General features: G+C 37.5%; 1 protein-coding gene and 1 pseudogene across 1 annotated transcript; one reads left to right on the top strand and one right to left on the bottom strand.

Moving 5' to 3' along the window:
* The first annotated feature begins 13,631 nt into the window (after nucleotides 1–13,631).
* On the top strand, nucleotides 13,632–39,311 carry LOC138151545 (transmembrane protein 169-like; annotated as a pseudogene).
* A 13,474-nt stretch (nucleotides 39,312–52,785) lies between these two features.
* PECR (peroxisomal trans-2-enoyl-CoA reductase) lies at nucleotides 52,786–71,105 on the bottom strand. Its single transcript, XM_069075094.1, is given in 9 exon segments — nucleotides 52,786–52,811; nucleotides 53,942–54,009; nucleotides 54,011–54,053; nucleotides 58,428–58,536; nucleotides 59,225–59,321; nucleotides 66,755–66,803; nucleotides 66,806–66,835; nucleotides 68,438–68,600; nucleotides 71,046–71,105. Coding segments are annotated over 9 exon segments (645 nt in total).
* Nucleotides 71,106–72,089: the final 984 nt, after the last annotated feature.

Here is a 72,089-nt window from a genome sequence, read left to right as displayed (position 1 = left end):
AAGCAAGAGAAGCATGAGAAGGTAAACAGGGAAAAGAAATCATAAGGAACTTATCAAAGTTGAACTATTTTTTTTTAAAGCAATCGGGGTTGAGTGGCTTGCTCGGGGTTGCACGGCCAGTTGTTGTTTCTGGGTGTGGTGCTGAGTGTCTGGGCCCGGATTTGATCCGGGTCATCCCGGCACTGGGGCCGGTGCTCTTGCTCGCTGAGCCACCTGGCCAAAGTTGAACTATTAACATTCCTACATGGAAAAACAATAATTGTAACTTATGAAACTTTTCTCAGTAGTTGAAAGGATTAGAAATATATATATATATATATGTATGTCTTTATATGAGGGTATGCAGGCATATGAATACATATGTGAATGTGTGTATATACATTTACAGGTATACATAGATAGAGGGCACAGGACCAATTTAACAGGAAGGGATGATACTTAAAAGGTGAAATTAAGAGGTGGGAGAGGAATATAATGAGAGGAGATGGGGAGAGACAGAGTGGGGCAAACTATCTCATACAGAAGAGGCAAGGGAAAATGGTTACAATGGAGGGGAAGAATAGGAAGGCAAAAGAGAATGGGTCAACCTTATTCCTATTGAATCTGGCTTGAGGAGGGAGGGAAATACACACTAAATAGGGGATCTCACCCTCCAGGAGAATAGGGGGGGAAGGGGATGCGAGGGGGGATGATGGAAGGGAGGGCAGGCTGGGGGGGAGGGAAGTTGGAAGCACCCACTTTTGAAAATGGACAGGATCAAAGTAGAGAATAGAACAAGTGGGAGGTGGGATAGGAGGGAGGGAAATATAGTCAGTCTTTTACAATACATCTTCTATGTTATTGTTTTGCATTAGCCGCACATGTACAACCTATACTTAACTGCTTGTCTCCCCAATGGGGGTGGGTGGCAGGGGGGGAAGGGAATGAATCTGGAATTAAAAGTTTTAAAATCAAATATATATATATATATGTGTGTGTGTGTGTGTGTGTGTGTGTGTGTGTATACTATTATTAATACCATCTTACATGTTATTAAGAAAAAAAAAGATATACAGGCACTGAGACATAGAGATCCACTGGAAAAGTTGAAACGGGTATGGAAGAAAATATGGGAGAGAGCAGATTGGAGGAGGGGATATCCTGTGGGACTGCTGTTTTGGGGGGATGGGTGAGGGGAAAACGGGGAGAAAATTTGTAACTCAAAATCTGGTGGAAACTAATGATGTAAATCAGAAGTTAATAAAGCATTAAAAAAAATAAATAAAAAAATAAATTCTCAAGGAAAATTGCTCTGATATTCTAGAACCAGAGGGCAAAATAGAAATGGAAAGAATTCACCAATCGCCTCTTGAAAAAGATCCCAAAAATAAAACTCATAAGTATATCATAGCCAAATTCCATAGTTCCCACATCAAGGAGAAATTATTACAAGCTATCAGGAAGAAACAATTTGAGTATTGTGGAAACACAATCAGGATAACACAAGATCTAGCAACTTCTACATTAAGGGATCGAAGGGCTTGGAATATGATATTCCGGAGGTCAAAGGAGCTAGGATTAAAACCAAGAATCATCTACTCAGCAAAACTGAGTATAATGCTTCAGGGGAAAATATGGTTATTCAATGAAATAGAGGACTTTCAAGTATTCTTGATGAAAAAAAAAACAGAGCTGAACAGAAAATTTTATTTTTAAATACAGGAAGCAAGAGAAGCATGAAAAGGTAAACAGGAAAAATAAACCACAAAGAACTTATTAAATTTGAACTATTTACATTCCTACATGGTAAAATGATAATTCTAACTCATGAGACTTTTCTCAGTATGAGGATAGTTGAAGGGAATATATGTGTGTGTGTACATATATGTATGTATAGGAGGGTGTATATGTGTATAAATACATATGTGCGTATGTGTATATGTGTGTACATGTATACATAGAAGGCACAGGATCAGCTGAATAGGAAGGGATGATACTTAAAAGGTGAAATTGAGAGGTGATAGAGTAATATAATGGGAGAAGGAGAAAGGAAGAGATAGAATAGGGTAAATTATCTCATATAAAAGAGGCAAGAGAAAACTGTTAAAATGGAGGGGAAGAGCAAGAAGGTGAAAGGGAATGGATCAACCTCATTCTCATTGAATTTGGTTTAAAGAGGGAATAACATACACACTCTATTGGGTATCTTACCCTACAGGAAAGTAGAGGGGTAGGGGATGAGAGGGGGGATGATAGAAGGGAGGGCAGATTGGGGGAGAGGGTAATTAGAATCAAACACTTTTGAAAAGGGACAGGGTCAAAGTAGAAAACAGAATAAGTGGGGGGGTGGGATAGGATGGAGGGAAATATAATTAGCCTTTTGCAATATAACTGCTATGGACATGTTTTGCATAACTACACTTGCGCAACCTATATTAAATTGCCTGTTTTACCAGTGAGGGTGAGTGAGGAGGGAAGAAGGGAAAGAATCTGGAAATCAAAGTATTAAAAACAAATGTTACAAAAATCTTTACATGCAACTGGGAAACAAGATATACAGGCACCGGGGTATAGAAATCTATCTTGCCCTACTAGAAATTTTGGGTGGTGACGGGAGAGGACATAAGAGAAAACAGCATGGGGGAATGGGGTATTCAGTAGGCTTACTACCTTGGGATGGGGGTAGGAGAAAGAGGGGGAGAAAATTTGTAACTCAAAATCTTGTGGAAATCAATATTAAAAACAAAAAATAAATAAATAAAAGATTAAGAGAAGCTAGAATGACAATGGGAAATGAGACATTGGAATGAAGACAAGTAAAGAGAGCATCTTGCTACTTTCAAGGAATTCATCTAAGCAAATCTGAATTATTAGTTACAGAGAGAACTTTTTTCTTTGTAAAATGTTAAAAAAATTATTCATTTCAAACGTAAATACAAAACAAGAAAAAAAGAACATTTCCATGTACACAACAGAACATATGACAGCATTCAATATAAAACAAATAAGTTTCCATTTCAAGAAAACTTGTATAATAAATACTACACATTGTTTTTTTTTTAAAAAGGTTTTGAGTTCTAAAATTTCCCCCTTCCCCTTTCCCCAAGATGGCATGCAGTCTGTTATAGGCTATGCATGTGCAATCATATTAAACCTATTTTGGCATTAATCATTTTGTGAAAGATGAATCAGAGCAAAAGGGAAAAACTATGAGAAAGAAAAAACAAAAGAGAGAAAGTAGTATGCTTCAAACTGCATTGAAATTCCTTAGTTATTTCTCTGAATGTGGATAGCGTTTTCCATTATGAGCCTTTTGAAGTTGTCTTAGATCACTACATTGCTCAGAAGAGCTAAGTTTACCAAAGGTAATCATCAAACAATGTAGCCATTGCTGTGTACAATGTTATCCTGGTTCTGCTCACTTCACTCAGCATCAGTTCACACAAGTCTTGCCAGGTTTTTCTGAAATACACCTCCTCACCATTCCTTATAGAAAAATAGAGTTCCATTAAATTCACATGCCATAACTTATTCAGCCATTCCCCAATTGATTGATTCACTCAATTTCTAATTGTTGGCCACTACAAAAAGAGCTACTATAAATTTTTTTTTTATAGTTGGAATCCTTTTCCTTTTTTTATGATCTCTTTAGGATAGACCTAGCAGTGGTATTGCTGGATCAAAGGGTATGCACATTTTGGTTGCCCTTTGTGCATAGTTCCAAATTGTTCTCCATAATGGTTGGATTAGTTCACAACTCCACCAACAATGCATTAATGTTCCAATTTTCTCCAATATTTATCATTTTCCTGTTAGGTCAAGTTAGCCAATCTGATAAGTGTGATGTACTCAGAGTTGTTTTAATTTGCATTTCTTTAATCAATAGTGATTTAGAGTATTTTTTCATATCACTATAGAGAGCTTTAATTTCTTCAACCAAAAACTGTTCATATCTTTTCACCATTTATCAATTGAAGAATGACTTGTATTCTTATAAATTTGACTCAGTTCTTATATATTTTAGAAATGAGGCCTTTATCAGAGACTGGCTATAAAAATTGTTTCTCAGCTTTCTGCTTTCCTTCTAATCTTGGTTCCAATGACTTTTTGCAAAAATCTTTCAATTTAATGCAATCAAAATTATCCATTTTGCATTTCATAATGTTCTCTATCTCTTGTTCAGTCATAAATTCTTCCCTTTTCCATAGATCTAACAGATAAACTATTCATTGTTCACCTAATATACTTTCACCTTTTATTTATAAATAGTGTAACCATTTTGACCTTATCTTGGTATACAGTGTAAGATATTGGTCTATGCCTAGTTTCTGCCATGTGCTATTTTCCAGTTTTCCCAGCAGTTTTTGCCAAATAGTGAATTCTTATCCCAGAAACTGGAGTCTTTTGGCTTATTAAACAGTAGATTACTACAGTCACTGACTACTGAGTCTTATGTACCTAACCTATTCCACTGATCTACCACTCTGTCTCTTAGACAGGACCAAGTAATTTTGATGACTGCTACTTTATAATACAGTTTTAGATCTGATAAAGCTAGGCCACCTTCCCTTGCACTTCTTTTCATCAATTCCCTTGATATTCTGGACCTTTTGTTCTTCCAGATAAATTTTGTTACTATTTTCCCTAGTTCTATGGAATATTTTTTGTTAGTTTGATTGGTGTTGCACAGAATAAATAAATTAATTTAGGTAGAATTGTTATTTTTATTACATTAGCTCTTTCTACTCATGAGCAACTGATATTTTACCAATTATTTACATATGACTTTATTTGTGTGAAGTGTTTCATAATTGTGTTCATATAGTTCTTGGGTTTGTCTTGGCAGGTAAGATTCCCAAATATTTTCTATTGTCTACAATTAATTTAAATGGAATTTCTCTTTCTATCTCTTGCTGCTGGGCTTTGTTAGTAACATATAAAAATACCGAAGATTTATGTGGGTTTATTTTATATCCTGCAACTTTGCTAAAGTTGTTCATTATTTCAAGTAGTTTTTTAGTTGATTTTTGAGGAAAGTATAACTTCATATCATCTGTAAAGAGTGATAGTTTTGTTTCATCATTGCCTATTCTAACTCCTTCAATTTCTTTTCCTTCTCTTATAGGTAAAGCTAACATTTGTAGTACAATATTGAATAATAGTGATAGTAAAGGACTTCCCTGTTTCACCCCTGATCTTATTGGAGATGCTTCTAGCTTATCCCCATTACAAGTAATGCTTGCTGATGGTTTTAGATAGATGCTACTTATCATTTTATGGAAAATTCCATTGATTCCTATATTCTCTAGTGTTTTGTTTTGTTTTATTTTTCAATCTAAGGTATTAATGGTTTATTATAATCTTTCACTCCATCCTATTCCACCCCCCCATTTTTCTTTTCTCTCTCTCTCTCTCTCTTTTCACCCTATGCTTACACAAAAGAGTTTTATTTCTCCTTTTTGGAAGGCAATTGGAGTTGTGACTTGCCCAAGGTCACACAGCTAGTTTTTGTGTTAAATCTCTGAGGCCAGATTTGAACTCAGGCCCTCCTGACTCCAGGGCCAGTGCTCTATTCACTGAGCCATTTAGCCACCCCAAGAGTTTTATTTATGACTTCCTTTTCCCCCAATCTGCCCTCTCTTCTATCATTCCCCTTTCTCTCACTAGTGTTTTTGATAAGAATGAGTGTTATATTTTTCCAAAAGCTTTTTCTGCATCTATTGAAATAATCATGTCATTTCTGCTAATTTTGTTATTGATATGGTCAATTATGCTGATAGTTTTCCTAATATCAAACCACCCTTCATTCCTGGTATAAATTCTACCTGGTCATGGTGTATTATCTTCATGATAAGTTGCTGTAATTTGTTTGCTAACATTTTATTTAAAAATGTTTAATCGATATTCATTAGAGAAATTGGTCTATAATTTTCTTTCTCTATTTTTGACTCTTCCTGGTTTAGATATCAGCACTATATTTGTATCATAAAAATAATTTGATAGATTCCTTCTTTGCCTGTGTTTTCAAATAGTTTATATAGTATTGATATTAATTGTTCTTGAAATGGTAGAATTCACTTGTAAATCCATCTGACCCTGGAGATTTTTTCTTAGGGAGTTCATTGATGACTTGTTCAGTTCCTTTTTCTTCTTTCTTTTTTTTTTTTAAGCAATCAGGTTTAAGTAACTTGCTCAAGGTTACACAGCCAGTTATTTCTGGGTGTGGTGCTGAGTTTCTGAGCCTGGGATTCGATCCCCAGGTCATCCCGACACTGGAGCCGGTGCTCTTACTTTCTGAGCCACCTGGCCGCCCCTCACAATTCCTTTTTCTGAAATAGGGTTATTTAAGTATTTTATTTCCTCTTCTGCTAATCTGGGCAGAGTATATTTTTGTAAATATTTATTCGTTTCAGTTAGATTGTCAGATTTATTAGACTAGAGTTGGCCAAAATAGCTCCTAATTATAATTTTAATTTCCTCTTCATTAGTTGTGAATTCACTCTTTTCATTTATGATACTGGTAATTTCATTTTATTCCTTTTTTTAAATCATATTATCTAAAGTTTTATCTATTTTTTCCCATAAAACCAGTTCTTAGTTTTAATTATTAATTCAATTAGTTCAAAAGTTTTCTTAATTTTTCTTTTATTCATCTCTTTTGATTTTCAGAATTTCTAATTTGGTATTTAACTAGGAATTTTAATTTGTTCTTTTTTTACCTTCTTTAGTTGCATGCCCAATTCATTGATCTCCTCTTTCTCTATTTTATTCATGTAAGCATTTAGAGATACAAAATTTCCCCTAAGAACTGCTTTGGTTGAATCCCATAAGTTGTGGTGTGTTGTCTCATTATTTTCATTCTCTTGGATGAAGTTATTGATTGTTTCTATGATTTATTTTTCAATCCACTCATTCTTTAAATTATTTTATTTCCAATTAATTTTTAGTCTATTTTCCATGGCCTTTTATTACATGTAATTTTTATTGCATTATGATCTGAAAAGGACGCATTTAATATTTCTGTCTTTTTGCACTGGATTGTGAGGGTTTTTATGCCCTAGTACATGGTCAATTTTTGTGTAGTTACCACTGAGAAAAAGGCATATTGCTTTCTATCCCCATTCAACTTTCTCCAGAGGTCTACCATATCTAAATTTTCTAAAATTCTACTTCCCACCATAATTTCTTTCTTGTTTATTTTATGGTTAGATTTATCTAACTCTGAGAAGGGGAGGTTGAGGTTCCCCACTAGTATAGTTTTGCTCTCTATTTCTTCCTGTAACTCATTTAACAAATTCTCCTCTGAGAATTTGGATGTTATACCACTTGGTGCAGATATATTAAGTATTGATATTACTTCATCATCTGTGGTATCTTTTAGAAAGATGCAGTTTCCTTTCTTACATATTTTAATTAAATATATTTTTGCTTTTGCTTTGTCTGAGATCAGGAATGCTATACCTGCTTTTTTTTTTACTTCTGCTGAAGTATAATATATTCTGCTCCAGGCTTTTAGGTTTACTCTGCATGTATCTCTCTGCTTCAAGTGTGTTTCTTGTAAACAACATATTTCAGGATAATTGTTTTTAATCCAGTCTGCTATCTGCTTCCATTTTATGGGAGAGTTCATCCAGTTCACTTTCACAGTTATTATTACTAACTGTATCTTCTCTCCATCTTATTGCCCCCCCCATTTATACTTTTTTCTCTCCTTTCTCCCTTTCCTTCCTCATCAGTATTTTGCTTCTGACCACCACCTCCCTCACTCTGCCCTCCCTTCCATCAGCCCCTCTCCCTTTTCTTTCCTTTTCCTCCTACTACATCTTCCCTCCCTTCTATTCACCCCTTCTTTTTCTTTCCCCTCCTGCTTTCCCTTCCTACTTCCTATTAGGTCAGATTTCTATACCCAACTGAGGGTGTCTATTATTCCTTCTTTGAGCTAGATCTGATGAGAGTAAGGTTCAAACAATGCTCACTTCCCTCCCTTCTTTCCTGCTACTATAATAGGTCTTTGTGCCTCTTCCTGTGATGCAATTTACCCTTTTCTGCCTCCCCCTTTCCTCTTCTCCCAGTACAATACTTTTTTTCACCCCTTAACTATTTGTTTTTTATCATAGCATCAAAGTCAACATATACTCATACGCTCTATGTATACCTCCTTCTAATTACTGCAATAAAGATACACTTCTTAAGAGTTACAAATATCATCTCCCCATGTAGGGATGTAAACAGTTTAACCTTATTGAATAGCATCTTTTTTCCTTTCTATTTACCCTTTCATTCTTCTCTTGAGTCTTGTATTTGAAGACCAAATTTTTGTTCAGTTCTGGGTTTTGTTTTGTTTTTGTTTTTGTTTTAATCAGGAATGATTGAAAGTCCCCTATAATTGAATGTCTGTTTTCCCCTGAAATATTATACTCAGTTTTGCTGGATACTTGATTCCTTTTTGTAATCTGAGCTCCTTTGCATTCCAGAATATCATATTCCAGGCTCTCTGATCCTTTAATGTAGAAGCTAAGTCCTGCATAATATGGACTGTGGTTCCACAATATTTAAATTGTGTCTTTCTGGCTGCTTGCAGTATTTTTGTCATTGATCTAATAATTCTGGAATTTTGCTATAATATTCCTTGGAGTTTTCTTTTTGAGGTCTCTTTCAGAAGGTAATTGGTGGGTTCTTTCAATGACAATTTTGCCCTCTGGTTCTATAACCTTAAGGTAGTTTTCCTTGATAATTTCTTGAAAGATGGTATCCAGGCTCTTATTTTTTTATCCTGCCTTTCAAATAGTCCAATAAGTCTTAAATTATCTCCCCTGGGTTTATTTCCCACATTAGTAGTTTTTCCAATGAAATATTTTACATTTTCTATTTTTTCATTCTTTTGATTTTGTTTGACTGAGTCTTGATGGCTTATAGAGCCATTAGCTTCCACTAACCCAATTATAATTTTTAAGAAATTATTTTCTTAGGGGCTGCCAGGTGGCTCAGCGAGTAAGAGCACTGGCTCCAGTGTCAGGATGACCTGGATCAAATCTGGGCTCAGATACTCAGCACCACACCCAGAAATAACTGGCCGTGTAACCTTGAGCAAGTTACTTAACCCTGATTGCTTTAAAAAAAAAAAAAAGAAATTATTTTCTTCAGTTAGTCATTGTAATTTCTTTTCCATGCAGTCAATTTTACTTTTTAAGGAGTTGTTTTCTTCAGTCAATTTTTGTTCTTCCTTTTCTAAGCTATTGACCCTCTCTTGCATGCCTCTCATTTCTTTTCCCAATTTTTCTTCCACCTCTCTCATTTTACTTTTAAAATCCTTCTTGAGCTCCTGGAAGAAGGCTTTTTGGGCTCATATTCTGCTTTGGGGTTTCTGATGTACATATATTGACGGTATTGTCCTCTTCTTGAGTTTATATTTTTATCTTCCCTGTCCCCATAGAAAGATTCTATGATCAGTGTTTGTTTTTGCTTATGATGATTGCCTATTTCCTGACTTTTAAAGTTGAGCTCTCCTGTTGGAGAACAGGGGGAACTTTCCCAAGCTTCTTGTGCTGGGGGCCAGGGACCTGGTTACTAGCTTTGTGCCCTGGGGCCTCAGGTGCTGGCCAGTGGAGGCTGTAACTAAGAACTGGCAACTAACTTGGTGCTGAGCTGGGATCCTACTGGTGATGTCTGGCATGTGCTAAGACCAGGTAAGGTTTTTCTGTGTTTCTCCAGGCTACCTGAAGCATGTGGAGGTCCCAATGCTGAAGGACACCTGTTCACCAAGGGCTACAAAAGAAGCACAGGGAGATTTGATTGCTAGAAGATTCCTGCCTGCCCAGGGCTGTGCTGGCATATGTGGTGGTTCTCCAAGCTAGAATTTGCCAGTTCCCCTGAATGTGCTAAGACTTATTGCAGGTCCTGGTGTGGCATTTGCCTGCTCTACCACTCTGGGCTTAAGGATCTTATGCTGGTTTATTTTTCAATCTTTTACCCGAGTGATATAGACCTTTTTTGTTTTGTTTTGTTTGTTTTGGGGAGAGCAATTGGGGTTGTGACTTGCCCAAGGTCACACGGCTAGTTTTTGTGTTAAGTGTCTGAGGCCAGATCCAAACCCAGGTCCTCCTGACTCCAGGGCCGGTGTTCTATATACTACACCACATAGTCACCCCCTCTGTGGTTTTGGGGTTTTTTTTTTGCGATATTGATCTTTTTTGCAGATCTTCTAAGTCTCCCACATCAAAAGACTACTTTACCTCATCTTTCTGCTGGCTCCACTATTCTAGGAGCTGTTTTATAGTGCTATCTTACGGGTGTTCAGGCATGAGAATGAGAGAGGGACAACAATCTACTGCTTATTTTGCCATCTTAGTTACCAGAAGCTTCAAAATGGATTTTTTTTTCAGTTCAGGTGGTTTACTCCACCATACCAGTCCTACCAGTTCTTTTACAATAATACAGTCTTTGTTTCACTGACACATTCAATATTTATTAGATATAGGTGTACAGAATTACTGGCAGTCCACATAATTAATCTTCACACTTGGATAACTATGCCTGAACTACATTAAGGCAAGTCCCATTGACATAGCTAAAAGCTTAGCTTTTTCCCTCTATTATTAAGTGGATGTCATATCATCAAATTTTTATACTTTCTCACCCTTTGAAGATGTCCTCAGAAGTATTTCAATTATTGATAAATAGAACAGACGTGTTTTTTTTTTTACATTGAGGGGCCAACTAGTTAGTCAAGAGTTCCTAACTTGGGGTCTATGAATTTTTTAAAAAAATTTATTTTTAGTTTACATCATTCATTTCCACAAGATTTTGAGTTAAAATTTTTCTCCCCATATTCCCCCTACCCACCAACCCCAAACAAGGATCCCACTGTAGACCCCCTCCCCCAATCTGCTCTCTCCTATATCCTCCCCCATGCCCCCTCTGACTTTCTGGTAGGGTAAGATGGATCTCCATACCACAGTGCCTGTGTATCTTATTTTCCAGTGCATGTAAAATAATATTTTTTTTTACATTTGATTTTAAAACTTTGAATTGCAGATTCTATCCCTTCCTCCTTTGTCACCCACCCCTACTGGGAAGATAAGCAATTCAATATAGGTTGTACATGTGTAGCTACACAAAACATTTCCATAATGGATATATTGTGAAAGACTAACTATATTTCCCTTTATCCTATGTTTTATTCTCTACTTTGACCCTGTTCCTTTTCTTTTTTTTTTCATTTTTCAAATGCTTTATTAACTTCTGATTTACATCATTCATTTCCTCCAGATTTTGAGTTACAAATTTTCTCCCTGTTTTTCCCCTACCCACCACCCCAAAATAGCAGTCCCACAGGATATCCCCTCCTCCAATCTGCTCTCTCCCATACTCCTTTCGACTGTTCCAGTAGGACATGGTGGATCTCTATGCCCCAGTACCTGTATATCTTATTTCCCAATTACATGTAAAATAGTATTAATAATAATGTATATATATATATTTTTTTAAACATTTGATTTTAAAACTTTGAATTCCAGATTCATTTCCTTCCTCCCTTGTCACCCACCCTTACTAGGAAGATAAGCAGTTCAGTATAGGTTGTACATGTGTAGCTATTGCAAAACAATAAAACAGTAGATATATTGTAAAAGATTAACTACATTTCCCTCCCTCCTATCCCACCTCCCACTTGTTCTATTCTCTATTTTGATAACATCCCTTTTCAAAAGTGGGTGCTTCCTACTTCCCTCCCCCCTAGCCTGCCCTCCCATTGTCCCCCCTCTCATCCCGTTCCCCCCTACTCTCCTGTAGGTTGAGATACCCTATTTAGTGTGTATTTCATTCCCTCCCCAAGCCAAATTCAATCAGAATAAGGTTGACCTATTCCCTTTTGCCTTCCTATTCTTCCCCTCCATTGTAACCATTTTCCCTTGCCTCTTCTATATGAGATAGTTTACTCTATTCTGTCTCTCCCCATCTCCTCTCATTATATTCCTCTCTCACCTCTTAATTTCACTTTTTAAGTATCATCCCTTCCTATTCAATTGGTCCTGTGCCCTCTATCTATGTATACTTGTAAACATATATACACACATTCACATATGTGTTCATATGCCCATATATCCTCATATATAGACAAATATATATTCCCTTCAACTATTTTCATACTGAGAAAAGTTTCATCAGTTACAATTATTGTTTTTCCATGCAGGGATGTTAATAGTTCAACTTTGATGAGTTCCTAATGATTTCTTTTCCCTGTTTACCTTCTCATGCTTCTCTTGCTTTTTGTATCTGAATGTCAGATTTTCAATTCACCTCTGGTTTTTTCAGCAAGAATGCTTGAAAGTCCTCTATTCCACTGAATGACCATATTTTCCCCTGAAACATGATACTCAGTTTTGCTGGATAGGTGGTTGTTGGTTTTAATACCAGCTCCTTTGACCTCTGGAATATCATATTCCAAGCCCTTCGATCCCTCAGTGTAGAAGCTGCCAGATCCTGTGTTATCCTGATTGTATTTCCACAATATTCAAATTGTTTCTTCCTGGCTGCGTCTAACATTTTCTCCTTCATTAACTTTATCTGGGAATTCCAGAATCTGGCTATAATATTCCTAGGAGTTTTCTTTTGGGGATCTTTTTCAGGAGGTGATCAGTGGATTCTTTCAACCTGTATTTTTTCCTCTGGTTCTAAAACATCAGGGCAGTTTTCATTGAGAACTTTCTGGACAATGATTTCTAGGTTCTTATTTTGATCATGGCTTTCAGGTAGTCCAACAATTTTTAAATTATCTCTCCTGGATCTATTTTCCAGGTCAGTGGTTTTTCCCATGAGATATTTTGCATTGCCTTCTATTCTTTCATTTGTTTGGATCTGTTTAACAGCATCTTGATTTCTCATAAAGTCATTAGCTTCCATTTGCTCCAATCTACTTCTGAAGCAATGATTCTCCTCATTGAGCTTTTGAGATTCTTTTTCCATCTGGCAAATTTGGCTTTTTAAGGCTTTCTTCTCCTCATTGCCTTTTTGAGCCTCTTTTGCCATTTGAGTTAGTCTATTTTTTTAAGGTGCTATTTTCCTCAGTCAGGCTGTTTCGTAATTTTCTTGCATCATTCTCATTTCTCTTCCCAATTTTTCCTCCACTTCTCTTATCTGCTTCTTAAGGTCCTCTATGGCCTGTAACCAGCTCATATTTTCCTTTGAAGCTTTTGGTGCAGGAATTCTGACTTCACTGTCTTCCTCCTGTTCCATGCTTTCCTCCTTTTTGTCCACCAAATAGGAGTCTAATGTTGGAATCTTCTGTTTGCCTTGTTTCCTTTGCCTGGTCATGTCATCCCTCAGTCACTTGACCCCTGGGCTTTTTGCCACAGTAGCACTCTGCCACCAGACAGGGGAGCTTTCATCCCAAACACTGGAGTTTTCTCATCTGCCAAAGGTATTGTTGGATGCCCTCTTGGAAGCCTCCACACACTCTGGCAAGCTGGTCACTCACCCTAGGACTTCCACCCTAGAGTGCAATCCAGATCCAAGCAGGTTAAAGCAAGAGCGATTACCCCTCAGACTGGTTGCTTGGTCCCCCTACACTCTGCAGGCCAGGAGCTGAAGCTGCCACGTGGCACTGGCTGGCTGTGCCCAGTATCTCAGCAGCTTCTCGCCCAGGGCAAAAGTCGATGCACTCTCACTTACTGGGTCCCAAAGTCCAGACTGCACTGACCTCTCACTTTGTCCTTTGCATCTATGTATTGACAATTCTGGAGACTGCCACAGATGCTGGTGATCTGGAGTCTCTCCAGTCAGTGGTTGGTCAGACCCACCCTGGGGCTAAAACCTGTGGCTCACTTGGGCCTGGACTCGGCTCCCAGAGCTCTGCGCTGGCCAATTCTTGCCAGCTGCCAGGCTGTCCTCAGCAGGAGGTTAGCTTCTCTGTGTCATTTTGTGGGTTCTGCTGTTCCAAAGTTTGTTCAGAGTCCCCTTTTTACATTGATTGGGGAAGGTGGAAGCCAGAGCCACACAGAGGTCCTGCTTCTGCCCCACCATCTTGACTCCGCCCCCACCAAAGTATGACCCTGTCCCTTTTCAAAAGTGTGTGCTTCTAACTACCTTCCCCCTCAACCTGCCCTCCCCTCCATCATCACCCCTCTCATCCCCTTCACCCCAAATCTCCTGTAGGGTGAGATATTCTATGTAGTATGTACGTCATTCCCTCCCTGAGCCAAATTCAATGAGAGCAAGGTTGACCCATTTCCTTTTGCCTTCCTGTTCTTCCCCTCCATTGTAATAGTTTTCCCTTGCCTCTTCTATATGAGATAATTTACCCCATTCTATCTCTCCCCATCTCTTCTCATTTTATTTCTCTCTCACCTCTCAATTTCTATTTTTAAATATCATCCCTTCCTATTCAATTGACCCTGTGCCCTCTGTCTATGTATACCTGTACACACACACACACACATATATATATACACACACTCACATATGTATTCAAATGCCCATATAACCTCCTATATAGATATATATAATGTATGTATATATGTATATGTATGTATATGCATATATATATATACATACACACATTTACATTCCCTTTAACTATCCTCATACTGAGAAAAGTTTCATAAGTTACAATTATTGTTTTTCCATGTAGGAGTGTAAATAGTTCACCTTTGATAAGTTTGTTATGATTTCTTTTCCATGTTTACTCCTCGTGCTTCTCTTGCTTCTTGTATCTGGATGTCAAATTTTCTATTCAACTCTGGTTTTTTCATCAAGAATGCTTGATAGTCCTCTACTTCATTGAATATTTTCCCCTGGAAAATTATATTCAGATTTGCTGGGTAGGTGATTCTTGGTTTTAATCCCAGCTCCTTTGACCTCTGGAATTTCATATTCCAAGCCCTTCTGTCCCTCTGTGTAGAAGTTGCCAGATCCTGTGTTATCCTGATTGTGTTTCCCCAATATTCAGATTGTTTCTTCTTGGTCTCCTTGATCTGGGAATTTTGGAACCTTGCTATAATATTCCTAGCAGTTTTCTTTTGGGGATCTTTTTCAAGAGGTGATTGGTGAATTCTTTCAACCTGTATTTTGCCCTCTGATTCTAAAATATCAGGGCAATTTTCCTTGAGAATTTCTTTTTTTAAAAGCAATTGGGTTTCAGTAACTTGCTCAAGTTCACACAGCCAGTTATTTCTGGGTGTGGTGCTGAGTATCTGATCCCAGAGATAAGGAACTTCCAAAAGGACATGATGACCTGAAATGAAAGGGCTCTGCTCCCTGAAATTGAGCATGTTTTGACATTCTCTGACTAGTTCTTGTCTACTAACCACATGATTAAGAAACAGACTGTTGATTGCTTGCTGAGCTGGAATTGGGGTAAATTGGACAGAATCAGACAAAATAAGTTCTTTGGTTGGAAAACAGAGAGGAGGAGGATTTTAATTAATTGTCTAACAAGCAGCTGCCAACACATTGAACTTCTTTTTAAGCTTTTTTCTTTTTTCTGCCTGATTCAAATCTCAATAAATATTATACCTGATGGGACAGCAGAAGGGGAGGTGGTAATGCCAGAGAGAGAACAGCAGGAGGATTTTTGAAGGGACAGAAGAATTCACATCCTTCTACCAGAGTCTAGCATTCACCACCCTTGTCTGCCTGTGAAGGATTTTACCAACATTTCATGCTCTTTGAGTGAAAATCCCCACTTTTTCCCAATGAGAAAGAGTCAGAGATGCAAATTAAAGAGTTGTACCTGAATAGCATTGGGATGAAGTAGTAGATATGGTGCCTATTTGAATTTGAGCTCAGCGTCAGACAGAGCCTGCCCCAGGAAACTGTGTTGCCTAAGGTCAGGAGGGAGCATCAGAATTGTTCTGAGGTCCTGAATCTGAAAAGACTGGGCCTTGACTGACAGGGGTTTTCTATAGGATAGAAAAACCATGTGTGAAGTCTGACCAGTGCCCCGTTTGAGGAACGGAGGGAGGGGTTGATATTTCAGGTTTTGACTACCTCATCTGAGGGGGGTTATATAGGAGGACAATAGTGCATTTGAACTGGATTGTGGATGCTTATTTGTGGGTATTATTTTTCCTTGTATTATGATAAAATGTTATACAATATGCTGTATCAGGAGGTCAAGGAAGTACATGGCCAGGTTTCTGAGAGCCAGAGAGAGGTTAATGGTTACCTCAGTGTGGATGGGTTGTCTGAAAGATGGGAATGAGCAATTGATGGACAGAATTTGTTCCTCTCTGTTAAACCAATCAGGTACTAAGCACAGCAGCTCCTTGACACTGTGGTTACGGCCATACTCAATGTCATTGTCCTCAGAAACAGGAAACATTCCAAATAGCAAGAGTCCTTCAAAGCAATTCAGTTCTAAAGCTTTACACCTGTGCTCCAGTGAGTTAAAATCCATTCTGCATGTTTTTGCTTACATAATGCAACAGATATCATAACTGAAGTATTTACAACTGTGTGGGACAAGAAGACCCCTGCCTAAAATAAAATAAGCAGAGATATCTCTGAGTAGAGACAGGAAAGATTTATTTAATTATTTCTTCTTTCAAGAAGGGCAGTCTTGCTACTAGAGGCAGTCTAGTAGGAGAGGCAAAATACAAAATGCAAAACTTGGTTATATACCCAAGAGACCACCCCTTCTCCCCCCCACTTTGTCCTGTCCTGTTCCTGTTAATCAGGAACTGAGGTGCACAATCTAACCACAAAAGAATCTGCTGGCATTTGCAGATGAAAATGTCAGTAATATCAAAAAGCAGAAGGTACATATCTAGCGGACATGAAAACAGACAAAATGTGTCATCAGTATTATTAACTACCTTAATATAATCAAAACATGGATATAAAAGCAGACAATATCCCATAAATAAGGGGGTATTAGGAACTTTTGGGTCATGGTGACCCTCCTACTGGCAACAGGAAGATAGGAAATATCCTATGTGCAGTGGGGATTTTGGAACACGATACCAGATCTGTAGGTCACAGTAATCTTTCGAAGTCTATATTGGTGCTAGTCAAGGGGAAACTAAGTCCATGCCCAAGTTTAAGGAACATGTACTTTCCCTTCCTACATATTAGCTAAGCTAAGCAAAACCTACAGCTCATGACCAGGGGAATAGAGCAAGGATCTCAGACTGCTAAGTTCTAAGTCTTTCATACTTTATTACAATTCTATTCAGATTTCTGGAATGTTAGCTGAGAAGTTTTTACTTTTATCCCATTCACAACCAAAGCAAAATAGAGCAGTTCTGATCAGGGGGAGGAACACCAAAAGCAAAAACAAGCAAACAATTCAAACCAGAAAAAAAAATTACTCTCCCAAATCAATCTAGACAGTACTCTCAGCCAATTTTAACAGCTGCATTTTAAAATGGGGTGTGTGTGGTTATCCCAGATTCATTTTCCACAAGGAGAAATTAGGGAGTAGTCTAACAGGTACTGACCATATTAATAAGGAGAACTTAATGTCAGTTACAATGTAAGCTGACTTTCAACCAAGCCTGAGGCATTTTGCACCTTGAATAAAGATATGACTCCCAATTAGCTAGCAGCAGTTGGCCTTTGTCCTGTGTCTTTGCATAAGGCTAGAACTAGATGCAAAGATTTCTCACAAGAAACTTCAGAGAAGATCTTAGAAGTGTTCCGAAGACAGAGCGTCCTCTGTCCAGAGGGAAGTATGCCTGGGTCTAAGGTAGACCCACTCTGGTCTGGCCAAGACCGGAAACCACGTCCCCAGCAAGCCTTCCTAGGTGCTTGAGGGGGAAAGAACCCGATGTACAGGGAGAGAGGGAAGAGGTGAAAGGAGCTTACTGTGACTCCAAGAAAGCTTGAGACCTCAGACTTTGATCCTGGCTGACTCACCAAAATGATGGGGGGATGGCAATAGGTTGGTTATACAGGGGCTCTGAGGACCAGAGTCCCTGAGTCTGGAATGATTCAGTAGGCCCAAGCAATGTTGAAGTCAGGATTGTAAAAGTTTATTGTTATGCTTTACAGTGGGCAAGGGTTCTTAGGGAACCTGAAAACTTAAAGAAGTCACAGGTATAGTTTTAAGGAATCAAGACAGTAAATCAGATGTCAATTATGCTAACTAGGTGAGTAAGGGTGGGATTAGTGGTCAGTGCTTAAAGGAACATGCACTTTTAATGTCAACTGTGCAGGTGTATTGCCCATAATTCACTGGGAAATAGTCCAAGGGGGGGGGGGGGCAACCAGGAGGTGTGGTTTTAGGCTTGAAACATCACTAAGTCAGCTAGCTGTCAAGGTGGACTGAGAAGTGCCTAGTCTGCCACCCATCAGTGTCATGTTTGACAAGATGAATGTTGGGAACCAAGGCTAACAGAGACTCAGTATGTGTATAATTGGCTAAGGTGTTAACCTATAGACAGTGCATTGAAGGATTCATAGATGCAGCTGGCCATTATACTAAAGGGAGATAACATTTGCCTAAGCTAAAATGTTTATAGAAGGTTTATTGAAGGATTCATAGGTGTAGCTTGTCATTGTTCCAGGCAGAAATAAACAGTTCATGAGTTGTTGCTGGACAGAGTGCTGGCAGGGGGAAGGGGCAGAGTTAATGCTCTGAGGCTGGGGAGGGGGAAATGTGATTTTATAGACTGGTTTTACAAATTGATTTTACAAACTGATGTTACCAACTGATATTACAGACTGATGTTACAAACTAATATTACAAAGATCCTAAGCACCCCATAAGAAGCAGGCATGGAGTTACTTCAGGACATATCCACTAAAGGATCCTGATAGAAAAGGTGCACCAAAGGTCATGAGGCAATTTTGAAGTGATAACATTGTCCTTTGTCCTAGTTGCGCTTTTACCAGAATGGGCCTAATACTTTGAAAAACACAGCCAACCCTGATAACTACAGCTGCAAGGAGGTGGTCAGGCTTGGCTTAGGAATGAGTAATTTAAACATTTTATTCCTGTAATATAATCTTCTTTAAAAGTTACTTTCTAAGTCTAAAGTTAACTGCTTAATTTAGGAATATAAAAATGTATGATTTGCTTTACTAATAAAATTGTACTATTATTTTTAGAAAAATGAATGAAGACCTAAGGTGGGGAGTGGGGGTGGGGAATCAAATCAGGAAGAAAAGATATTTTTCTTCTATATCTCAACTTTGAAGTGGCAGGAAAATAATTCCTTAAAGTAGTAGTTCTCATATGTCCCTGAGACCTCTTATGGAATCCAGGTAGTAAAAACTAGTTTTATAATACTAGTAAGATGTTATTTGACCATTAAAATCCTTCTCCCTTTTCCAACTACATAACTGTGTGAGACTGGATTTTCTTCATATACTTCAACTATAACAAGATATTGCAAAAATTTGGATGAACAGGGAGCAATAAGAATCCAGTTCCCTTCTATTAAGCCAAGGATTAAAGAAATTTGCCAAATTTGAAAAAAAAAAACAATTCTATTCTCAATAAATTTTTCATTTTATCAAATTAGTTATTTTTCACAAAAATACACACATAATTGTTTAACATTTTTAATAATATGTTAATATTTTTAAATTTTTATCATTTTAAATTTCTAATATGCTAAATACTTATAGCCATCCACCACATAAACCTTTAAAACTCTTTGGGATTCTTTATGATTTTTAAGAGCACAAAGGGGTCTTGAGATAAAAAAATTTTGAGAACTTCTACCTTACATGAACAAAAGAATTTCTCCCCCAAGTATCTCTAATCTCTTTCCTCATAATAATTATAATGATTAAAATTCAGATTTACATGATTCAGTGCTTTAATTAAAAATCGTTTTATAATGCCTAATCTTTCCTGTTTCTTCTTATTATAACTTACTTTTTCTTGATCTGCCTGGTGAAAAAATTGGTACAAGAGATTGGGTTATGGGTATTCATTAGAGACTCCATCATTTCAGATTGAGAGCTTTGTGGGGAAATGCTTTCCACCTGTTGTATTAAGGCAGCTTCCTCAACAGATACCTGCAGAGGTACAGTACCCTCTCAGCAGCTGCCTGTAATGGTATGGTCATCTCTTCAATGGTGTCTGTAGCAGTATGAGAGCGTCACATAGCTGAGGCTTTCTGTTCTTAAAGGATAGTGAGGATAGCTTCTTCATATAGCAATAAAAAAAGGATAGTTGGAAAAACTCTTTAAGAATATGATTCAACAGTGGCTCAGTGGATAAAGCAATGAACACAGCTTCAGGAGGTAGAGATTCTGGACCTCCAAAAAAAATTTTTTTTTCATGTTAAAATTTGTTTTTACCTATAACTGGGAAAAAAAATCAAAGACCAAGAATGGGTTTCAGAGACATTCAATGCTGTTGAAATGACACTTCTTTTTCATTGAGTCCAAATTTCCCTAGAAGTTTGGGGGCTCCAGTTGGCTTATCTTTCCTGTTGATGTTCCAAAGGTGCTTTTGCATAGTTGAAGGAGTCTCACCCTTCTGTTAACATCATCTTTATTTAAAAAAAAATGATTCAGGCATTTATCCAGTGCATATTATATACATAGTATAGTTTTTGAAGATTTATTTACCTGTAGGCTTCAGTTTTGTAAGGAAGACAGCACCAGTTTATACTTCTTTGGAGCTTTACAGTTTACAAAGCACTTTCCTTACAAAAATTCTGTGCAGGTATTACAGAACCTGAGAGTTGGAAGACATCTCAAAGGCAATCTTCTCCAAAATCTCTTTACTACATCCCTGACAAATGGTCATATTTAATTCTTAATTTTATTTTATTTTTTAATTTTTAAAAGTAATCAGGGCTAAGTAACTTGCTCAACTTGCTCAAGGTTACATGGCCAGTTATTTCTGGGTATGGTGCTAAGTATCTGAGCCCAGATTTGATCCAGGTCATCCCGACACTGGAGCTGGTGCTCTTACTCACTGTGCTACCTGGCCGCCCCTCTTAATTTTATTAAAAAAAAAAAAAAACTTTCTACACAATTACAGACACAACATATGTGTGATGACCAGCTTTGATAGACTGGACTCTTCTCAGCAATGCAGGGTTATAAGGCAACTCCAAAAGACTCATGATGGAAGGAGATGTCTACATTCAGAGAAAGAACTAGAAAGAACAGAGTTTGAATGCAGATTGAAGCAAACTACCTGCTTTCTTTCTTTTTCTTGTTTGGTTTTGTTTCCTCTTTCCCATCGGTCGATCCTTCCAGTACAATCCTTCTTTATAACCTGACTAATGTCTAATGTGAAAGTATTTGCAGATCCTATACTTGATTGAATGCTGCCATGGGGGGTGGGGGTCATGGGGGAGAGGGATGGGGAGAAAATGTGAAACTCAAGGAATTGTGGAACTGAATCTTGTAAACTAAAAGTAAACAAACAAATTAATAAAGACCAAAAAAAATTTTTTTTAAAGCGAAACAAATTTCCACATTGGCCAAAAAAAAAAACCTTCAATAAATATATTTATTAAGAATTTGGTAACCATCAATGAATATTTCTATATGCAAAAGACAGAAAAGGAGAATTTCATTTAATGCCAAGTGGCCTGACCTGATTCAGAACAACTGAATTCTATCAAACATTCTATGAATAATGCATTGCAACATTACATAAACTCTTTACAAAAATAAAAAAAGAAAATCTATAAAACAATGTCTATGACACAAATAAGACCTTAATACCTAACTCAGGTAATGAGATGAAATAGAAAATTAGCTATAGTCAAATATTCCTCATGAATACCAGTACAAAAATAATTAATTTAAATGTTAAGAAACAGAGTACAACAGGTTAACAAAAAGGCTAAATGGTATGACCAGGTTGGATTCATGCCAGGATTGGAAACTGATTCTATATCAGGCAAACTACAAACAAAATAAATAATATTGATAACAAGAACCACAAAAATTTGACTATATCAATAGGTGCAGAAAACATTTTTTTAGATAAAATATAATACCAATTTCTGGTAAAAAAAAAAACTAAAAAGTAAAGGAATAAATGACATGGCAAACAGTGTCAAAAAGAAGAGCCAAGGGGAGGCCAGGTGGCGGAGTGAGTAAGAGCACCGGCCCCAGAGTCAGGATGACCTGGGATTGAATCTGGGCTCAGATATTTAGCACCACACCCAGAAATAACTGGCCGTGTAATCTTGAGCAAGTTACTTAACCCCAATTGCTTAAATAGATAAATAAAAAGTAGACCCAGCATTACATGTAACTAAGACAAACTAGAGGTCTTTTCAATAAAATCAGGGGTAAGCCAAGGAAATCCATTGTTTTACATAGTTAAATGTTAGTTATAGTGGTAAGATAAAAAAAGAAATTGAGGGAATAAGCAATGATGGACAAACCAGCAAAGTTCCTTATATGATGTAGGCACTTAATAAAGGTTCATTGGATTGAAATGTTCTCCTTTCAACCAGTCTCTCCTTTCCAATCAATTCTTCACATAACTGCCCAACATATGTTTTTAAAGTACGGGACTCAACAGGTCACTTTGGCTCAAAAAGCTTTACTGAAAGGTAGAGACACAATGAAAAAAGTATTGGTTATGGCATCAGAAGACTTCCACGTGAAACCTGATTTCTGCCTTGTGCGATGCTGGGTAAGTCAAATGACTTCCATGGGCCTCAGTTTCATACTCTGTAAAATGAGAGGTTGAAGTTGGTGCCTTCTAAAGTCCTTTCCAGCTCAAAATCTATGAGCCTATGATTCTGTGATCCACTTCCTACTACACCTAGGATAAAATACTATTCAGCCTGGTATGTAAACCTTTCTATAATCTGACTTTGATTTACTTTCCAGACATTTCATATTACCCCATTCTCATCTCCTACCTCTGCAGTATTACAAAGTCTTTCTCAATGGCTAGAATGCACTCCCTCTTCACCTCCATTTCCCTCAGAAAGACTTGAGTTCAAAAGCTGTCTCAGATACTTAGTAGCTGTGTGAACCTGGGCAAATTCACTTAAACATCTCAACCTGTTTCTTGATCTGTAAAAAGTGGATACAACACCTCCCTAACAAGGTTACGAGATAGCACATGTAAAGTGCTTTCCAAAATTATAGTGATATAAATGCTAGCTAGTGATATAAATGATTCCTCTCCTGGTTTACTTGGAGTCTGGACTTTATCATCATGACTCCATTACCTTCTTAACTGGGTCCTTTTCTCAGAACCTAGAGTTCAAACCATGGAAAACCCCTTCCCCATATCAGTCCCCTTTGTCATTGGTGAATTACTTCTGTGGTCCTCTGTTTTGTGGACAGAACCAGGTTAGTCATTCTTCCTGGACTTTGCAGCCATGTCCCACTAACCAGTAATTTGCCCTCTTCAATCCCATTTCAAGATCCCTTTTATGTGTTGTCTTTTCCCATTAGAATGTAATCTCGAGAGCAGTAACTTTATTTTTGCTTTTATTTGTATCCTCAGCACTTAGCACAGTGCCTATATGCACTTAATAAACAAATGTTTGTTCCCTGACTGTTGCCTAATGAAACACTGCCACTTACCTTTTAACAGGGAGGTGAGGTGATAGACTCAAGGTATAAAATAAGACATAGATTTAAAAAAAAAAGACAGTAAAAATTTGTTCTATTTGAGTATACATTCTTTTCTTCTAATAAGTAGAGGAGTGTGTAGGAAGACAATGGGGGATGGAGATGGAAAGAAGGAAGAAAAGAAGGAAATGAAAGAAAGAGAAACAGAGAAAGAAAGAAAGTGAAAAGGAAAGAAAGGGAGGAAAGAAGAAGGATAAGAAGGAGGGAAGAAAGGAAGGAAAGATGGAAGAAAAAGAAGGAGGAAAAATCATTAATGGATGCTTTTTTTTTAATGCTGAGAGCAAAACCCAGAAAGAATGACAAAGCAGAACAGCTTTGAAAGTCAGAGGAAGTAAGATGTATAAAAAAGAAGCCTACAGTTTATATATATATATATATATATATATATATATACATATATACATATATGTATATATGTATATATGTAGTACAACATACATGCACTTTCTATTTTGTTTGGTGTTAAGTTTAAAAATATATATCACAGCAAAAAAAAATGGGAAAAATATTGTGGAGAAGGAGTGGTCAAACAGCCCTGGATTACATAAGATACTGCTTCAATTTATTTTAAAGGGAAGAAAGTAGAATAAATGTTATAAGCCAGTGAGTTTTAATTCAATTTCTTTAAAATGTTAATAATGTATTCTTAAAGAAATAACAAACACTTAGAATATCATCTAATGTACTAGTTTTAAAGTGCAAACTTGGCTCTTGACTTGAGTTCTGTTCCTCTCAAACTCTTCCCGTCTCTTTGCAGTCACAGAAACTGGGCTGTCCTCTAAAAAATGCATTCCTGGATACAACACTGGTACAACACTGGAAGTACCTTCTCTCCTGCACATCCAAAAAAATTACTGAGAGGTTGTGATTTTCATATGTGTGAGTGTGTATTTGTGTACCTGATGGAATTTTTACTTAGTTTGGTTTTAGAAACAAAACAAAAACAGACATTGTTGAACATGTTTGTTAATCCATAAAAAGCACATGCCTCTAACTACGTTAAGTATCAGTGCTTGCAATAGTCACAATCCCATCACTATTCAGACTTGTTCAATCACTTTTGGACAATACAATAGAGCTAAGAAGGAAGAGAGAACACCATTAATTTTTTTTCTTCAGTCAACTGATTAAAAGAATAAAGAAGCACATTTAATCTCGCTATATACTCCAAATTATAACAGGAAAGATCAGGGCAGGAGAAGTAATCACTTGAAGTTTACAATTTTTAATTTCTTAGTCATCTGCATCAACATTTCAAAAACATGCAGGCCAAAGTACTATTTTAAAATTCTTTCAAGGCATCCTTTGTGTCAAGATATAATTTATAATTTTTAAAAAGCAGCAAGCAATTTCCACGATAAGGACAAATTTCCAGAAGGTGCTAAAATTCATTCTTCAGCTGGAAGCAGAAAAGACTCCATTTTCTTACTTTCCTCAGTTTAAGGTTGGGATTTTTCCTTAAAGGAAGCTTTCATTCTTTTGATTGTGGAAGGGTCCCATAGTCTGTTACCATAGTCTGTTAAGATTAAATGAGTGAAGTAATCTTTTCCTTTTAAGAAATAAGCATTTCTTAATAATTTCTTTTAAGAAATAAGGAGAGACCATCAGAATTGCTCTGATGTCCTTAATCACTTCTCAATAGCCTGGAAAATGATAGAGAATGGTTCCCATGAGAGGAACTGAGTGAGGGACTGGACTTCCTGGTTTGGGTATGGCTGCAGGAGATCTACTATCTCATCTGAAGGGAATTATATAGGATGAGTGCAGTACTCTTGCATTGGATGAATGGATGCCGCTTACCTTACTAGTTCCTAATATTCTGATTAAATCCTATACAATGTGCTGTAGGAGGGGCTCAGTGAAAGCAACATGGCCAGTTGTCTGAGAAATAGAGGTTAGGTGTTACTCAGAGCGGATGGTGTGTCTCATAGGTGAAGGATCACCAATTGATTGATAACATCTGGTCCTCACTACTATAATAGATCAGACCCTGGTCACAGAATCCTTCACACTGTCATGAAGGCTATACTCTGAGTCATTGTCCTTGATGCTTAAAAAAAATTCCAATTAGCATAAGTCCTTCAATGGCATTAAATTCTAAAGCCTTGTACCAGGACTCCAATACTTTTGTGTTCATTCTGCCTTTTTTATTACCTAACTCATAATACAGTCAACAAAGCAATGCAACTGGGGTGGCTAGGTGGTGCAGTGTGTAGAGCACTGGCCCTGGAGTCAGGAGGACCTGAGTTCAGATTTGGCCTCAAACACTTATCACAAAAAAACTAGCCATGTGACCTTGGGCAAATTACTTAACCCCAATTGCCCTCCAAAAAGCAAAAAAAAAAAAAAAGTAAAACAAAGCAATGCAACAGATATCAAAATTTAAGTATAAAACCAGGCAAAGTAATAAGCAAGGCTATGTATCTTTATTATAAAATTAGAGATACAATGAAACACAGCAGTTCTGTTCAGAAGGCGTAATACTAAAAGCAAAACAAACAAATAACAAAAAAAAAACAGAAAAAAAATTCTTCAAAAAACTCAATCCAGAGGCTTCCCTAAGCCAATCTTAATATCCACACTTTAATATATATATATATATATATATATATCCTGGATTCATTTTCCCATTTTAGCCTTTAGGGTGTGCTGTGACTAGTACCCAATAAGCAGGAATAAGGATCAGGTATTGTTAATTGAATGAAAAACTGGAAATGGAAGTTTAACTAAAAACATATGGAATGTATTTCTCTATTTAAGATGGAGAAGGGAGGAGGATGGTAGACAGCAAGCTCAGCTGACACAATCCCCACTTGGAAGAGGTTAGGGAGCTTCCAAAAGGATATTGATAACCTGAAATAGAAGTTCCCTGCTCCCTGATATGGAGCATGCTTTGATATTATCTGACTACTTCTAGTCTGCTAATATGGTTGGAGGAGGGCATATACATAGAACACCTGTTCTTTTTTCTTAATATTCCAATTAATATTATGTAATTTGTTATGGGGGAGGAGGGGGCCAATAAAGCACAGAGTTAGCTCTCTGAGAATCAGAGAGATTAATGGTTGTCAACTTCCAACTGAGCCTGGAGAATTTTGTATATGGAGGGAAACATGACTTCTAGCTAGCTAACAGGAGTCAAACTCTGCTATTTAGTTGTATAAGAGTGAGAACTGCTTACAGAGACTTCTGAGAGACTTCAGAGAGTTTCTTTGGAGTGAGATACATGGTAACAGATACATGGAGGGAGAAGCTACTGATATGTAGGGAGAAATTAGCTCCTCAAGGCATCCAGAAGAATTCATTCATTCTTGTGTATTTTCTGGTATGTTCTAATCAGCAGAACTCCAATGTCTATTGACCTTTGGGTATAGGTAAAAGTGTTTTTTTCACTATTCACTATTTATAATGGATTTTTGTTTAACTGACATTTGGTGGGATGGAGTCAAGCTGGTAGACAATAAGCTAAGGGCTACTTCAATCCTTAAGAACAAGAGAAGTGGCTTTAGTTCTGAACCTCTAAAAACTCTACCCCCAGGGGTGGCTAGGTGGCCCAGTGAATAGAGCACTGGCCCTGGAGTCAGGAGGACCTGAGTTCAAACCCGAACTCAGAAACTCTACCCCTAAACTACAAATGATGCCAAAGTTGCTTAATTAGAATAAGACTTACAACGTCATCTAGACATAATAACAACAGCAAAAAAGATGTCACATTCATCATAGGGGATTGGAATGCTAAAGTAGGAAATCAAAAGATAATTGGAATAAGAGACAAATTTAGCCTTGGAGTACAAAATGAAGTAGGGCAGAGTTTTGTCATGATAACTTGCTGGTCATAGCAAACATTCTTTTTTGACAAACCAAAAGGCAATTCCATACATAGACATACCAGATTGTCAATATTGAAATCAGATGATTATATACTTTGCAACCAAAGGTGGAAAATTGCTATACAGTCAGTTGAAATAAGACCCAGAGCTGACTGTGGTTCAGATCATGAGCTTCTTATTACAAAATTTAAATGTAAATTGAAGTAGGGAAAACCATCAAACCATATAGGTATGATCTAAATAATATATCTTATAAAGTAGAGGTAATGAGAAGATTTAAGGGATTAGACCTGGTAGATGAAGTGCAAATGCTATGGACAGAGGTTCACAATATTGAACAGGAGGTGTTATCATGAGAAATTTCAAGATGAGACCATTAATCATTTTAAGTGAAGTTTTAATAGTGGAGCATGGTGAAGCCGGTGACTGCCAGGGGTCAGCACCCAAACCAGGCAGAATCAAGACGTATCTACTCAGAGTTTATATAGACCAAAACCACAACATAATGGTTGCCAAGGGGAGCAAGCAGGGAAAATATAGAAGCCAAACGATAGCGTTGCTTAACGACCGGTCAGTTACCCAAATGGTAAAAATCCCTGCATTGGTTCCTACGTAAGAGTAAGGGGCTGTGGTATTCTGCTTGGTGGGTTTTGTGGTGGACTTGGTGGGCCTTCCTGGTAGACTAGGTCTATTTTGTTGGTGTTTCTTTCTTTTTCTCTCTCTCTCTCTTTTTTTTTTTTTGCTTTTTTGGAGGGGGGAAGCAGGGCAATTGGGGTTAAGTGACTTGCCCAAGGTCACACGGCTACTAAGTATTAAGTGTCTGAGTCCGGATTTGAACTCAGGTTCTCCTGACTCCAGGGCTGGTGCTCTATTCACTGCGCCACCTAGCCACCCCTGGTGAGTTTCTTGATAGGGAAGGAGGTTGAGGGAGAGTTCCCAAAAATGATGATTACAACAGAGGCAATAACAAAAAAAAAAAATCCCAAAGAAAAAGAAGAGCAGGAAAGCAAATTGGTTGTCTGATTAGGCTTTACAAATACCTGAGGAAAGAGGGAAAGCAAAAGATAAAAGAGAAAGGGAAAGAAATACCCAAATGAATGCAGTATTCCAAAGAATAGCAAGCAGAGAAAAGGGTTTCTTAAATGGTCAATGCAAAGAAATAGAAGAAAACAATAGAATGGGGAAAATGAGAGATCTCTTCAAGAAAATTACAGATATTAAGGGAACATTTCATGCAAAAAAATGGGCACAATAAAAGACAAAAATTGTTGGGACTTAGAAGTAGGAGAGATTAAGGAGATATAGCAAGAATATACAGAAGAGGGGAGGCTAGGTGGCACAGTGAATAGAGCACCGGCCCTGGAATCAGGAGGACTTTAGTTGAAATCTGGACTTAGACACTTAATACTTAGTAGCCGTGTAACATTGGGCAAGTCACTTAACCCCAATTGCCCTGACTTCCCCCTCCAAAAAGCAAAAAAAATAAATAAAATAAAAATTTTAAAAAGAATATACAGAAGAACTATACAAGAAAGACCTTAACATCATTGATAACTGTGATGGTGTAGTTACTAATCTAAAGCCTTAAATCGTGGAAAATGAAGATTAGTGAGCCTTAGAAAGCATTGCTAACAATAAGGCTAATGGAGATGATGGAATTCCAGCTGAGCTATTAAAAACTTCAAGAGATGATAATGTTGAGGCACTGCACTCAAAGTTCAGTTTATGTGCCAAATTTAAAGAAGGGTAGTGCTGGGGCGGCCAGATGGCTCAACGAGCAAGAGCACCGGCTCCAGTGTCAGGATGACCTGGGGATCAAATCTGGACTCAGATATTTAGCATCACACCCAGAAATAACTGGCCGTATAACCTTGAGCAAGTTACTTAACCCAGATTGCTTTAAAAAAAAAAAAAAGGTAGTGCTAAAGGACATTCAAATTACCAAACAATTGCACTCATTTCAAACATCATCAAGGTTATGCTTAAGATTCTGCAAGCTAGGCTTCAGCAATATGTGAACCAGGAATTATCAGAAGTGCAGTTCAGTTTTTTTTTTTTAATTTTAGGCAAATTCCAAAACTTAAATACATAATGAGCAAAGAAAAAAGAAACATATTATAAACTTAAATATTAAACCTAAATACAAAATAAGAAAAGAAAAAAAATATGTCATATACGCAGCAGAATATAGGAGAGGATTCAGAATAAATAGCAATAACTTGCCTATATATGAAATACTGTGCATTATGTTGAAAGCTGTCCATCTTTTCTGTGCTTCCTTGTGGGTATTCTTTTGCTCTTTGCTGTACACTTTTTACTTTGCTCTTTTTCCTCCCTCCTTCAGCCCTCCCTCCCCACCCCAAAATTAAGCATGAATATATTTATATATATGGATATTGATATATACACATATATACATATGTAAACATATCCTTTCCCCCAAAGATTCTACTCCTAATCTTTATTTTTATGTTTGTACTCATCTCTTTTTTCCTATCTCTCCTAATTCCTCTTCTGTACTTCTATCTGGTACCTTGCCCTCCTATTATTTAATATGCCCCTTTGACCTATTTCTTTTCTTCTACCCACTACCTTGCCCTCCTCTTACTTAACCTATTCCCTTATAACAATCCCTCCCTTATCCTCCCCTTCCCATAAATCAAAACACCCAATTGTACACTCATTTGACCTATTTCCTCACCCTCCCCTCTAAAAATTTCTCCTTTGTTGTGTCCCCCTTCCCCATCCCCTAAGTTTTATTTCTTTCTAAATTTAAAAGACTTGGGGGTGGCCAGGTAGCACAGCTCTGGCTGTGGAGCACTGGCTGCAGTGTTAAGAAGACCTGGAGATTGAATCCCGTGCTCAGACACTTAGCACCCACCCAGAAACACCTGGCCGTGTAACCTTGAGCAAGTTACTTAACCCCAATTGCTTTAAATAAATAAATAAATTTAAAAGACTTTTCTACTCTTCCAGAAGTATATGTATTTTTTCCCTCTTAAACCCATTCCTGATGAAAGCAGATTTCCAGAATTAACAGGCCCCTCTCCCATCTAATTCCTCTGTGTTGGATCTTCCTTTCACACCTCATTTGTATAAGATAATTACTCCTTTAGTTATTCTTGAATGGTTTTACTTTTCGAAGTCACATCATGCTCAGGTCTATCCCAATCTTTCTTATAAGCTACCTAATTACTAAGTAGTTTGCTTATTTCTTGTCCAGATGGTATGTTTTACTTATAATGTTCATTCTATCATATATAAAGTGGACTAATGTGTAAAATTACTATGAAGTACAATTCGATTACATATCCACAAGCAAAATACAACACATCCTTATAAAGAACAATTTAATAATGTTTTTATACTAATATTTATTTTAGACCTTGATCCAATGTTTTCAAAGTGTGAATGCTTTGAATGTGATAATGAGGATAAAAATTCATTTTGGAATTTGGGCAAAATGACTAACTTGTAACACAAAGTATTGATGTTTTGGAAGAGTTGAAGGTTCTTCTTTTTGGAGTCAGTGTTTCAATCAGTTATTCCCAATTATTGTGATAGACTCCCATAGGAAGGATCATACTCAAGTGTCTAAACGTTAATCAGCATGCTTTCAAGTTCTTTCTTTAAAATTGTCTAGTTATTGGGGTTGAATTTTAATATAGTGTTCACCTACAGTATATATTAATAGTTTTAATATGAAGTGAAACATTTTATAAACAATGTATGTTGCACCTGCTTATAAAAAAGAAAATGGAGTGCACAAAGACACTTTATTGCTCAGAGAACTAGACTAGAAAGTGTATAAGAACATGTGAAATTGTACCTAAACATTTTGTTATTAACTGATGATTACAAAACTGAAAAGCTAATTTATTGCACGTCAATGAATGTACTTAGTCTGGTCTTAGTTACTTTGATTTAAATGTCTAAATTATGTCTACTTAAAAATATGTTTAACTATAATTGATGGTGTTGGGCTTTAGGGGCCATTACTAGACTGCAGGGGTTGTTGATATGTAACTTGTGTTCATTATTTTATACAATCATGTATAGCAATTTTATAATTTAAGTGATATTTAGATAATCTTAATAATTGTATATTTGGCAAACTATTAAAAATTTCAATGATACTTCCCCCCTTGAAAAAAATATTAAGTAAGTATCAACAGGTAGAAGCAGGAAATTCCATGACCTCCCCCCACAACTACCTCAAATACCTATAAAAAATGACTCTAAACAAATTTTAGAGCTACAGAACCCACAAAGTGACAGAGAGAAACAAATCTCCCACTGAAGACAGCCTGGCAGGCCTACAGGAAAGGTTCATTGCAGCTCACTGGGAGCTGAGCTGGTGAACTGTGCAGTTTTGGCCCCAGGGAGGCAGCGGTGGCTGGATCAGACTTCAGGAGAGTGAATCACCAGCAGCTGTGGCAAATTTCCAGACTTTTCAACCCATAAATGCCAAAAAAAAAGTAAAAGGTCAGTGAGGAACTCTGTTGAAAAGGAAGAGTGTGGTCTGGCCCCTGCCCCCTGGGCCACAGGTATACATACATATATATGTTTATATAGAAGGGCGTATGTGAGTATAAATACATATGTGAGTGTGTGTATATATGTGTACATGTATACATAGACAGAGGGCATAGAATCAGTTGAATAGGAAGGTATGATATCTAAAAAATAAAATTAAGAGGTGAGAGAGGTATAATATAATGAGAGGAAATAGGGAGAGATAGAATGGGGTAAATTACCTCATATAAAAGAGGCAAGAGAAAACTGTTACAATTGAGGGGAAGAACAGGAAGCCAAAAGGGAATGGATCAACCTTACTGTCACTAAATTTGTCTTAAGGAAGGAATGACATACGCACCAAATTGGGTATCTTACCCTACAGGAAAGCAGGGGGGAAGGGGATAAGAGGAGGGATGATAGAAGGGAGGGCAGATTGCTGGGGGGGTAGGGGGAGGGTAGTTAGAAGCACACACTTTTGAAAAGTGACAGGGTCAAAGTATAAAATAGAATAAGTGGGGGGTGGGATAAGATGGAGGGAAATATAGTCATTCTTTCACAATATATCTACTATGGAAATGTTTTGTGTAACTACACATGTAAAACCTATATTGAATTGCTTTCTATATATATATATATATGAGTGTGTGTGTATGTATGTATGTATGTATATATATATATTTTTTTTTTTTACATGCAACTGGGATATAAGATATATAGACACTAGGGTATAAAAATCCATCTTGCCCTACTAAGTCAGAGGGAGGATGGGGAGGATATAAGAGAGAGCAGATTGGGGGAAGGGGTATTCATCAGGACTGCTATTTTGAGGTGGGGATAGAGGAAAGATGGGGAGAAGATTTGTAACTCAAAATCTCAAGGAAATGAATGTTGAAAACTAAAAATAAACAAATTTAAAAAAAGAATCATCAACGGTAAATAAATCACAAATCTAAAAGAAAAAATAATTAGAAGAGAGCACAGAATCATAGGAGGAAATCAAATTATAATGAAAAGATACTGTTAAAAAATCAGGAAGAAATAATGAAAACATGGACATATTGGAAAATCGATCAATTAAAATGACATAAACATAACCAATAGCATTCTTATTGCAGTACAAATTTCTATATTCAACAAAAATGAAGACCAAGTTTTAAGAACCTATTATATCTATAAAATCAATTAAACAGCATCTCTGAAAAGAAAAAAAAAGCAAAGAAAACCAAAACAATGGGTTTAGCTAAAGAAAACTGAAACAATGGGTTCACAAGCATTTTTACTAAAATTTTAAAGAATAAATAACTCATTTGCTTGATAGAATATTTTAAAACATAAAGATGGTAGGTTACCCATTCCCTTCCATGAGGGAAATACTAAATTATTAGTAGCTGTTAATACTAAACAATTGGCAGGCTTTAAGTTCTTAAATCTTTAAACTCTACTAAGACTTATGGAACACCTTGTACTTTTTGGCCCCTGAATTAAACACTGACAAAGCCAAAAAAGAAAACTATAGGTCAATATAAGAAATAAATATCAACACAAAAATAGAAAATAAAATACTTTCAAATAGAACATAACAGTACACAAAAAATGTACACTGTGATCAAACAGGATTTGTACAAAGAATTTAACAATATTAAATAACAAGAAATGAAAAATAATAAATCATATCAACAACATAAAAAATAAAGACTATAACATATACTATTAGATGCATAAAAATCCTTCAACAGAACATGGTACTTACACTAAAACTTTTAATACAAGGAGAGAAGCATCTTATTAGAATAAAAGTATATATTTGAAACTATATATATACTTATTATATAAATCAGAAAAATGCTAAAAGCATTTTCCATTAAAAAATTATTGTTAAACAGGGATGTCCATTCTTGCTACTCCTAGCCAACATCATTTTTACAAAACTTTGTAGTAGCAACAAAGCATGAAAAAGAAAGTGAATGAAGGAGCATTTATTAATCACTTAACAAGCATTGTACTAATAAAGATACAAAGAGCAAAATCATTCCTTGCTTTGAAGGAATTCTCACTTTAACTGGGGGAGACAGCATATATAAGAGTTCAGCTAATGAAAAAGCCTGGAAATCCTAAGGGTGCATCAGTTGGTCAGATGGTAAGGCCCAGGTATAAGTATTAGCAATGAAGAAGTTAAAATATTTCCTTTTGTGGATGATGTTATCATCTATAGATCATAGGCTAGTTATAAAACATAGAATATTTATCATTTCTGCCCATCTTTCTTTTCTAGTGGGTATAAAGTATACCTTAGGGTTGTTGATCACTAGGGAATTTAAGCTTCTTTTGATGTTAGCAAATGTATTTCTTCCTTAGGAAAATATCTGATCATGTCCTCTGACAATTGCCCCATTGGGAAGTATGTATTATTAGTCTTAGAGGTATACATCAGTTTTGGTATGGTTTGGGGGTTTTTTTTAGATTCTGAATGTCAAATTTTATCGGATTGATTTACTACAAACATTTTCCCCAATCTTTTTCTAGAAAATATTTGTAAAACATAAGATGATCAACCAAAAATGTGTGGTGGCAATATGAGATCCTTCTTTTTTTTTGCCTTTTGGAGGGCAATTGGGATTAAGTAACTTGCCCAAGGTTACATGGATAGGTTTTGGGGTTTGTTGTTTTTTTTGTGAGTGTTAAGTGTCTGAGGCCAGATGCAAAGTCAGGTCCTCCCGACTCCCAGGCCAGAGATCTACTCACTGTGCCACCTAGCTGCCCCTAGATCCTTCTTAATATAGTGCTGGGTATCCCCACCTGTCACAAGGGAGACGGGGATTCAATTCCCCAACTGGGAGCCAGGGCATCTAAGTATCTAAGCATCTAAGTAGATAATGTGCTGGTCCTGAAGTTAAGAAGACTCATCTTCCTGAGTTCAAATTTGGCCTCAGTCAGTTAATAGCTGTGTGACTTAATCCTGTTTGCCTCAGTTTCTTCATCCATAAAATGAGTTGGAGAAGGAAATGGCAAACTACTCCAGTATCTTTGCCAAGAAAACCCCAAATAGGGTCACAAAGAGTTTGAAATGATTGAAAACAAATATGTGACTTTAGTAAAGTAGAGGGATATGAGATAAACACACACAAAAATTTCAGTATAAATTTCTCTGTACTAGAATAAATATAATAAGAAACTGAAAAAGAAAAAAACCTATTCCAAAAAAATTTTCAATTGTTGACTAGCAAGGTTGTTGTTCAAAATGTACTATAAATATTAAAATATGCTGGAAAACATTAATTATAAAGGTTAATGCTAGAAAATGGCTAAAGAAATTAATTGATGGATAGAATGAGGAAACCTAAAAATAGGGTGTTTGACAAACCCATACTCTAAACACACTGGTGAATGGAACCATTATCCAAATAAAAATTAGTGGGAAAACTTGTTAGCTATATGGTTGCTTTTTAAAAATGGTTTGAATTGATACTAAATAATATCACAACTCTAATTGGACCCATAATATAAATTTGAGTAATATATTTATTTCAGTTATGGAAGAGGATATTTTAGTTAAGCAAATAGAAGAAAATTATTTGAGGCAAAAATTGATGGGCTTGATTATGCAAAGATAAAAGAATTTTGCATAATAAAAAGCAATATCTATAAACTAAATAGACTAGACTGGGAAAAATGTAGTAATAGTATCATATGGAATCTGGTACATAGAACCTATAATGAACTGATACATAGTTCTGAGATTAATGTTTATTACCAAGTGGAGCAATTGTAAAAGAAAATGAACAAATATATTTCTAAAGAAGAAATATAAACATTTTATTAGTAAATGGAAGGAGAAAATATAAACATCTTATTAGTAGAGGAAAAGATACTCCAATCTACTAATAATTAAACAAGTGCAAGTCATCAACCTAAAGTTACAACTTCATATCCATTAGAAAGGAAAAATAGGAGGGAAGGATAAACATTCAATGTTGAGGCCAAGGGGAAACTGGTCCCTATATACATAATGACATTATAAACAGGTGTCAGCTTTTTGGAGAACAATACAGTAATATGAAATATGGGTCGCAAAGCTGAACCTGCTCTTTGACTCACTGATTCCATTGCAAGCACTTATTGATTTAATATTGTATTACCCAGAAAATATAATAAAAATGTTCTTTTAATATTATCTATATGGACAAAAATATGCATAGCTGGTTTATAATAGCCCAAAAAAGAAGAAATATTCTATGTTCAGCAATTGGAGAGTGGCTGGATAATGTATATTATTATCAATATCCCATTAATATACTGGAATTTGTTGATACCATGAACTTACAAACATGAAAAATGCACACAAATGTGAAGTGATACAAAGTGAGATCAGTAGAACATGACATCTAAATGATGTGATTTTTAAAATAAGAGAAAGGAAGGATGCAGATTTTAAAAATAACAATCTCAAACAGACCTCCATGGGTATACTGAATAAAACCAATTTTTTTGGCTTGTGAATTCAATTGGTTCTATTTTGTTAACTACTAACAATTTTATGTAAGATTTTACTTCTTATTCATATTATTTGTGGGTGTTGGGGGAGGGTTCAAATCCAGGAAACATCATAAATGCAGTAATTTAAAGTAAAACATTAAAGCAAAAGGCATCATTGGAAATTGTTCCACTGAAGGAGCTTTATTGATTGCTTTTGCCCTTCCCTTTCATTTACATTAAATCAATGTTAGTTTGGAAAGTAAGTTGGAGTTCAATCCTCTGCTTGTTCAACTAAAATATAAATGATGAAAAGGGACTACTTTAGCTAATAAAGTACTCCAGCTGAAGCAAACTTTAGAAAAAGAGATAATGAACTTTGTGCCCAGTGAGGGGGAAAACCCAGAAACTATCAGTGAGTATGGGATCAGTGGAACACAGGTAAATCATGAACTTTTGGATTACTAGCAAAAGCAAACACATATTGGAGGTAGGGATCATTAGCAATGGTTTGATGAAGTTGTGAACCTACAAAATATGCTGGACCAGGGACGGCTTGTCAGGATGGACCCTTGTGCAAGTTTGAAGGAAGGAGAGTCACTCTAGATGCTACATTTATTTTAATTATTTGTTTTCTAAATTGCTGTTATCTTTTTTCTGAAGATGACTGTCAAATTTATTATATGATTATAGAAATGTCATTGAATGCATAGATGGATGAAAATGTTATGACTTCCTAATATTATTACAAGTGTTTAGTATACACCCAAAAATAAGTGAAAGCAGAAACATGACAATTTGAATATACTGCTTCTATTCTAGAAAGTAAAGTCAAAGACTAGAAAATCTGGAGTTCACATTCATATAGTGTTTACAGACAGATTTGCCACTTTTCTCAAAACCATGGAAGAGTCATTATCCCTACTCTGTACAGCAGTAGGATATGTGACCCCACTGGAACACAAATTGGCAATGCCACCTAACTTTTCAGATCTGTGGACAACTTCCTAAGTCCCAACTTCTAACAAGACTACATTGCAGAGAAAATGCTGACCTACATTAATAGATAGTATTTGCTCATCCAGGACTTTCATATACCAGTGAAATCACAGGTCCAGTCTTATCCCTGTGGACGAGTAAACTGAGGCTTAAGGAGACTAATTGGATGCTCATGGCCCACAGTCAATGTCATCTACTTCTAACGGTATGCTTTTCCCACATGTTGCCTCCCAATACAAATAACTCATTTTTCTATAATGCTTTAAAACTTTACAAAATAGAGAGTATATCCTGCTATATTTTATGATGATAAATTTACTGAGTGAACTATTTCATGAACGCAAGCTCTTTCCAAAGATAACTGAGTTTCAATTTTGGCAAATGTTCTTCCCACACACATATAAAGGTCCCATAAACTACCTGAGCAAATCAAATGTTTCATGAGTGGCGATGCAATGATAGGTCTTGAGAAATTTCCATCTGAGATATAGCAGTGATGTGATGAAAATTTCATGCTTCTTGACTTTTTCCTCACTTCTGCAGGATTTTGGAGTATGCCCCAACAAAGGTGCCATGTCCCATTAATGGGCACCATCACTCAAGGGAAGAAAAAGAGTCAGATCGTAGACATCCATGTTACTTTAACAGAGAAGGAGCTGCAGAAAATGACAAAGTCCAAAGAGTTAGCAAATAATGCTACTCTAGAGGGAAAGAAGGCCTCCATGTGGTCTTGTGGACAGTGGTCTGCCTACCTGTGATTTTTGTCCTTACTTTCATTGTTTCTTTCTATTATGGTACAATCACTTGGTAAAACGTTTTCCTGGTGTACAATGAGGAGAGAACCTTTGGTACAAGATCTCCTGCTGTCCCTGCCTCATCTTCTTTTATCCAGTCCTCATCATGGCTGTGGCCTCTTCTCTGGGCCTCTATGCTGCTGTAGCCCAGCTCTCTTGGTCCTGGGAAGCATGGTGGCTGGCTGCCTGGGACATGGAGAAGGGCTTTTGTGGCTGGCTTTATAGCAAGCTTGGCCTGGAAGACTGCTCACCCTGCAGTATTGTTGAACTACTCAAGTCTGACATCTCTGGCATCTTCTCCACCAAGGATCCCACACAGGGGGAAGAAACTTCTGCTGTTTAACTGCCACTATTTCCCCTAGGTCCTTGTTCTCTTCCAGAGTGGGTCAACAGTATTACTCTCTATGTGCCATTTCAAATTTGCAAGGAGTACATGGGACCAATACCTGGGCCAATGATACGCTCCTTGTTCTTCTGAATGAACTTAACTTTACCTAGACATTCCTTCTAGTATCTGTCAACCTGCCTATATTGCTGGCTCAATCTGCAGTCCCATGGTGGCAAGGATAGAAAGAAATTGGGGTAGATGAGTGGGTGGGGAAATAGAATGCCAAAGCAGTCTTTCTTCCCTGCCTTAAAGTGATAACATCTGGAGTAGGAAGAAGATAATGATAATGGCTTTCTGACAGCAGCCTGAATCATGCCTCAGTTCCTAATTTGGTTGCATTTTTCAAACCAAGAACAGTGTGTGACTCAGGTGACTCTGTAGGGAAGGGGAACAAAATGGAGACTAAGCTCATTGATAGACTTGAGGTAAAAGGTAGGCTAGAGGGCCAAACATTTAGGAAGGAAATAACAATCACACTTCAAAGAGAATACAACAGCAAATAGCATAAAATATAAAGTTACTATCCTAGGGCTTTGAGAGTTTAGCCCCAAAGGATGATAGTGTTGATTCTTCTGTAAGCTGCATATTAAGGAAAGAAAGACTAGAGAAACAGCAGTGTATACTTTGTAAATGGACGTATAAAATATCATTTGTGCATAGTGGGGAATGGGTGGGAAAGCACTTGTATGATTAGTAGCATAGTTCTCTTAAGGTGAAGGTTGGAACTCTACCTGCTGAATTTACTGAACACAGCACCAACAAAACAGGAAGTTCACATAGCCATTTAACCTAAAAAAAAAAAGCCTTCTTGGGGAGTTGAGGAAGCTATCCTTAAAGACAGGCAGATCCTTTTTAGCATTGAATAGACAGTTCAGCATCTGATAGAAAACTTTCATTTGTCTTTCTGGCACAACCAATTAATTCCCCAAATTAATGTAGTTTAGGTTACTTACTGACCCTATAAAATGTTCTATCTTTTACTCTTTCTCTTACCTAAAGATTTATTTTTTCTTTTAAACCCTACCTCTAAAAAAAGTAGGTGAAGGTTAGAATTACCAGTTCCTGTCTGGAAAGGCTCAGCCTTCTTTCCTCTCTCAGCTCTCCATTTCTTGAGATAGCAGTAGAGTGAAGCTAGATCCTCACTCAGGGCATATGACCCCTAGTTCTGTTGCTAAACCCCACATTCAAGGAGGACTGGGATATGATGGGGATTTAGAGTGGTTTTTTTTGTTGTTGTTTAATCTTTAGCTAGACACTTCTAAAGAGCAAAGATAATAACATTGGTACTGTTCGTGTTTTTGCAGAATTTGGTACTTTTATGTAACAGAGACAAAAAAAAAAGTAAAAACACACATAATTTTAACATTCGGATTTTGTGTTTTCAGTGTTAAGAGATTAGGTCTTAAATGTTGAGGTCCAAAAGTGAAAGGTGATACCAATACTACAGGTTTATTTTAATACATCTTAGATTTTATAAGAGCCCTTTCCTGCTGCCAGTGACTTGCAGGATTCAGTATGAAATGGATTTTCCCCCTTGGTTCTGGTAGTTTCCTCCATCATACCAGTCCTTCCAGTCCTTCTTCTTCTGTAATAGAATTTTAAATTAATAAACTTGCCACACTGAATATAGGGAACAAAAATCCCTGTGATTAGTCATAAAAGTTAACATAGGAACATCAGATTATAGCAAAGGAGAGGGTTAATTATGGTGGGGGGAGAAAATAAGGGGAAAATAATGAAGAGGAGAAAATGAACTCAGATGAAATAAAATGACTAACTGGTTTCCAAAAGAAAGAGGGTGAAATTTACTTTTCTCTCCTCTCAGTGGAGAAGTGTATGGAATGTTGATGTCAGACAGAGTTGATGGTCATTATTGTGTCTAACTTTTTTTCTTCTTGATACAAAGTAGAGTAGTTTGAGGAGGGCATTATGGGTGAGATGAATTGGAAAATGGCTGGCACCATTTCCAAACACTGTACATCAGGCACTTAGATTGTGCAGTCCTAATGCATTGCTTCCACTATTATTGCTGATGAGAATTGATTGTCATAAATCCAACACAAAAGATGGCCCTAGAAAGACCTTGCTAGTGTGTTGAAGATAGCCATGATTATCGTCTTATTCTGGATCCTACTTCACAAAGACTGTACCAACATTTATGGTCTCTCTCTTCATCACAAAGCAAAGTATTTGTCCTTGCACCAGAAGATGTGCATGTGTCTGGCCAAACAGGAGCAGAGCATATGCACAAGTCCTACATACATTTATCTTGTATTCTTACTGAAACTATATAATTCCGGGCAGATGATCAGCACTAGCATGATGGACTTAAACGAACTTTAATTTTATCTTTGCAAATGGAAGTTTAAGTAGGAGCACAGAATAAATTTCTCTGTTTAAGGTAGGGAATGGGGAATAAGGATGGTCAGCATAAATACCCAACTCATCTGATGTGATTCCCCACTTGGAAGAGGCTAGGGAACTTCCAAAAGGACATGATAACCAGAAATGGAAGGGCTCTGCTCCCTGAAATGGAACATTGACATTCTCTGACTAGTTCTTGCCTACTGACCACATGATTAAGAAAGATTGTTGACTGCCTGCTGAGCTGGAATTGGGGTAAATTGGACAGAATCAGACAAAATAAGTTTTTGATTGGAAAATGAGAGGAGGATGGTTTCAATTAATTGTCTAACAAGCAGCTGCCAATACAATACAATGAACTTCTTTTCGAATTTTTTTTCTTTTTTTTCTGCCTGATTCAAATCTCAATAATCATTGCACCTGATGGGACAGAAGGAAAGGTGGTAATGCCAGAGAGGGAACAGCAGGAGGTTGTTGGTAGGTGATAGATGGGAGAGAATGTGACATCCTGCTACCAGAGTCTAGCATCCACCAACATTGCCTGCCTGTAAAGAATTTTGCCAAAATTTGATGTCCTTTGGAGAAAAATCACACACACACAGACACACACACACGTGTGCATGCACACACATGCACTTTTCTCAAAGAGAAAGGGAAAGAGATGCAAATTAAATAAGTGTCCCTAAATAGTGTTGAGTTGAAGGAATAGAGATGGTAAAAAAGTAGAGTAAATATCCTGCTTGGATTTGAGATCAGCATCAGACAGAGCCTGCCCCAGGAACCTGTGTTGCCTAAGGTCAGGAGGGAGCATCAGAATTGTTCTGAAGTCCTGAATCACCTCTGAAAAGACTGGGCCTTGATTGACAGGGGTTTTCTATAGGAGAGAAAAACCATATATGAATGCCTTGCCAGGTCCCCATATGAGGAAATGAGGGAGGGACTGAAAGTTCTTTTAGGTTTTGGCTACCTCATCTGAGGGGAGGTTGTATAGGAAGAGGGTAGTACACCTGAACTGGATTGTGTATGCTTATTTGTGGACATTGTTTTTCCTAATATTATGATGAAATGTTATACAATATGTGGTATCAGGAAGTCAGTGAAGTGCATAGCCAGGTTTCTGAGAGCCAGTGAGAGGTTAGTGATTACCTCATTGTGGATGGATTGTCTGAAAGGTGGGAATGAGCAATTGATGGATGGAATTTGTTTCTCTCTCCTAAAACGATCAGGTGCTAATCACAGCAGCCCCTTGACACTGTGGTTAAGGCCATACTCAATGTCATTGTCCTCAGAAACAGGAAGCATTCAAACTGGCAAGAGTCCTTCAAAGCAATTCAGTTCTAAAGCTTTACACCTGTGCACCAGCATCCATTTGCACATTTTTGCTTACATAACAATGCAATAGATATCACAATTGAAGGATTTACAACCAAAGTAAAATAGAGCAGGTTCTGATCAGAAGGAGGAACACCAAAAGCAAAAACAAACAAAAAACCAGAAAAAATTATTCCCCCAAAATCAATCCAGACAGCTTTCTAAGCCAGTTTTAATAGCCACAGTTTAAAATTTTAACTGTGTGTGTGTGTGTTTATCCCAGATTCGTTGTCCCCATGTAGACTCTTAAGAAGCTAGTTCAGAACTAGCCAGACTGTGGGGGACAGAGGAGCTCAGACAAGGAGATAAGAGAGTTTTGTGGGTAAATATTGATCTTGTATTAGATTGTGGGAAGGCTAAAGAATGGCATGGCTCTCAGTGTTATTATGGCTTCTGAATATCTTTGGTGCTATGAAGGAATTGGCTTACTGGTTTTGGGATTTGGTTTTCTGGTGTCTAAATAAATGTTTCAGATTTATCCTCTATCTGGAGAATCTAGTATATTTTATGATTGAACAACATGCAATACTTACAGTCACGGTCTTTATTGTGATCATGGGTGCTGTAAATATTGCATTGGTGCTACAGTAGGGGAATCTGGTTCCTCAAAATGTTGCTGATTTCCAGCTTGCCTCCTTAGATGCTACAAAATTTTTCCTCTCTCCCAGAAGAAGAACTCATTTGTTCTTGGGTAGTTTCTAGTATGTTCTAATCAGTAGAGCTCTAATTTCTCTTGACTGTTGTGCTTGGATAAAAGTATCTCTTGACTATTCACTATTTCTAATGGATTCTTATGTGTCCAACATTTGAAGGGAAGGCATTAAACAGGTTTTAAGCTAAGGGATACCCTGACTCTTAAGAACAACTAGAGAAGCAACTTTCTTTCTGTCCCCTAAATACTAGGCTCCTGGACTGCAGATATTTGAAAGTTGAGATAAATATAAATCCAGCTTGATACCCCTCCTGGAGATAGATGAGGAAAAAAGCAAGTGCCCAGCCATGGTCTTTCTGCTGCTTCTCTCAAGGCAGAAATTGCATCTCTCTTGGGGATGAGTGGGACAGATTACAGAGCTATCCATCCATGCAACCAGGTCTATATAAAAAGGTGTTATGAGGCTCAAAGAATTTAATGTTTATAAAATATTTCATAAATCTTAAAAGTGTATATAAATGTTAGATATTATTAGCTTATTCTAATCATTAGGACACCTAAGCTTAAGCAATGTCTATAAAGCATCACAGGGATGTGCTGGTAAATATTTAACAACTGAACTCTTTAGAAATACGCACACATACCTTTATGTTTAATTTGCATTATTAACACTTTCAAAAGTCTAGTCAGTCAACAAAACAATAAATCAAGCTCATATGTGTAGCAATTGCAATTTCCAAAATGTAAATATTGATATTGAAATTTTACTGAGGCACTCTCCCCAGCCAGTTCCAGCTAGCTCCATCATACTCCTGCTAGCTCTTTAGAAAAATCTTGGGGACATGCTTAAGTGTTTATTTCTTTTTATGATATACACTAGCCAACATCAAAGGGTGCTCTGATACAACTGCTGAATTCTCCCTGACTCAGAGAACTGCATGTCCACCTCCTTTTAGCTCAACCCTTTTATCAGTGGTATTACTTTCTTGTTTTCTTAGGGAGTAGTGTGTGGATTATTCAATCAGATCAATGCATTAGCCATTCTAATCTTGTGTGAACCAGTCTGTCTACTAAAGCCCCAGTCCCTCATGATGCTTCCTAAAACTAAGAGATTCAGAGATTGAACATTACCCTGCCCCACTCCTCTAGTTTTTTCCTGAATGGTACAGTTAGATTTCATTTTCCTGCTCTCTGCCCCTCATCTGTCACCCCTTATTAGGTACTTTAGAAAATTACAGCCTTTTATTAGTCCTGACTTTCTTCCTGACTATAGGTAACAGCACAGACTCCTATTGGTGCCAGTTGGCTCTTTGTATAAAATGCTATGTAACTTTTAATCCTGGGGGGTTCTTTTTCTCAAATGGAATATGAACACTGCTGCATAAAATCCCCCCACCGTGTACTGTTCTCAGCCAAAGGCAATGGTGGTCACAAACCAAGACTATCCCTTGTTGGCATCTTTTATTTCCCTCCCATCATGAGTTGTAATAAAGTTTTTTATCTGCTATTCCTGTATGGTACATTCTGTATGTTGTATGATGCTTCTGCTCTGCATCTGAACGCTCTTGCATTACATCTTTGTAGTGATGATTACTCTGGAGCCTCACTGCTTAAAGGTCAGGTTTGTCACATTTCATTCCTCACTTGGGGTTATCTGATAGTCTTAAGAGAGTTCAAGCGGGTCTAGTCTCTGCCACTGACTCAAGCTCCCATCTATTATGTTGCCCTAACTGGAACCCAGTATTGGGTTCTTAACATCTCAGTACCATTGAAACACTTAACAATCACATCAACTTTTATAGGTGAATATTTACTTCAAAAGTATAGCAAGAAAATTGTTAATATGGAAATGTGTTTTGTATGATGGCACATGCATAATTTAAATTTAATGCCTTGCTTTCCCAAAGATGGAGAAGGGGTGGAATGGATGGAGGGAATTTGAAACTCAAATTTCTTTTAAATGAATGTTAAAATTGGTTTTTATATATAATTGAGAAAAATAAAATAATACTTTAAAAAAGTATAGCCAGAACAAGCATATGAACATTTCTCCAAATCCCTGGGATGTATAATCTCCCCCCCTTTTTTAGTCTCTGAGAAAAGCAGGGGAATTAGGTTTATAGCTTAACACAGTTCAGATATATAGTGCAATCAAATTGCAGATCTAAAGCCCTCCTGGGTTTAGTTCCAGGCACTCATTTCTCAAGAGCTCCCTGCCGGGATAACAGCAACCTCCAGCCAAGAATACTACCTCCAGGGTCACCATGGCTTAAGTTCCTGGGCTTAAGGACTCTTTTCAGTTCACCTAGAATTGAAGAAGACAAACAAGATGAACCCCAAGCCCATTTCTTTGAGCCATGAGGTGTAAGGGCAAATGGAGAGTGGACCTTCCTGCTCTGAGCTTAGGGAATGGTGCTCATGTTGCAGGGAAACAAGCAAATTACCCCCTGGATGCTACCAGAAAGACAGATGATGGTAATACATTCCTCAGGTAGATTTGAGGAAGCTGCAAGTCCAGGTATAGAGTCAATGGAAGTAGTCTCTCTGAGTTGGGGAGCAGCACTGAATGCTAAGAAGGTATTCCTTCTTTAAAGAAACTGATGAATCTATGGAAGGAAGTATGAGAGAGAACATTTTGAGACATAAATACTTGCTCATCAAATACATAGAAGGCACAAATATAGGAATATAGCTACTGTCCTGGATAACCAAGTCAGGATTCAAAATAATTTTGACACACTAGAGCATTGGGTTGAAACTGATAAGATATAATTTAATAAGGACAGATGTAAAGTCTATGTTTGGATAAAAAAAAAACATGGGGGAGGCATGCAGAGACAGAAATTGCTCTGAAAAAGGTCTGAGAGGTTCAGCAGACTACAAGCTCCATAGGAGTCAGAAGCAGAATGTAGAAGCCAAAGAAGCTCGGGAAATTTTGCTCTGAGTTAGAAGAAATAGCTGCCAGTCATGGAGAGGTGATGGGAGGCTTGCCTCAAGAGATAGGCAGCACCCCTTGCTTGGATCTCTTCATGTAGTTGTTAGATATGTATAATTGCACTTGTCAAGTATATTATAGAGGATACTCTCACCATATGGTCACTGAGGTCCCTTTCAAATCTCAATTTCTATGCTTCTATGATTCTGTGAATTCAGAAGTCTGACGAGGAAGGATACTTTTGCGATCTTGGCAGAGAAGTGGCATATGATAGCTGCAAAATGTGACATTTTGTCAGATATGCAAAAAATATTGGTTTGTCTGCTCAACTGAAATTTATTTTAAAGTATGGTGCAAGGCAAGGGGTAGGAGGAGTGTTGGGGAAGTAACCAGCATGTATTTTTTTTTAAAGCATCTATAAAACATTTGGTGTTCTCTCTTAAAAAAAAAAAAAGAAAAATCAGGAAGAATGAAGGTGAACATTGGAATAAATAAATGGTGTCCTTATTTTCAGAAAAAAAAATTGAATTCCAGATCAATGAGGTCCACATTGTTCAACATTGAAGTTGTATAAAGGATAATTGGACAGATATTTTGTAAGCACTTAGAAAATAAAACAGTGATCTCTGGCTTCTAGTTACCATGGATATTCATGAAAAATAACTTATGTTGTGGAAGAAGCAGGTATGATGTTACTTCAGGACATATTCACTAAAGGATCCTGATAGAAAAGGTGTCCCAAAAGTCATCAAGCAGTTTTGAAATGTTAACAGTATCCTTTGTCCTAGTTGCGCTTTTACCAGAATGGGCCTAAATCCTAAAACAACACAGCCAACCCTGTTAATTACAGGTGCAAGGAGGTGGTCAGGCTTGGCTTGGGGATGAGTAATTTAAATGGATAATACTTGTAATATCTTCTTAAAATTTTATTTTCCAAGTCTAAAGCTAACTTGTTAGTTTAGGAGAATAAAAATGTATGATTTGTTTTACTAAGAAAATTACACTATTATTTTTTAGAAAAATAAATGAAGACCTAAGGGGAGAAAATAAAATCAGGAAGAAATACAAATATTTTTTTCTTTTTCTCAACTTTGAAGCGTCAGTCAAATATCCCTTAAAAGAGTAGTTCTCAAATGTGGTCTTCAGACCTGAAGGTCCCTGAGACCTCTTAAGGAATCCAGATGGTAAAAATGAGTTTTATAATAATAGTAAGATGTTACCTGATTATTAAAATACTTCCCCCTTTTCCAACTATATATCTGTGCAAGCTGGATTTTCTTCATATACTTTAACCATGACAACATATTACAACAATTTGAATGAACAATGAGAAATAAGAATCCAGCTTTCTTCGATTAAGCCAAACATTAAAGAAATTTGCCAAATTTGAAAAATAATTCCATTATCAATAAATTTTTTGTTTTATAAAATTATTTTCCACAAAAACATGCTATTTATGTTTGCACATTATTGTTTAGTATTTTTTAATGTATTAATATTTTTATAATTTTACCATTTTAAATTTCTAATATGCTAAATACTTACAGTCATCACCCACATTAAAAAAAACTCTTTAGGGTCCTTTATAATTTATTTTTGGCTTTTTTTGGGAGGGCAGTTGGGGTTAAGTGACTTGCCCAAGGTCACATGGCTAGTTTTTGTGTTAAGTGTCTGAGGCCAGATTTGAACTCAGGTCCTCCTGACTCCAGGCCCGGTGCTCTGTTCACTGCACCACCTAGCCACCCCACCCTTTATAATTTTTAAGAGAATAAAGGTGTCAGGAACAAAAAGAGAACTTCTACCTCAGAGGAACAAAAGAGTTTCTCCCTGAGGTATCTATAATCTCTTGTCTCATAATAATTATAATGATTAAAACCCGTATTTAGATAGTGCAGTGCTTTAATTAAGAAAAAAATTTATAATGCCTAATCCTTCCTTCTTCTTATTATTATAACTTAATTTTCTTGACCTGTCTGGTGAAAAAAAGTCCAAGTGCTTGGGTGTTTGGAATCCATAAGAGTCTCCCGCATTTCAGATTGAGAGCTTTGTGAAGAAGTGCTCTCCACCTTAATGGTAAATCAGTTTCCTCAATGGCCACCTGTAGAAATACAGTAGCCTCTTTAATGGTGTCTCTAGCAATATGGCACGTCTTCAATGATTGCCCCACCTAGCTGAGGCTTTCTATTCTTTTGTTTGAAAATTTTTTTGACTTTATTAATTTGTTTGTTTACTTGTAGTTTACAAGATTCAGTTCCACAATCCCTTGAGTTTCAAATTTTCTCCCCCTCCCTCTCTGTGCCCCCCACCATGGCAGCATGCAGTCAAGTATAGGATATGCAAATACTTCCACATTAGACATTAGTTATGTTATAAAGAAGGATCGTAACAGATGGAATGAACAATGGGAAAGAGGAAACAAAATCAAACAAGAAAAAGAAAGACAGCAGGTAGTTTGCTTCAATCTCCATTCAAACTCTGTTCTTTCTAGTTCTCTCTCTGAGTGTAGACATCTCTCTCCATCATGAGTCTTTTGGAGTTGTCTTATAACCCTGCATTGATGAGAAGAGTCCATCCAGTCTATCAAAGCTGGTCATCACACATACGTTGTGTCTGTAATTGTGTACAGATTTCTCCTGGTTCTGCTCTTCTCACTCAGCATCAGTTCATATAAGCCTTTCCAGGTAAATATGAAGTCCATCTGCTCCTCATTGCTTATAGCACGATAGTATTCCACTACATTCATATACCACAACTTGTTTAGCCATTCCCCAATTGATGGGCATCTCCTTAATTTTCAATTCTTTGCCACCACAAAAAGAGCTGCTATAAATATTTTTGTACATATGGGTCTTCCTCCCACTTCTATGATCTCTTTGGAATACAACCCTAGAAATGGTATTGCTGGGTCAAAGGGTATGAAATTATTTATAGCCCTTTGGGCATAGTTCCACATTGCTCTCCAGAATGGTTGAATCAGTTCACAACTCCACTAACAATGCATTAGTGTTCCAATTTTTCCACATCCTCTCCAGCATTTGTCATTTTTCTGTTTTGTCATCTTAGCCAATCTGACTGGTGAGATGTGGTATCAGGCTTTCTATTCTTAAAGATAGTGAGGATAACTTCTCCCTATAGGACTGGAAAAGGATAGTTGGAAAAACTCTTTAAGAATGTTTCCAAAGGGGCAGTTAGGTGATGCAGTGGATAAGGCACTGACTTTGGAGTCAGGAGGTTGAGAATTTGGAATTAAAATTTTTTTCAATGTTAAAATATTATTTTTTACCTGTAACAGGGAAAAAATAAAAGACCAAGAATGGGCTTCAGAGAAATTCAATGCTGTTAAAATGACACTTCCTTTTTCATTGAGTCCAAATTTCCCTAGAAGTTTGGGGACACCAATTGACTTCTCTTTCCTGTTGATGTTCCAACATAAAATATCATGTTGATATTTTACATAGTTGAAGGAGCCTCACACTTCTATTAATATCATACTTATTTTTAAAAATTAATTCAAGCAGGGGAAGCCAGGTGGCTCAGAGAGTAAGAGCACCAGCTCCAGTGTCGAGATGACCTGGGGATCAAATCCGGGCTCAGATACTTAGCACCACACCCAGAAATAACTGGCCGTGATGAAGGGGCCTATGACACACAAGAAGGTAAAGAACCCCTACTTTAGGTCTTCTATGCTTTGGAGTATAGCAGTAGGGTACTCTATCTGCTTTTACCACATGAATAGTATTTATTGAATTATATTTATTGAATCGTATCCTTTATGTCATTTTCTGTATTTAAGTCACTATTGGCATAAAAAAATTCCACAGTGTATTTACGGTCAACTATTTCTTTCCATTGCCCTCTAAGTAACTCAGAAAAATTTTAACTCTATAGAGATTGTGGTATATTGGGATTTAACCCTGTTTGCCTCAGTTCCCTCAAGTGTAAAATGAACTGCAGAAGAAAATGGCAAACCACTCTAGAATCTTTGCCAAGAAAATCCCAAGTAGGGTATGAAGAGCCAAACACATTTAAAAAACCAACTGCACCAAAACTGAACATCGCTGAAAGATATTGGTGTTAAAAAGATGGATATTGCAGGATCATTGAGACCAATGTACAATTTCCAAATTGTAATCCACTGCACTTCCTTCTACCTACTCAGTCCTATTCAATTCTCTTTCTCTGTCTCTCTCTTTCTCTCTGTCTGTCTGTCTCTCTCTCTCTGTATGCCAACATTTTAAATGCATCTGAAATGTACATCATAGATTTCCCCTACAATGCTGTAGATTGCAGCCCTTTCATATTCATCCATGCTTTGAACTTCTCTATGTCCTTTCATAAGTTTTCCACAGAAGGCCCATCTATATACTATAGGCTTTCCTCATGTTCTCTTGATACCAAGAGACATAAAGAGAACTTATATCTTATGTATATATGCAATAACTCAATGAATTGTCATGATCTAAACAATAGGTGTTCATTTTCCACTTATTTTTTTATAAGTGGATTATTAAGCTGACCCCTTTCCAGTAGTCATGGAGTCTACTGTGGAAGCCCCATTTTCTTATACATTTAGAGTTAGAAGTGACCTTAGAGGTCATTTACTCCAGTCCCCTTTTTCCCACATCTAAAGATACTTTTCCTTTTTCTCTTTTCATCAAAGATGTCCTTGACAATGAGGTGTTAAATGTTGTTAGAGAAACTTGTGAAAGAAGATCAACTATCACCTTCATGGAGAGATGGGGAAAAGGAGATAGCTGGGAAGGTTTCCTAGAGAATGTGGCACCTGAATTGCGCATTTAAGGAAGGGAAGAACTTCAAGACATGGAAATGGCACAGAGGAAAGGAATCCATCCAGGCATTAGGAACAGATTAAGCAAAGGTATGGAAAGGAGAGAGGAGATTCACCTAAGAAATGTAAGATTCGCCAAATATACAATTTGGCCAGAAGACATACTACCTGAAGAGAAATACTATGAGATAAGGTTGAACAGGAATGTAGGAGCCAGACTGTGGAAACCACAGACTGGCAAGTTAAGGAGGTTTTGCTTTAATTGACAGGCAGTGTCAAGGCTTTGAAGTAGAAAAAGTGTGACCTTGGACAGCTCCAGCCCCCTCTCAGGCTGGTCCTTTATGGCATCTCCCACTTCTAGATCTCTTAATCTTTTGATCTTCTTCATATTATCTTAACCACTAAGTGTGAGTGCCCCATAAGGGTCTGTCCTCAACCTAGTTTTAACCACTTACTTCCCTGAGGAGCTCCTCAACTTCCATGGGTTCAATTTTTACCTCTATGCGGAAAAATTTCCAAATCTACCTGTTCCTTTTTATTTGGATCTGAATCATTTCTGTACCCATTTCAAATTTCTCTTCTGAACTCCTGTCTTACATTACTAACTACCTTACCTTGCTCATAGTATGTTCTTAATATATTTGCTGATTTGAACTAATAAATGTCTAGATCCATCTCTTAAAAACTTGATAGAGATGAGAAAGAAAACAAATGGGTCTGTAGTTATTTATATTTTCTGGATAGCCTTTTTGTTGGTGATGATAGTGACTTTGCTTTTTTCAGTTGTTTTTCTCCTTTTTCATGTTATCATATCAATCCCCCAATGCTTTTAAAATTGTACCAACCTCAGTATACATTTCCTCCATAAGTACTTGGTATAATTCAGCTGTTCTTTGTATCTTCATCTGCTTTGCTACCATTTCCACTTCTTAATATAAAATTAAAGATGGAGTGTGAAAAATCCAAACATGCTCATTTAATCAATCAAAAAGTATTTATTAAGAGCCTACTACATGTAATGTATTGTCCCAAGATCTCAGATGCTGGTACACACACAAAAAAGGGAAAAAAAATCTCTATTCACAGGGAATGTAAATTCTATTGGATGGTCTCTGGTTTTGATTTGTATTTCCTATACTAATTACTGTGATTTGCACATAAATGTTTTCCTAAAAAGATATTAAAATAGGGGAGGCCAGTATATACATAAACACAGCAAATATAAATTAATAAATACAAATATGTGCAAGGTGTTTGAATATGAGGGAGCTTAGAAGGGAAGGCACTAGCAATTGAGATGGATCAGGAAAGGTTTCCTGTAGAAGATGGTGGCTGAGCAGTCTTAAAGAAAGAGAGGGACTCTAAGAGGTGGAAGTAGGAGGGGAGTGCACTCTAAACATTTGGGCTGGCTAATGCCAAAGCATGGCAAAGGGAGGGTGTAATGTTATGTATGAGGAACACTGAGAAGGCCAGTCTGATTGGATTAGAGTGTGAGAGGGGATTATGGTCCAATGAAGTTAAGAAGATAAGATGGTGCCACTTTGTGAAGGGGCTCAAAAGATAAAAAAGTTTTCTATTTTATTCTAGAAGCAATAGGGTACACACCAGAGTTGACTAAGTAGCAGAGTCATTGTCAGATCTGCTCTTCAGGAAAAATTACTTTGGCAGCAGTATATAGGATAAAATGATTGGTGAGAAACTTGAAATTGAGACAGATTGGGGTGGCTAGGTGGCAAGTGAATAAAGCACTGGCCCTGGAATCAGGAGGACCTGAGTTCAAATGTGGCCTCAGACACTTAACACAAAAACTAGCTGTGTGACCTTGGGCAAGTCACTTAACCCCAATGGCCCTCCAAAAAGGAAAGAAAGAAAGAAAGAAAGAAAGAAAGAAAGAAAGAAAGAAAGAAAGAAAGAAAGAAAGAAAGAAAGAAAGAAAGAAAGAAAGAAAGAAAGAAAGAAAGAAAGAAAGAGAAAGAGAGAAAGAAAAAGTTGAGACAGATAAAGAGGTTGCTATAAAAATCTAGGCTAGAAGCAATGAGGAAATGAACCACTAAAGTGGTAATTGCAGTAGTGAGAAGCGGTCAGATGTGAAAGGTGTTGTGAAGGCCAGATTTGGAACTTTGTTAATATGTTGTGCAAGGAAGAGTGAGGCACTGAGGATAATGCCAATGTCAAGAACCTAGGAGATTAGAAGGATGGTGGTACCTTTAACAGAAACAAGAAATTGAGAAAAGAAGGGGCAGGGTGTGGGTCAAGATAATACATTCAATCTAGAATTAAGGATGTCTTCAGGACATCCAATTTGAAATATCCAGTAGGCAATGGATGATGTGGAATGCAAGTGTGGGATAGAGATTGGAAGTGGATATATATCTGGTATTCATCTTCATTGAGATGATGTCAAAGGCCTTTGAGATAAAGAGTGAACTCCTGATGAAAATAATCTTATGGAAATGCTGCCATAATTGTTCCATTTTTTGTTATTTTCCTAGTTTTATTTCTAAATTCTCTCAAGATAATCTGACTTAGAACTCAAAAAAACTTTTCTTCAGGAAAATTTTTTCCAGGATTGTTTTTCCCTCCATGCTCTGCACTGATTTGTGCAAAACTCACAATTTTCTACCCTCTTTCTCTGTAACATTCTGCAAATGAACTTAAATCTTAAAATTGTATTATCTTTGGATACTGAATGTCACTATTTGGCAAAGATCCCAAGTATTGCTAAGGAGGTTTCAAGCTGTTTTAACTTTCCTTCTGTAATTTTTACTTTATGTGGGCCAAACTTGTTTATGCAATAGTGATGATCAATAGTAATGTCTTTTTCTTTACACAAGTCTCAATTATCAGCATCAATAGCCTGTTTTAATAGGTCATGATGGTGTTATCATTGCAGGCAGAGTTCTTCTCATTCTTATTTATTTTTACTTAGTACTGATTTTAAGCTTTGTTCTAACTAGTCAAACATTTTACTACACACAGAATTATTTTGGAGGCTCTATTTCTACCCACCATGTCAGTCAAGACAATCAACATGTGTTTAATACATCCTGATTAACCCAGACTAAAGAGAGAGAAAAATGATTCTCTATATAGCCAAAGTCTGCAAAGAGAGTTTATATTAAAAGGTAATTTCCTTTTTCAGATTATTTAGAATAGATTTAATAGTTTTCTTTTATTGTTTCAATGCCCTTTGAGAGAGAGAGAGAGAGAGAGAGAGAGAGAGAGAGAGAGAGAGAGAGAGAGATCTTAACACTTAAGGAATCATTTAACAAAATTTAAAAGCCCAAACAGTAAGGCACAAAGTTGTTCATCATTCATTTTTCTTTATGACTTACCTGGTATGTCCCAATTTGGGGAATATAAAGTATTACCACCACCAATATTCACTGTTTGTCCTGTAATATGAATCATCAGGAGATAATAAGAAACACACGATGGAGGAGATCTAAGAAATAAAATGTAATGATTTTATATTCATGTGTGTAATATGATATATAGATACATATCTATATATCTATACCTTTTCCTAGCTGCATGTATATGTACAAACGTATATGTAGCTATCTCACAGAATCGCAATTATAGACCGATTCTTATATATAATTTAGTACCACCTGCCTAAAACTAAATGCCCTCTATAACATCCACACAATTGCCTATGTGAACTATTTTAATTAATAGTTTTCTGAATACCATTTTATTTTTATCTAGCCTTCATTGCTAAAAAATTTTTCCTCATGTTGAAAATAAATATGATGTAGCTTCTAGGCCCATGACCCTACACATGCATATGGTTTCTACTTTAGATATTCCTTAATAACATATTAAAGCAAAATTCTGACTACATATGTGCTTTACGTATTGTAGCTATGCGTTGCTCTGTTGCTTTTGTCTCAATAATTGTGGAATATACTGAATAAGAGGGTAAAAGTAGAAAAGGTTAAGGCTAATTCTCTTTTTTTCTTTAGTATGCATGGAATCAATTGATGGTGAAATATGAAGTAGCAGAGAGTGGGGACTACCTGACTAAAATCAGATATGTGTATACATTCAATATACAAGATGGAAACAAAATGAGTTTTCATTTGTCATATATATGATTAATCTATAATATATGCATTATTACATACCTTTACTAAAATCTGATTATATATAGTGTTCATATTTTCTCATTGTGAAGCTGGCATTCCTTTTGTTCATGTATTGTGATAAAAATTTTTTGCTGTTTTCACATTTTTTTTAATGCTTTATTAACTTCTGATTTACATCATTCGTTTCCGCCAGACTTTGAGTTACAAATTTTCTCCCCATTTTCCCCCCCCATCGCCCCAAAACAGCAGTCCCACAGGATATCACCACCTCCAATCTGCTCTCTCCCATATTTTCTCCCATACTCATTTCAACTTTTCCAGTGGATCTCTATGCCTCAGTGCCTGTATATCTTTTTTTCTTAATAACATGTAAGATGGTATTAATAATAGTATACAGACACACACACACACACACACACACACACATATATATATATATATATATATATATATACATATATTAGAATATTTGATTTTAAAACTTTCAATTCCAGATTCATTTCCTTCCCTCCCCCCGCCACCCACCCCCACTGGGGAGACAAGCAGTTCAGTATAGGTTGTACATGTGCGGCTAATGTAAAACAATAACATAGTAGATGTATTGTAAAAGACTGACTATATTTCCTTCCCTCCTATCCCACCTCCCCTGTTCTATTCTCTACTTTGATCCTGTCCCTTTTCAAAAGTGGGTGCTTCCAACTTCCCTCCCCCCCAGCCTGCCCTCCCTTCCATCATCCCCCCTCGCATCCCCTTCCCCCCCTATTCTCCTGGAGGGTGAGATCCCCTATTTAGTGTGTATTTCCTCCCTCCTCAAGCCAGATTCAATAGGAATAAGGTTGACCCATTCCCTTTTGCCTTCCTATTCTTCCCCTCCATTGTAACCATTTTCCCTTGCCTCTTCTGTATGAGATAGTTTGTCCCACTCTGTCTCTTCCCATCTCCTCTCATATTCCTCTCACCTCTTAATTTCACCTTTTAAGTATCATCCCTTCCTGTTAAATTGGTCCCGTGCCCTCTATCTATGTATACATGTAAACGTATATACACACATTCACATATGTATTCATATGCCCACATACCCTCATATATATATATTTCTTATCCCTTCAACTACTGAGAAAAGTTTCATAAGTTACAATTATTGTTTTTCCATGTAGGAATGTTAATAGTTCAACTTTGGCCAGGTGGCTCAGCGAGCAAGAGCACCGGCCCCAGTGCCAGGACGACCCAGATCAAATCCGGGCCCAGACACTCAGCACCACACCCAGAAACAACAACCGGCCGCGCAACCCCGAGCAAGCCACTCAACCCCGATTGCTTTAAAAAAAAAAAGTTCAATTTTGATAAGTTCCTTATGATTTCTTTTCCCTGTTTACCTTCTCATGCTTCTCTTGCTTCTTGTATCTGAATGTCAAATTTTCTATTCAACTGGTTTTTTTCAGCAAGAATGCTTGAAAGTCCTGTATTCCACTAAATGACCATATTTTCCCCTGAAACATGATACTCAGTTTTGCTGGGTAGGTGACTCTTGGTTTTAATCCCAGCTCCCTTGACCTCCAGAATATCACATTCCAGGCCCTTCGATCCCTCAGTGTAGAAGCTGCCAGATCCTGGGTTATCCTGATTGTGTTTCTACAATATTCAAATTGTTTCTTCCTGGCTGCTTGTAATATTCTCTCCTTAATCTGGGAATTCCGGAACCTGGCTATAATATTCCTAGGAGTTTTCTTTTTGGGATCTTTTTCAGGAGGTGATCGGTGGATTCTTTCAACCTCTATTTTGCCCTCTGGTTCTAAAACATCAGGGCAGTTTTCTTTGAGAACTTCCTGGAGGATGCTTTCCAGGCTCTTACTTTGGTCATGGCTCTCAGGCAGTCCAATAATTTTTAAATTATCTCTCCTGGATCTATTTTCCAGGTCAGTGGTTTTTCCCATGAGATATTTCACATTGCCTTCTATTCTTTCATTTATTTGGATCTGTTTAACAGCATCTTGATTTCTCATAAAGTCATTAGCTTCCATTTGCTCCAATCTAATTCTGAAGCAATGATTCTCCTCAGTGAGCTTTTGAGATTCTTTTTCCATCTGGCAAATTCGACTTTTTAAGGCATTCTTCTCCTCATTGCCTTTTTGAGCCTCTTTTGCCATTTGAGTCAGTCTGTTTTTTAAGGTATTATTTTCTTCAGTCAGGCTGTTGACTCTCATTTCATAATTTTCTTGCATTGTTCTCATTTCTCTTCCCAATTTTTCCTCCACTTCTCTTATCTGCTTCTTAAGGTCCTCTATGGCCTGTAACCAGCTTGTATTTTCCTTTGAAGCTTTTGGTGCAGGAGTTCTGACTTCACTGATTTCCTCCTGTTCCATGCCTTGCTCTTTCTTATCCCCAAAATAGTAGTGTAATGTTGGAATCTTCTATCTGCTTTGTTTCCTTTGGCTGCTCATTTTGCCACTCAATGATTTGACTTTGGGGCTTTTTGCCACAGTAGGACTCTGCCACCAGACAGGGGAATTTTTGTCCCAAACGCTGGGGTTTTCTCAGCTGCCAGAGGTATTAGATGGGTGCCCTCTCTGAGGTCTCCACACGCAGCACACGCTCTGGCAAGCTAGACACACACCCCAGGACCTCTACCCTAGACTGCAATCCAGATCCAAGCAGGTTAAAGCAAGAGCGATTACCCCTCAGACTGGTGCTTGGTCCCCCTACACTCTGCAGGCCAGGAGCTGAAGCCACCACGTGGCGCTGGCTGGCTGGCTGGCATCTTAGCGGTTTCTCGCCCCGGGGGTAAAAGCCATGCACTCCCACTTACTGGGTCCCAAAGTCCAGACTGCACTGGCCTCTCACCTTGTCCTTCACATCTATGTATTGATAAATGTAGAAACGGCCACAGCTGCTGCTGATCTGGAGTCCCTCTGGCTGGCGGCTGGTCAGGCCCGCCCTGGGGCTAAAGCCTCAGCGTGATGCTGGGCTCGGCTCCCAGAGCGCTGTGCTGGCCGATTCCTGCTGGCCTGCCGGCCTGTCCTCAGCGGGAGGTTAGCTTCTCTGTGTCATTTTGTGGGTTCTGCAGCTCCCTGCTGTTTTCAAATTTACCTTAGGTACTGTCCCTCATAGCACATAAGAAAAGTCTCCCATCCATTCATTTAAACACACATGCTCCAAATTGCTGAATCCATTTTCTCAAGATAATTAACTTAGGGAAGCAGGATACTAGTTGGTATTCATAATTAAATGACGTGGACCCTGCCTTAAGAGCTCACTGATCTGAAACACTATATTAGTTGAGAAACAGCAATTTATCCCAAAAGGATTTGGTTGTGAAATGCATATGGTTTTGATAGTTTTCCCTAACTGCATCTGAAGGCACTGAAGACTTAGTGTCTCTTTTCTGTCTATTCACACAGACTAGTGTGAAGATCTTTTAATGACTGATTTCTGTCAACTGAGCAATTTGCATCCTAGAAGAGCTTATCAACCAAAAATTTTAGTGGATCTATTAGCTATTTAAAGTTCAATTAAAAATCGAATAGGAAGATGCTTCCTCAGCAATTCATTCTGCCCTTGCTCCCTTCCCCAATGTTCCTTGAAGATCTAACTTTCTATGCCCATATGAAAAGAAATGGGATAGAGAAAGTGAAGAAGGATGAGAGATGGGGGGCAAAAGGATAAGGGATAGGCATGGGGAAGAGAGGAACAGGAAGAGAGGGGGAAGAGAGACAGAGAAAAGAGATTATCTCCTCAGGAACACCAAATCTCTTAGCTGCACAATGTTGAAAGTATCCTTTAATTCTGCCCTTTTCAAAGTCTTCATAGTTGCTGAAGAATGTTGCAGAATAAATTATTTCCTTGGTTGAAGGACAAAAAGGGGAAATTTTTACAATTATAACCAAAGAAGTGTTGGGTTCCAGTTAGGACTATCAGCAAAGAGATGTAAACAGCAAAAGAGATTAGATATAGAAGTCCCCAGAGCTACTATTTATGCTTCTCAACAATATCATGTAAAATTTATCCTCTCTAAGTGGATTACTTACTAACATAGAAATCCATACCAACTAGGGTCTCCAACCTACTTGCCCAGGTCAACCAATAGTAAGGGTAAACAAGAAAAGACTATTTCTCAGTACTTCTAAGAAGAGGCATCCTAAATTAAAAAAAAAAAAAAGATCCAATGTCCAGATACCCTTCTCCTTTGAATGAGATTTATGTATGGGTCTTTTACTATACACAGAATATTTTCCTGCTACTTGACATGTTTTGTAGACATATCATTCTTCCTCCCTCCTTACCACTTTGCCTCCAGCCTCTCTCGTGGAGTTAAAGTCAAGGAAATGAAACACAGGAATGAACTAAAAAAATTCTTTATAAATTTTGTTGTACATCAAAGAATACTTTCACAATATGTAGAATCGCTATCTAACATATATTGCCTGATGTCCTATTTTGTAGTTAATATTAACATAGAATGTACCTATAACTAACAAGGAAAATGTATCAACAAGTGCACAAATTGTATACACATAACTTGTTACCTACTGGACTGATACAACTGATTCTTATTCCATGGCAAGACCATTCCATTGTCAAAGTTTTGCTCATATTTTCAACACCAGATCTTGCTGCTCCACTGTGCCTTTTAAAGAAAAAAAAATTTTAAGTTCATTCAATTTCCACTAATCATTCATATTTTCATGAAAACTAACTGGTGCACTAAGCCACAGAAGAACAGCTCAAATAAGTCACTCCTGTTTAAAAATGCTTGGGACAACACTACTACTTTTAGAAGATTAGAGGAAACAGTTTAGCATTTCAAGCAAGTTCCAAGAAGTTATCATGGATATCAAACGGTGTTAAAAGAAAACTCCTTAGGCACCACTCAAATTTATGAAAATAAGAAGGGAGAACACTCTTTAAAAGATATTGCATTAGGCATTGGGGACACATACTCAAAAATTAAAAGAAAAACAACTTTGATATTACATTTAGAGGTGGTGCACAGCTCATGGTTGGAGCTAGGAAATCTGATTATACAAAGTTATTTGATGTAAAGACACTCCCTTCCATATCTTCCCTCCAGGTAGAAAATGCTGGTAAGAAATAAAGACCAACTATGAGGTTAAGAGTAGCATAACTTTTATTGAAAAACAGAGAATTTAGGGTTGATATCCTTTAAAAAATGGCTAGGTGCTTCAGTTTTTAGTGATTTGTTTCATCTTATTATACCCAAAGATGTCAACTCAGTCTGTGACCTGGCATCAAATGTCTATCACTGTACTGTTTTTGCTTTATCTGAAGGATTTCATGACTACAAAGTCTCTCACATTAGACTGTTTCACTAAATTACTTTTTATGTAAGAAAAGACAATTTGAAAAAGAAGCAAAAATTGTACTTGAAAAATAAAAGACACAAACGTATTCCTTAAAAAGGGAACAAGTAATTAAAAGATAGCATTGAAAGCCAGATGGTGGAGAAAAAGCAGGGATTCAGCTGAGCTCTTCCAAAAATCCCAAAAACCTCAAAATAATGCCTCAAAACAAATTCTGGAGTGACAGAAGACACAAAAGAATGAGATAAAACTTTTTTTTCAGCCCAAAACAACTTAAAAGGTCTGCAGAAATGGTGTGTCACACAAGGGTGAGAGTAGAGCACAGTCCAGCACTGGTTGTGCAACAGCAAACCAGCAGTAAGTTTTGGAGGGGATTGAATCAGTGGCAGCAATGACAGTTTCTGGACCTCTCAGCCCACAGATGATGAGGGATTCAGAAAACTGTTCAGAAGGAAATTACAGGAGTCCTTTGAGCTTGCACCAGAGGCAGAACTCTATTGCATTGTCCATACTTTAATCTGGGTTGCAGCCCTGTGTCTCAGTCCCAGGGTTAAGAGGAGCATTAGTGCACCAGAGTTTGTGGCCACAAGGGAGGCAGGACCCTGTTCACAATTCCAGGCAGAAAAGAGCGATTGTGGTCACCCAGAGACTAGAGTACAGCTCAGGAAAGTAGTAAATACACCTCATCCTAGATCATATTTCCTTGGAAGAACCAAAACCTTACAGAACCTTAGAATTATCTCTGAAAAAAGCTACACAAAAATCCTGAGGCCTGATACAATGCCATCTCCACTCCAGAAGCAGAAATTCCAGTTTAGCACAAAATTAAAAGTCAATAAATTGGCTGGAAAAATGAACAAACAGCAGAAAAAATCCTCACCACAGAAAGTTAGCATGGGAATAAGGAAGATCAATGTACAAACTCAGAAGATAAAGTCAAGACTCCTATATTCAAAGGATCAAAGAAAAATATGAGTTGGCCTTAGGACATTGAAGAGCTTTAAAAGGATTTTAAAACTCAAGTAAAATAGGCAGAGAAAAAATTGGGAAGAGAAATGAGAGTGATGTAAGAAAATCATGGAAAAAAGAGTCAACAGCTTGGTAAAAGAGACATAAAAATTACTAAGAAAATATAACCTTAAAAAAACAGAATTGGTCAAATGATAAAATAGGTACAAAAATCCATTGAAGAGAAGAACTCCTTAAGAACCAGAAATGGCCAAATGGAAAAAAGAAAAATACACTGAAGAAAAGAACTCCTTTTATCCCATTTAATAATATTTTTCCCCAATAACATGTAAAGATGGTTTTCAACGTTCACTTTCAAAAGATTATAAATTCTAAATTTTTTCTCTCTCCCTTCCTTCCTGAAATGGCAAGCAATCTGAAATAGGCTACACATGTACAATCATATTAAACATATTTCCACATCAGTCATGTTGTGAAAGAAAAACCACAACAAAAGGGAAAAACCACAAGAAAGAAAAAACATAAAAAAAGAAAAAATAGTATACTTCAATCTGCACTCAGAGTTCATAACTCTTTCTCTGCCTGTGTATAGCATTTTCCATTGTGAGCCTTTTGGAAATCTCTTGGATCACTGTATTGATGAGAAGAGTTAAGTCTATCAAAGTTGGTCATTAGGTCACTTGCTTAGTTGGTCATTATGCTATACACAATGATCTGCTCAGTTCACTCAGCATCAGTTCATATAAGTCTTTTCAGGGTTTTTTTTTTTTTAATCTGGCTGCTCATCATTTCATAAAGCACGAAAGTATTGCATTACAGTCATATACCACAACTTGTTCATCTATTCACCAATTGATGGTCATTCCCTCAATTTCCAATTCTTTGCCAGCACAAAAAGAGCTTCTATAAATATTTTTGTACATATGGGTCCTTTTTCTCTTTTAAAAAATGGGCCAAATGGAAAAGGAGATAAAAAATCTTACAGAAGAAAATAATAATTTAAAAATTAGAATGGGCAAATGGAAGCTAATGATTCCATGAGATATTAAGCAACAATCAAACAAAATCAAAAGAATGGAAAAATATAAGAAAATGTGAAATATCTCAATCTAAAAAGAACTGACATGGAAACCAGATTCAGGAGAGATCACTGAAGAATTATTGGACTACCTGAAAGCCATGATTTAAAAAAAAAAAAAAAGAGCCTAGACATTATCTTTCAAGAAACTGCCAAGGAAAACTGCCCTGATATTTTAGAACCAGAGGGTAAAATAGAAACCGAAAGAATCCATTGATCACCATATGAAAGAGATCCCAAAATGAAAACTCCTTGTCATATTAAAGCCAAATTCCAGACCTCTGGATCAAAGAGAAAATATTGCAAGCAGCCAAAAAAATCCAAAATAACATGGGGTCATAGTCAGGAAAACAGAAGTTCTAGCAGTTTTTACATTACAGGATCAGAGAAGTTGGAATGATTACAGGGGGCAAAGAAGCTAGAATTACAACTAATTACAATCAAGAATCACCTATCCACAAAACTAAGTAGTTGAAATAGAGGACTCCCAAGAATTCCTGATGAAAAGACCAGAGCTAAATAGAAAAATCTGACTTACAAATTTAAAATTCAAGGGAAGTACTTAAAGGTAAATAGGAAAGAGAAATCATAAAGGATTCAAAAAGGTTAGACTGTTTACATTCCAACACAAGAAAATTATACTTGTAAATCCTAAAAATTTTCTCATTATTAGGGCAGTTATGGAGGAGTATTTATAGACAGATAGCACAGGTGTGAACTGAATATTATGGGATGAGTTCTAAAAAAATAAAATTAATGAGTGAGAAAGAGAAATGCACTGGGAGAAGAAAAAAGGGAGAGGTAGAATAGAGTAAATTATCTGACATTAAAGAGGCACAAAAGAGCTTTTATAGTGAAGGAGAAGATGGTGGAGGTGGGGGACATGTGTAGTGCATGAGCCTTTGTAGCAGCAAGCACCCCAGCATCCCCAGGGTGGCTGCCAGCACAGGTTCTTAGATCTGCTTTGTTAAAGGAAAGCAACTCAAAATGGGTTAACAAGCTTACTTTAATCAGTCAAACATATGTATCATTTACCTAGTTCAGGGGAAAAAGGTCAGCAGCCCGAACTTCAGAATATACAGACAGAATTATCAAGACAGAGAAACAGATCAAGTAGACAGATTTCCAAATTGTCCAACCATTACATCCATATCAAATCAACATCTGGGTTTTTCAAAGCCAGGGGCTCTTAACAATGGCTTCCCGGAGTTTCATCTGATCAAATTACAGAATACTTCTCAAAGTGAGCCCCAAAACAAAGCTACACATCAGGGCTTATATAGCCTTCTCCTGGCTCAGAGAATGTAACAACCTTATTGACTCACTGCCAATCAAGAAGTATCTACTGAAAAACAAGCCTCCCACCCCAGGCTCCAGGTGCACTTTAGCCTAGGGGCAGGGAAGATCTTAAAAATTTACATTCCCATTACAGCCTTCTCATCAGAGTTGGCTCAAAGAGGGAATAACATACACACTCAATTATGTAATTTATCTTGCCACACAGGAAAGTAATAGGAGCAGGGGAAAAGGCAGGGAGGAAATAAAAGGGAGAGAAGATTGGGAGAGGTAAAAGTCAGAACAAAACACTTTTGAGAATGGACAGGGTAAAAGGAGGAAGTAGGAAAAACAAGGAGTAAATAGGTGGAGGGAAATACATAGTAATCAAAACCAAAAAAAATGTTTTGTAGCAAATTTTCTGATAAAGACCTCATTTCTCAAATATATAGAAAAATATATAGAAAAACTCAAATTTATAGAAATAAGAGCCATTCCTCAATTGATAAATGGTCAAAGGATATGGACAAGCAGTTTTCAGAGAAAGTAGTCAAAGTTATCTATTGTCATATGAACATTTTTTCTAAATCACTATTGAGTAGAGAAATGCAAATTAAAACAACTCTGAGCTACCATCCTACACTTAACAGATTAGCTAATACGATAGAAAATCAAAATGACAAATGTTGGAGGGAATATGGTGAAATTAAAACACTAATGCACTGTTGGTGAAGTTGTATACTGATTCAGTGACTCTGTAGAGCAATTAGGAACTATGACCAAATGGTTATAAAACCTTTGACCAAACAATGTTACTAGAAGGTCTGTTTCCAAAGCAATAAAAAAAAGAAAAAACCATGCGTACAAAATATTTATAGTAGCTCTTTTAGAGACAGCAAAGAATTGGAAATTGAGGGAATGTCCATCCATTTGGGAATGGCTGAACAAGTGGTTGTATATGATTGTGAGGTAATACTATTGTGACATAAAAAATGACAAGCAGGATACTCTCAGTAAAACCTGGAAAGCCTTACATGAACTGATGCAATATGAAATGAGCAGAATCAGGAGGACATTGTACATAGTAACATTGTATGATGATCAACTGTGAATGACTTCGTTAATCTTAGCAATACAATAATTCAAGACAATTCTGAAGACAATCCAAGGCAATTATGATAAAAAATGCTATCCACCTCCAGAAAAAGAACTGATGGAATCTGAATACATATTAAAACATACTTTTATTTTACTTTTTAAACTTTTCTTTTTTTTAATGTGTTTTCTTTCACAATATGACTAACATGGAAATATATTTTGCATGAGTGCACATGTATAGCCTATATAAAACTGTTTTCCTTCTCAATGGAGAGGAGGGAAGGACAGAATTTGGAACTCAAAAAACTTGAAAAATGAATGTTAAAAATTATTTTTACATGTAATTGGGGGAAATAAAGAGTTAAATTTTTTAAATTAAGAGACTTCTTAGGAGACCCTTTCCCATCCCAGTCAAAAAAAAGCATTTTCAATTCATATCTGAAACATGAAAAGTTAAAAAGGTAGAAAAACATCTCAAGAGAAAGGACACACACTCCAAGTAGTACCTAAGGATTTCACAGATAATTCAACCTGCATCTATTGCAACACACATCAAAAAAGGACTGAAACCTTAGAAAGTCTAAAAAAAACTGGTTATCCTAGAGTCCTCTATGGATAGTTGTAATGCCAAGCAAAGGCAACTTCCAAGGCTCAGAATACCAGCATAGCTGCTCTCCATTTTATTCAGTGACAAATTAAGAACAAAGAAAATCAAAATACAGCATTCACCAAGTGTAATTCAATAATTTCCAAGTACTACTCCACCCCTGGACAGTACATTCATTTAATCAATCCCAAAGACCCTCTTCTCAAATGGAGATTAATTTCAAATCATAAACAAAGTACATTCATTTGGTCAGTCACAGAGCACAAAAAAGTCAAAAGTTTCCCACTCCTGGATCACAACTGAATTACAATTATCATCAGTTAATGCCAAGCACTTTCTCAAAAGGGGCAGTAGAGAGCACAAAGGCCATCTACCCCTGAGTTACAACAAGGTGAAGATATCATCACAACATTTAATACCCAAAGAGAGATCTTTTTGTCATCTTGAGGCAAGTGTTCAGCAATCTCTGTTCCTAGGGAGACAAAGCTTAACAAGGCCACAAGATACATTGTCAGTGTCCTCATTAATTCATTCTCTGTCTGCAGAACAGTCCTAGGAGCCCTGAAAACATTAGCAAGACCCTCTTCCAGGATTTCTGTAAACATATAACAAGAAAATCCTTCTTCAGAGCTTCTGAACCAACAGCAAGGTTCCAGGTCCTCTGTAACAATAGCACTGTTCACCAGTGGATGCAATTCACCCTCTGTCTGCAGAATAGTCTCCAAACCCCTGAACCAACAGCAAGGTTCTATGACCTCTGCAAAAACAGAACTTCCCTTCACCAATGAACAAATCTGGCAAAACAATATCAAAACAGACAGACAAAGTACAGGCATCACAGCCATGTCTCCTCAGTCCTTGGCAGCTCTCAAAAGTCCTGGGCAGCTCAAACTTGCCCTCAGCAATCCTCTCTCTCTCTCTCTGCCTCCATGATGCTGCTTCCAAAAATTCTTCTGCCTCTTTTCCTCTGCTTGTGACTCTCAAAAGACACTGCACCAGCTCCTCCCAATTCAGCCCTCTCTTTTCACGTCAACAAGTCCATCCCACAAGTGGGATTCACAAGCTCTGAGTTTTAACACTCAACCCAAAAACCAAGTCAATACAGGGGGATCATTAAATTCCATTACTATTACAATAGTTAACAAAGTAAATAATAGTGAGGAAAGGCAGGGTGATGATATGCACACTATGTCTATATGATTCTCAGAAAGGACATACATTAGATCATCAGAAATATCTGTGGCATCCATACATAAGGAGCCTCTAGAATTCACAACTATGAGGACTATGTCAATCCTTGACATATCCTTTGGTTACATCATCTTATACCTTATGAAAAAAAGCAATCCTATAAGAAAAGTGGACCTAAGGATGGTGCCAAGTGTATAGAAATACTTTAAAAGTATCTTCTTAAAGCCCAGAAGGAAAAAGAAGGCAGTCTTCTTTCTTTTTTTTTTTTTTTGTTTGGAGGAGGGAAGGCAGGGCAATTAGAGTTAAGTGACTTGCCCAAGGTCACATTGCTCGTAAGCATTAAGTGTCTGAGGCCGGATATGAGCTCAGGTCCTCCTGACTCCAGGGCCAGTGCTCTGTTCACTGCACCACCTAGACACCCCTAAGAAGTCAGTCTTAAATCACAAGAGGCATTAAAAATCCATTGAAAAAGAATATTTAAGCAGTCTCCCAAGAGAAAAGAAGGGTATAAAAATCCTTACATAACATTAGGAAATCCATTATTTAACACAGTGATGATGTTCACAATAGACCATGTTCCTTCATCCAGGACTTGTGAACTGTATAATAGACAAAACACAATCCAATTAAATCGTTTCCAGGCAACATGGGGTAATAGAGCAAGGAGTGACTATGAAATGAGATTATCTCAGTTCAAAGCTGTGCTCTGTTACTTGCTATGAAGAGTTGGATGAGATAACCTCTAACAAACCTTCCATCTGTAGATCTTTCATCCCAAGACTCTTATCCTGTCAAGCATGCTCTTTTTAGGATATCCAAACATCAAATCAATATAAATTAACAAAACACCACCACTTTTCTTCATAATATTCAACTAACTAGCATTTACATTATGCTTTAAGCTTTCAAAGTACTCTATATATGTCTTCTCAATTGATCTTCATAATCCAATGAAGCAAGTGGTATTAAATTCCATTTCACAGATGAAGAAACTGAATTCTAAGTCTCTTCTATTTAAATATAAGCTCCCAGCATGTAAAGGTCAGAATAAGAACTTTGATGATGATCAGCTGAATGACTTAGTTATTCTTTTTTTTTTTTTGGAGGGCAATTGGCGTTAAGTGACTTGCCCAAGGTTACACGGCTAGTTTTTTTGTGTGGGTGTTAAGTGTCTGAGGCCCGTCCTCCCTCTCTGGGGCCGGCGCTTTTACGTACCTCACCACCTAGCCACCCCAACTTAGTTATTCTTTTTCTTTTTTTTTTATAAGCAATCGGGGTTAAGTAACTTGCTCAAGGTTACATGGCCAGGTGTTTCTGGGTGGGTGCTATGTGTCTGAGCCTGGGATTCAATCACCAGGTCATCCCGACACTGGAGCCGGTGCTCTTACTCACTGAGCCACCTGGCCGCCCCTAAGCAATCGGGGTTAAGTAACTTGCTCAAGGTTACACGGCCAGTTATTTCTGGGTGTGGTGCTGAGTGTCTGAGCCCGGAATTTTGTTCTCCAGGTCATCTTGACACTGGAGCGGGTGCTCTTATTCGCTGTGCTACCTGGCCGCCCCCCCAACTTAGTTATTCTTAGCAATACAATGACCACCTAGTTCAGGAGTTGGCAAGCTGCAGTCTATGGGCCAAATCTAACCCAATCTGCTACCACCAGAACTTGCCTTCTCCCACTCTCTCCTTCTCCATTTACTCTATTTCAGTCCTTAGTGGAGACAGCAAATGACTGTTCCTGTGATTCTTAGCAAACTGTTGCTGGGCACAAAGACTGTTTAATTTATCATCTCCAAGTTAAATAATGCTATATAAGTTTATTCTTTTAATCTTTCCTTAGATAAAAGCCTCTTTTCCACATGTGTGGCTTCATTCTGATCTCTGACAGGACACAGTTCAAACCACCACACTAAGTATGTTTTGGGGATAGCCTCCATGTTCATTTCCTGAGGACCAGCCTAAGCCTGTCTGGAGGTATCCACTACCAGGAAGGCTGAAAGATGATGAATATTTTAGCTACTCACAAAGGCCATGTACTAAATTGTAGAGAGGCTTCAATGTACAACAATGTAGGGAACATTCACATTTGCAAAGTCAAACTTCATTTAAGAATTGGGCACCTTAGTGTAAATAATACTTCTTGGGGAGGGGGAGCTTATGATTTAAAAAGAAAGGCCTAGTGTCTCTGAATATTTCCCATCCCCATCTGCTTTGCAAAAGTGGAAAGTGTCAGTCAGATTGGTTTCAACCACAGCATTCCATCCCTTTGAAGTGATTGAGTTAACAGGAGATAAGAATTGGCCTCCTCCATTGTTCACCAGGAAATTGATCTTACCATGTACATCTAATGTAGATTTAACCAAATTGTTTACCTAAAACAACCATAAGAAAGTAAATTGGTCAATGGGCCTAAACTGTTACTGGTAAGCCAGTAAATAAGATTAGCATGATTGATGTCCCTTCACAATGGGTTGTCATTCCTGCTGGTTTGTGAGATCTTTGTTGAGATCCATTTGCACAGTTAGCTGGTTTTTAACATGAATTAAGTATATTTTTAATAACATTTAATAATAATTTAATAAATAACTTAATAAAAATTTAATTAAAAAAGACAAGTAAAATACTCAAGTCTCCAGAAGGGAGGAACATACTTATTGAAGGCTTTACAATAATAATTTGAATATAAGTCCATTTAAATTGACTGAATTTTCTCTTTAGAAACTTGAGAAGGGGCAATAAAAGTTAAGCAAGTGATCAAGTTTTCACAGTTAAAATTGAGAGCCTCTTGTCTTTGCATATTTCAATATTCCATAGAGTTGCATTTATATTTGTGCTCATAGGAATACTCATGGGGAGGGTGCAGAATAACCTTTGAGATTGTAATTCAGATCAGGCTGCCCATAGAGAGCTGAAACAGTTCAATTATACACCAGTTATCACTCCAGTCTTTTTTCTCCCTGCATTTCACGTGAGACTTTCATCCATTCTCAACACCTGACTGACTTAAGAAGGACAAAGAGAGGGCTATTATAAACAGAGATGAGTTTTTCGCATACATTTTGGAGGAAAACACAAATCTTTAAATTTGGTGAAATGGGTGATGCTTCTCTTTGAAATGATGCTAGAATCATTTCACAACCCACATTAACCCCAAACTGGGTGGACTGGTGACATTTCAAAGACACAGTCAAGAAAAGAGGACATTTCTCTAGATCAGAGGTGTCAAAGCTTGGCTCAAGGCACTCCCAAGTGTGGACAGAACTAGATTAAAATATAATTGGGAAATATTTAACAAAATCAATAAAAAATACAACATAGATCATGTTAATTTCTAGTTTTCTATGTCAGTATACAGGTTACAGGCATCCATTTGTGTTTGAGGTAGATATCCCTGCTCTCTGGTGTCTAGGATTTGAAAGTCAATGAAGAATGGAGGTCTTCTGATTCTTGTATTGAGTTTTCATGGCTCAGAGAAAATCCTCAACAGCTATTAAAGAGGAAACATGATAAGAAGCATTTCAAGAACAAAGTATAAGCTGAGTCTGATCCACTGCTGCAGTAAAAACTTATTGTCTTGGGGCGGCCAGGTGGCTCAGAGAGTAAGAGCACCGGCTCCAGTGTCAGGATGACCTGCATCAAATCCGAGCTTAGATACTCAGCACCACACCCAGAAATAACTGGCCGTGTAACCTTGAGCAAGTTACTTAACCCCGATTGCTTTAAAAAAAAAAAAATACAACTTATTGTCCTTCGGTAAGAGACAGCTGAAATCTGGGCTAAAAGGCTACCTCAGCCCTGCAGTTTTGTCTAAAAGGAACACTTTCACAATAAAGCATTTGGTCACCTCCTTTTATCTCTCCAGCCCTTCCATAGGGAATGTCTTCTCATTCTAATTATAAACTAGCCAGCTACTTGGCAAATACTCCCCCAGAAGCCTTCCCTTTCCTCCCTTGAAAGACTCTCCCTTTATCTACTGCTCTTTCTACTGTGAAAGTTACTAATTTATCCTAAATTGTGAGCAGGATGCTGCCAGTTGGCAGTGGACTATAGACACAAATGTTATAAAAAGTTAATTTTATAATCTCTGAAGCTGATGCTGCCTTCAGCTGTTTTTCCTTAGCATACTAATACAATTCCCTTTCAGTTTGGCCTCCTGCCTTTGATCGTCAGTCAATGGACCCCCTGCCAATATGCCTCTCCCAGAGGTCCTATTTCTCTCAGTAAAGAAACCTCCGCAACACCTGCCAACCACTGCCCTTCTCCCCAGTGACCCTCCAGGACCTGACCCTTCTTCCCAGTTTACCCTCCGTCCTGGTCCTTATCCTACTTTCTGACTCCAGAATTTCTGTCCCTCTTAAGCAAACCCTATCCCACTCCTCCCATCCACCCCACCCCAGTGCATGTCCCAGTAACCCCTCTCCTTCTTCATATGTCTTTCCCAGATCTTCTTCCACAGTGACCCCACTAGCCCCTTTCCTTCTTCTCCTAATGTCCCCTCAGTTCCTCTCGAACATCGTCCCCAGACCTTTCTCCATGCTCCCTCGACCCTCTCCCCCCAGGGTCCCACCAACTCCTTCTTTCAGGCCCTAGCCTTTCGCCTCAGTGCCTGTCCTCTCCCAGAGGTGCCTTGCCTTTACCAGTCTCCCTTCGAGGCATTTCTGCTCTCCCCTTTCGCCCTCAGCATTCTGCTCTCGCTCCACGGTTCCCCAAACTGCTCCAGCATCTCCCAGGGTCCTCGGTCCCAACTCTGTCCCTCCCTCTCGAGGTCCCCAGTTCTGCCCCCTTCACCCCAGCCCCGGCCAGGCACACTGACACACCTGGGTGCAGCAGCTCGGCGTTATAGCCTTGCAAAGTCCTGTGCCGCTGCCAGTGATCATAGCCACTTGCTTCTGTAACAACCCTGCAGCTAGGCAGCTCCTGCACTTTGCTACTGTCCCCAAGACCTGATTTCTCTCTGACCCACAGAGCGATTGCTCTCCGACCCGTGGACAGACAGGCAAAATGATCCACACCAGCCCCGCAGTCTGCCAGCCTCCTTAGGCGAGCTTTTTATCTTCCCCTAGTCAAGATTCGCAACAGCCCAGAGGTGGGTGGAAAACCCTGGGTGGGACCAATTCCCCAACCCCGCAGGGCCATCCGTTTAAACCCACTTTATCTCCTCCGGAGAAGAAAGATCCTAGGCCACGCTGCTCTCCCCCACTTTAGTGCTTCCTCTGCTCCGACTTCATTAGAATGGTCTATTAAGTTCTGGGGAAAAGTTGAGGTGGTTTTCACAACCCCTCTCTGTGCCCTCAGTTCAGGTGCAGCTGCTTTTTTTTTTTTTAACTTTGATGACAAGGAAAAGAAGGAAGGAAGAAAGAAAGAAAGGTAGGAAGGAAGGAAGGAAGGAAGGAAGGAAGGAAGGAAGGAAGGAAGGAAGGAAGGAAGGAAGGAAGGAAGGAAGGAAGGAAGGAAGGGCAAGGGATGGGCATCATGGGAGTAATAAGATGTAATTTCCTCAATTAAAAAAAATCTGCTTCCATTTGTACTCTTTGATAAAAGCAATCTATTAATCCCTGGGTGCACCAACTGCAACTTGAATTGAATCCCTTTGGTCCACTTCCCTTCCCTTACCCCCAATGAATATCCTTGGTGGTCCTATGAACAGCAGACTAGCAGAGCAGTAGGCAAGAAACAGGCTTTAGCGTGGAGTGCAGGAGTAGAGGCAAGGTAAATTCAAGGTCTTTCCCCAGTTTCCAGATGCACTAGACTGAGGCCTTGACTTTAGGTGTCTTGGTGTTTGCATCTGATTACACATTGAACTATAATGGAAAAGGTATGGTAAAACGATTAGAGTATCTCCCCTGTTCTCTTCAGCCAGT

The sequence above is a fragment of the Petaurus breviceps genome, unplaced genomic scaffold (genome assembly GCF_028583685.1).
Source record: "Petaurus breviceps papuanus isolate PSGF00001 unplaced genomic scaffold, PetGlider_PUasm1.0 90903, whole genome shotgun sequence".
Lineage (NCBI taxonomy): Eukaryota > Metazoa > Chordata > Mammalia > Diprotodontia > Petauridae > Petaurus > Petaurus breviceps.
Note: the sequence above shows the minus strand (reverse complement) of the source record. Positions and strands in the feature narration are given on the sequence as shown.